General features: G+C 40.8%; 2 protein-coding genes across 4 annotated transcripts; one reads left to right on the top strand and one right to left on the bottom strand.

Annotated features, from left to right (window-relative positions):
• Positions 1-29,872: 29,872 nt before the first annotated feature.
• Positions 29,873-33,675, bottom strand: aqp1a.1 (aquaporin 1a (Colton blood group), tandem duplicate 1). The gene is made up of 4 exons (XM_079612655.1): positions 33,265-33,675; positions 31,662-31,826; positions 31,321-31,401; positions 29,873-30,655 (listed from the first exon to the last, which is right to left on the bottom strand). The coding sequence occupies exons 1-4, from the start codon at positions 33,619-33,621 to the stop codon at positions 30,476-30,478; spliced, it is 783 nt and encodes a 260-aa protein (XP_079468781.1). The 5' UTR covers positions 33,622-33,675; the 3' UTR covers positions 29,873-30,475.
• On the top strand, positions 33,574-48,172 carry LOC306998505 (uncharacterized protein). Of its 3 annotated transcripts, XR_013797574.1 has the most exons (5): positions 33,574-33,676; positions 43,036-43,187; positions 43,576-43,651; positions 44,500-44,748; positions 46,616-48,161. XR_013797574.1 is itself a non-coding variant. In XM_079612656.1 (4 exons), the coding sequence occupies exons 1-3, from the start codon at positions 33,620-33,622 to the stop codon at positions 44,673-44,675; spliced, it is 381 nt and encodes a 126-aa protein (XP_079468782.1). In that variant the 5' UTR covers positions 33,596-33,619; the 3' UTR covers positions 44,676-44,748; positions 46,616-48,161. The 3 variants fall into 3 exon arrangements, 1 of the variants encoding a protein (XP_079468782.1); XR_013797573.1 differs by having other exon boundaries at positions 43,036-43,651; positions 46,616-48,172; XM_079612656.1 differs by lacking the exon at positions 43,576-43,651 and having other exon boundaries at positions 33,596-33,676; positions 43,040-43,187.
• The last annotated feature ends 23,917 nt before the right edge of the window (positions 48,173-72,089 follow it).

Raw genomic sequence — 72,089 nt, 5'->3', positions numbered from 1 at the left:
CACACCATTTTCAGCCTGGCAGAAACAACTTATGTCTCTGTATTTTAGACAGCTGGGTTCAGTGCTCACCACTTGATGAATTTTCATCGTTCCCTTTATGGTGCTCAGTGTTTGCACTTCTTCCATCATTTGTACCCAGGCATCAACATCCTCTTCTCCAACATAAAACAGTCGTACCACTGATCCAGAATGTTTCAAATGGTAAAAGAGGGATTCTGCATCGGGCAAATCTTGTCCATGCCTAACCAAATTGTCTGCAGTTCTTTTAAGTGTTCCGCCTATCCCATCTGGTGCCCCCTTGCCATGACTGGCTTCGAAGAAGTTCCAGGTGGTTGTGGAAAACCCTTTCTTGAAAGGAACAGTGGACAAAAGGTAGAAGTTGGCTTTCTGCTTGTACTGTGAGGCTGGGCCATCACTAAAAAAATGCAGACAGGTCACATTTGGATGGTTCTCTTGAATCATTTTAAGAACAGGATCCAAGTGGGCCCAAATGCTAGGAGGGTCATGTCTTCTGCTTGGTGATATAGTGCAGAAGGGCACTGGTGCTGGCTCAGCCTGGACATAAAGCACACCTGTGTGAAGTGTTGCCTGTTTGTGTGAACCCCCAAAATGAACTGCCTGTATCTCTTTTGCATATTTGCAGGAGTAATTTTCACTGAAATCTATATGGATGAGGCATTCATTTGGGCCAAGATTTTCACGCAGTTTCCTGTACATGGAATACTGCCATCTGATGTTAAAGATGTGTCCACGGAACTTAAACAATCTGTCCTGAAACTGAGTCACAAGTTCATCCTCTGTCATGGCAATTTCCTTTTTGATTGTAACAGTGGAGCTATCACAACCATTCTCATGACTTATCTTTTCAAGGGACCACTGAGTCAGATTTACCTCTTTGTTCTGAGGGGATCTAAACAGTGAACACGTGGTCATCTTGCATTCCTGGCATTGGCCATATGCGCACTCCTTTTTTGTCATATCACACGCAATGGCATCAGCCATTTCCTCCAGATTTTTGGAAGCAAGGATGCCAAGTGAAAACAGCTTGTCTGCCATATATTGCAAGTTCTCATGGGTTTTGCAGAGGCAAGTATCCCGGTCAGCCTCTTTTGGCTGTGTAACCCAAAATGGTCTCTGGGCACAAAAAAAAGAGTAAGACACATGCTTATGCTCTGCACTGAACTTCTTGTGGAGATTAACCATAATGTCACAGAGAATTCTTCTTTGCTTTTTTATTTTTCGTACAGTGACTGTGTTCTTCTTTCCAGCGACAACCCTACTCACATCATCTCTCAAAAAGAATTGTTTGACAGTGCTCCTTAGACCTTGAGAGCTTATATTCTTCTGTCTTATGAAATCAAGTTCTCTCCCACATGTTTTCCACCTTTTATATGAAAAGCCAATCTGTTTTTGGCAGACATTCTGTAATTTATACTTTTTGATCAATTTTCCACAAATCAGCCGTGCATAAATTTGTTTGACCCTCTCTTTTTTTGCTGCAGAATATCTTGCCTTTATTTCACTTAAAAGAGAGAAGTGAAACCTAAGGGTTTTTTTGACCAGTGATGAGGCATTGCTTCCCTTAAGAATGTTTATTGTTTTGGTTGTGGGGCTCTGAGGATTCTTTTTCAGCATTTTCTTCTTTAGACGGGCACATTTTGTTTTGTACTTTGCAGCTTTTTTTTTCTCCATTTCAAGTTTATGTTGCAGCTTTTTCAGTTGTCGGTAGCATTGCCTTCTCTCTCTGTGCATTTTCTTTTTTCCATGGATTTTTTGCCTGAAATACGTCAAAATACGATTAAGCCACAAGCCATCACTTACAAATGGTTAAGTATAATTTGAATTATTTACATACAAAATATGATTTACAGTTACAATCCCTTGTATTCGTCCTAAAACCTAACCTGGATGTGCTGGGTATCCTCCTTGGACTATCTGAACTTAATGGTGTGTCTGGTGGAGTCAAGGTGCCCTGTTGTGACTCTCTCTGCTTTCTTGCCCTGTATTCTGCCTTATATATTCTCCAGTTCTTCCTTACTGCTCTCTTTCCCCTCTCTGGGAGATCTCCTATTCTCAGTCTTGTTTTGCACTGAATGTTTTTTAAATAGGTCTGCTGTTTCTTTTGAAGGAACTCTGCTCTTCGAACTGGGTCTGCATCTCTGCGCTGTCTATAAAGACGCTGCTTTTCAGCAGCAGTTAATCTTGCCATACCTGACAAAAGAGATACAATTATATGATTACGGATGTCCTGTGTGTTGTATTAAAAATACAACATTATTGGTATATTGTCTGTGGAGTTACTATAGAGTCTGTGGTGTTACCATGAAAGACAGTAACACCACAGACAGTAACACCACAGACAAATTAGCCTAAATCCAGACTTTTCTAAAATGGAGGCTGCCATCATGATGATTTCAAGATCAGAGGACATTCTAGAAATATTAATAAGTATGCATTTATCAATCTTTTGATTAAAATATGTAAAATCTGCAAGTTATCAACATAACACCACGGACACTAATAAAGTGTGACACATGAAATTGTCAGGATTTTAGCTAACTTTAAGAAAATCCATAAGAAAGAATGTACTCACCATGCACCCCTCAGATCAACCAGCACCTGCAATGACCTTTACACACAGGAAGTAGTCCAAACAGATTTCCCCCTTTTCTTAAAGGGGCAACATCCATTGATGTAACACCACAGACATGAATTTGGGGAACACTACTTTTTTCGTGAATATTACAAAATATATATATTTTTAAACAATTTAATACAATTGTACATGTTAAATAAAAACTATATTCATAATATAACCACTTTTTTTTGTTAAAAATTGTATATTGTTGTAATTAAATTCCATGATATCTCTCTGAGATATGGTGGGAACATACATATTTTGTTATAAATGCAATCTCTCAAACTCAATTAAATATGTATTTTAAAACTAAAAGTTATCTATTAATAGTGCACAAATTGTGTTTATCTTACAGAATACAAAAATGAAAACATTTTATAATTTATTGGTATTTAAAGTTCATTTCAACTGTTGTAAAGTAGAGGGACACCACTTGCCACCACAAATGAAGAATGACCCATATAGCCTAGTGTTATGTAATAAAGGCTTGATTTATTCATTTATTTCGTTCGTTTCATTTTCTTAACAATTAAGATGCTGCATGTGTTTATCCAGTCTAATTTGAAGTGTGCGTCTCTCCCCCGACTTTCCCAACAAAAATCCCGCCCCCTCTCATAAAAAAATACATAAAAACATTGACATTACTGAGCTATATGCGTTTAAAAGTAGCCTATTAAAATGGCACAATAGCATTGCTCAGTTCAACGTGTTGGGAAATCGGGCATTTTGTCCCGCGTCAGCTCTTATTCAAAAGTAACGCGCTCAACATTCAAAAGGTAAATAAGGATTTCCCACTTTCATCTCTGCCTGCAGACTGAGCTCGTACGTCATCTTCGCGCCAGTTATTCAGACAATAAAGCTTAGGCCTATGTATTTCATAGAAAATTGTGTCTAGTACTATATAAATTACAAAGGTTTAATTGCCATCTTTATTTCAAACGACCCGACCGACCGCGACCCGAATATCATTAAAAATATTTTTGGATGACTCGTAACCGCGGGTAACCGCAGGCACCTGCTCATTTTGGATCAACCCGCGCATCACTGGTGTGAACCACTTACTATTCGATGGTTTTGGATCTTCCAAACAAAAAGTGTTTTACAAAATTTAAATCAATGTATTGTTTTATGTGAAGGATTAGGCAGGATGATTTTCTGATCATTTTGAAGGAAAAACTCTAGGCGACAACATCCATTACTCAAAAGTATTTTCATCGGCTTTAGGTTTTAAGGTTTAGTTTTAAGATTAAGTAAGCCTTGTAAAAAGTTAAATTTTAAGTAATCTGGTTTTAAAACCAGCATCTTATCCTTATATTTAGTATATTTCACTTATTTTGGGGCTGTAAAAAGTTACATTTTAAGTAATCTGATCTTATAACCAGCTTTTTTGGCTTATTTTAAGCTTTCCAAATACCTTTTGTAGACCTGCTTATTTCTAGATTTAGCAACCTTAATTCAAGAAATCTTGTCAAGTGAAATTATTTTGCTGCATGGACAGATAATTTCACTTGTTTTGAGTGCCTTTTCCATCAGATTTAGTGTTTTTATCTTGTTTTTAGACACCCCACTTTTTGCAGTGCAATAAAGATTCTGTGGTTGGGATCTCGCCTTTGCAGAGGCAGCGCATAGATTACGGGTCTACTCTGCAATAAAGATTCTGTGTGGATGCGAGGCATGCACAGTCAGCTCACATCGGTTTTCAGTGAATGCACACTGCAGTGTCCGCCCCAAAGGCTTGTGGCCAGGCAGTGTCCTCATTCGCACATCGGAAACTGTTTTCAATTATTCCCTGCCGGTCCTCCGCTTCAGGATGTCGAGAACGAAACCGAAAGAGCCTCCCTCAGGAAATCGATGTCTGTATCCTGCCGTTAAGTGCGCTTCGGGACACCTTAGTTTCCAGCGAACACATGCTGCTCTGTCTGCCCCACAGGCTTGCGGCCAGGCAGCGCTCGCGTTTGCACATCGAGAATCGTTTCGACCAAATCCTGCCGGAGAGCCGCTTCAGGGGATTGAGAACGAATCTCGAATAATACCCGAAATCAGTCTCGAGAGGCTGGTTTCCTTAAGGCAAGTGCACACTACAGGATTTTAAAACGTTGGGCTGAACTGTGCAGTTCACACTACATGACTTGCTCTCTGTGAAATCAGGAGTGTTCAAGTTGTTGAGCTGTTCACACCACACGACACAACGTGATTGATCCGCAAAAGGAGGTAACTCACTACACGAGGTGACAACAACTCTGTCAGCCAACGATTCTATCTTGTCTACAAACCACGTTTTATCACGAAGAAATCACGCGATAAAATGAACCGGAAATGACGCAATACAGCACGCGCGCCACTACCCAGCGAAGAAGAACACAAGTGCACAACACGCGAGTCTTTGTTTGAATATGGACGTCAGAAAGAAATTACTGCTGCAAACTGTTTGCGCGATGATTTGCTCTGAAAAAAATAAATAAATCCCATAGACAGTATATAAACGGTATTTTCCCAGTGACCTCAACCCATGCCTTGCTCTGATTGGCTGTAGCTCATGGCATCACATGTGGTTGAGTCGTGCGACAGCTCCAGATATCTAGCATGCTAGATATTTTTCTGGGCTCGGCGACGCGTCCGCGAGGCGTCTGCGAGCGTCTCTGATGCGTTGTTGGCTCTTTCATACTAACAGATTGGCGAGCGTTCATCGGCCGCTAATCCCCCGCGATTTGCACGCGATAACAACCCGACCTGTCGGCGAGCTCAACGATTTGCAAATCGGGCTTAAAATCCTGTAGTGTGAACTAGGCAAGAGTAGAATATTTCAAAGCATGGAAAGACATGCCAAATATTTCTCTTTGGGTCCTGTGCACAATAGAGAAGGGTTACAGGCTGCAGTTCGATTCCGCCCATCGAAATTCAACGTGTTGGTGTGGACTGCAGGGTCGGGTATTGGAACAGGAAGTAAACTCTCTGCTGTTAAAGGAGGCCATAAAGCGTGTTCCTCCGCCGGACAGGGAGTCCGGGTTCTACAGCCACTACTTCATAGTTCCCAAGAACGATGGAGGGTTGCTCCAATTTTTAGATCTAAGGCATTTGAATCGGTCTCTGAGGAGATTCAGGTTTAAGATGCTCACTATCAGGGCCGTAGCTAGAGGATACGGGGCCCCCTGAAAAAATATTGATGTGGGCCCCCCACCACCCTCCACCAATATATTTTCTGCATGCATACTCATATATTGTTGGCGTACTGTACAATATGCATGGAGGCCCACATGTAACTAGGGTTTTCTTACAAAATAACAAAGCAGATAACAAATAAATGTAAATCAAGATTTTAATGAACATCAGCAAAAGCAAAATAAACAAATATAACATTAAATATAAAAAGAAAATAGGCCTAAATAGAAAAATGAAATTTCTTTCAAAAATGAACATTGAAATAACTAATAAAATTATACAAGTATTTAGTATATGTATATCGGTTTGTTTGATCTTTAACCTTTGATGACCTTACACGTCACTTCACTAGGATAAACCAAAATCCCATTGTCTGACCTTTTTGTTGGCAAAGTCACTGATTATGTCCTTGAAGTCCAGCTGTTTGCTTAGCTGGCTTTCAATTGAAAGACGGGCAAGGCTATTAAACCTCTCTTGAGTTTGGGTAGACCTGAGATAGTTTTTGACAAGTTTCAACTTGCTGAAAGCCCTTTCTGCAGCAGAAACAGAGACAGGTAGAGTGCAGAAGATGCGCACTGCAACACACACTTCTCCAAAAATGCTCTGGAGCTGCATCCTGTAGATTGAATTTAGCAGGTCGAGAGGAGACTGACAGTCAGTAAATGTGGCATTATACACAGACTTAAGATGCCTCACTTCATTCTCAAAACCTGCTGTAAGATCCTCTGTATATTTGCTCACTAATGAGTGGCAAGCTGAGTGAATCTGATCTTCTTCTAAGTCTTTTAACTTTAAGATTGCTGAAAACTCTTCATATATCTTTGCAGTGGTTTGGAAGCGAGTTTCCAAGGCAGAGATTATATTATCCAATGCGACAAGGAACACATTGTTCCGAAACCAAATTTCTCCTGTCTCTTGTTGGTTTGCATCCTCTGAACTCTGACTCTCATCTGCAAACTTCTTTCTCCTTCTCTTGTGGCGGACTGGAAACCCCCTGGGCACATCCATAGCTTCTGCAATGAGGGAAGCTTCTGCAAAAAGATTATCCCACGAGTTTCGCAAAACTCCCATCTCTTCTTTCAGTGCCTGTATGTTGTCTATTTCAACTTCCATAGAAATTTTCCCTGATTGCAGAATTAGGTTTCGGTCTTCAATAGACTGCAGGATTTTCTTCCATACAGTGAGAAGAACTATGGCTTTGAAGGACATGAAGTACTGTTTTAGACCACTGGCCTCTGACCTAGCTTCATTTGTTAAACTGCACTTAGCACAGATGGTGTCCAGAGCTTCTAAAATTGATGGCAAGTGGTTTGCAACAGGTTTAACTGCAGCTATGCGTGCACTCCACCTGGTCTCTGACAAGCGTTGAAGGGAGCAGCCAGTCTGGCTTTTAAGGATTGCCCACCGCTCTGGACTTGCACTAAAAAGATTGTATAGGCGGTTCAAACAGCCAAAAAATGTGGACACCTCAGGACATGACTCTGCTGCGTGTACACCAACAAGATTCAGAGAGTGTGTGGCACAAGGGGAGTATGTAGCAAGAGGGTTTATTTTCTTTATTTCAGCCTGAACCCCTTTCACTTTGCCGGACATATTTGCCCCATTGTCAAATCCTTGTCCCCTGCAATCTGAAATATCAATGCAATGCTCCTCCAAAGTCTTCAATATCATTTCTGATATTTCGCGCCCAGTCTTTCCATTTAAAGCCTTGAAATGTAAAAAACGCTCAATTATCTACCACTGATCGTTCTCTTTCTTTGCTACATATCTTAACAGAATCACATTCTGCTCTATGTGAGATATGTCAGGAGTTGCATCACAGATCACAGAATAATAAATTGCATGCTCCCTTTCCTTCAATATTTCTTTCAAGACCTTTTCTCCACAGATCTCAATAAATTCATTTTGTGATTCTGGACTAAGATAATGTGTCATTCTTGCACCGGTCTTCCTATCTGACACTTTTTGCAAATGATCATTGAGCAGAGGATCATAACGAGCCAACAGCTCTAATGTGCCAAGGAAGTTACCATTGTGAACATCACCTAAATTGTCTGTGGTCCCTCTGAATGGCAAGTTTCTCGATGCCAAAAAAAGTGTCACATCTAATATTCTTTCAAGAATTGCTTTGTTTTTTTCAACTTCCAGTTGTATTTGTTTTTGCAAGCTGCTATCTATTCCTTTTGCTTCTATCAAAGAATATTTCAGATTTTTCCATTTGAGGTAGCATGCTTTGTGTGCCTTACTTGCTTCATGGTCAGGGAATTTGTTGTACATTCTTCGCCATTTTAGATCTACTGTTTTGTACCCTTCTTTAGTGTTTAGCGCACTAAATGTTTTTCTGAGGTTATCCTGTGAAAAGAGCATACATGGCACACAATACAATGAATCCATGCTTGGACTGTACGTCAGCCAGTCTCTCTTCTGTTTTTCTCGCCCATTTGCTGACTTACTAAACTGGAGATACTCTGGAAATGTCTTGCCTTCTGAATCCTTAATAGGGCATAATAGTTTTCAGGTCTGTCTGACTAGTAGTGGCTAGCTTTCTAACAATCACCTCACGCTCACGATCTGTTAACCTCTCTGGCCATAATCCTGGATCAGTTGTCAAACAATCTCCTTCACTCTCGCCTTCATTTCTTCCTGTGGCTGTGCTTGATGACTTTGGGCTGTCTGTGACTGTGTCCTCCTGACTGGTGCTGCTTTCAGCTTCTTCACTCTGACCTTCACTAACTGATGTTGGCCTACTGTCATCATGCATTAGCTGAGTTGAGGAACCAGACTCTGTAGACAACAAATACCATAACTTTTTCAGTTCAGTTAAAATAGATGTGACTAGTAAATATTACATATCAATTATAAAGTTATTCCTGACAACACTGCAAAAAAATGCTTTTCTTATTCAGTATTTTTAGATATAAATAATAGAATAAGATATTTTTGCCTAAAACAAGACAAATAACCTGCCAATGGGGTAAGAAAAATTATCTTGTTTTAACATTATTTATCTTACCCCATTGGCAGATTATTTTACATGTTTTAAGCAAAAACTCACTTAAATTTGATTTATTTCAACAGAAAACAAGACTTAATATTTTATTGCATTTCACTTATCTAGTAAATGCATCTTGATTTAAGAATTTTGAGATATTTGGACTGGAAACAGGACAAAAATACTGAGTAAGAAAGGCATTTTTTTGCAGTTTGAGTATCTTAAAATTCTATAAAATTACAACTAATAAAAATTAACAAAAAGCTTGAAGTGGAGTGAAGTGAGGTGTAAAGTCATCAAAGGTTAGGCCTATAAATAAATAAATAAATTAAATAATAAGAAAACCAATTTTTAAAAAAGGAACGGTAAAATAATGTTTTTATGGGTTCTAACACAGTCTCATCTCAAAACGTCACATACTGACGTGGTTTGACCATACGGCAACATACGACGAAAAGGGTACCCCTATAACGTCAATATGAGACGGTTCAGGTTATGGTTGGGTTTAGGTATGGGTTAGGGTGCCGTTAGGGGGCGCTGCTGGTGCGCTTATGTCTCCGTCTCATATTGACGTTATGGGGTACCCTTTTCGTCGTATGTTGCCGTATGGTCAAACCACGTAAGTAACAGTATTAAGAATGTAGTCAAAGTTTTAAAAAAGATTAATCTTATTATGTATTTTAATAGAGATAATATGGAACTGGTAAAATAATATTTAAATAAAGCTCATACATTTATTCATTCAAGTGCAGTTGTATTCGTGTTTCTTGGTGTAATAAACACATCACCAGCCAGCAGGTCATATTATGCATAATGCAATGCGTCGTGTCTCGTGTCAAGTTATTTACAATAGTGAAAAGGACAGGGATTTTAATCGCGTAATCATTCAGTCGGTTGTAGTGCCGCTCGCGCCCGTTAATGAAAAGTGAAAGAAGACGGTAGTTTTCTGATTCTCAGCGAAATAACAATACAATACACTAACCTGCGTTAAAGAAGGTTTTAATTGACTGGGATCCAACAACTCTCCTGGCCTCCCTCTCCTTCTTTTCTTGGCGTTTCTGATAACCAGATTTGTGTTTTCTTTTTCCCGACATTTTTCCAGTGAGTCAGTTCCACCAGATTAACGTCTTCAGGCAATGCCGCCTCAACTCTGATTGGTTCTCTTCACGAGCTGGGGCGGGGTATTTATTAATAACTAATAAATAGATCGGACTAAACCATTTTTAGGGAGGTAAGAGAAGCAGCTATTTGGAAAAAATATTTAACCAAGTTGCATGTTTTTTTGTGGTTTTCATTTTAAATCTCAGGCATACAACTAATAAATATTATAATTATTCATGCAATAGTGTCCCTATAGTATAACTGCTGGATTTTGTGGGGCCCCCTGGGCAGCGGGGGCCCCTATAATTGTCACCACCTTTCACCCCACCAGCGACGGCCCTGCTCACTATTCCCATCATCGTGAGTCACATCAAATCTGAGGATTGGTTTGTCATGATAGATCTAAGGGACGCATACTTCCACATATCCATCCTTCCATCTCACAGGAAGTTCCTGAGGTTCGCTTTCGGGGGCGAAGCGTTCCAATATTGGGTTCTTCCGTTCGGCCTAGCTCTCTCCCCTCGCACATTTACCAAATGCATGGATGCAGCTCTAGCTCCGCTGAGGCTTCATTTACATTTAGTCATTTAGCAAGTGCTCAAAATACAAAGTTCGGGCATTGCTCAGAGTAGCATAAGCCAAACAAGGGAGGATTAAAGGAAAAGGCTTCTGGTAGGGATGTAGACTCGTAGGAGCGTCAATGCCTTGAACTTGATGCGAGCAGCGAGTGGTCGCCAGTGCAGAGAGATGAACAGAGGAGTGATGTGGGCCCTTTTGGGCTCGTTGAAGACAAGACGGTCTGCAGCATTCTGGATCATTTGTAGAGGTTTAGTTGCACTTGATGGAAGACCGGCCAGAAGAGCATTGCAGTAATCAAGCCTAGAGATAACCAAGGCCTGGGCGAGAAGTTGTGTTGCATGCTGAGTTAGGAAGGGCCTGATCTTCCTGATGTTGTGCAGTGCAAGTCTTTGTAATGTGGTCTGTTAAGGTCAGATGCTCATCAAATTTTACTCCAAGGTTTCTGACCGACCTTGATGGGGTGATTGATGTTGAATCTAGCTGGATAGTGAAGTCGTGCTGTAGAGACGGATTGACAGGGAGGACGAGAAGCTCAGTCTTTGCCAGGTTGAGCTGCAGGTGATGTTCCTTCATCCATGCCGAGATGTCCGCCAGGCAGCTTGTAGTATCAGGGTGCTTAATTATATTGACGACTGACTTATTATGGCCCAGTCACAAGAGCTGGCAGTTCGGCATCGAGATGTCGTCCTTGCCCACATCCAGAGCCTGGGGTTGAGACTCAACTAAAAAAAAAGCGTGTTGTCACCAGCCCAGAGAACCATGTTCCTGGGAGTGGTGTGGGACTCGGTCACAATGCGGGCACAATTGTCTCCTGCACGGATTTAGTCCATCCTGGACACGGTGACCAGGATGAAGCAAGCCCAAGCCATCACTGTAAAACATTTTCAGAGACTGTTAGGACTCATGGCAGCAGCGCCCAACGTCAAAATTCGGCCTTCTGCAAATGAGGGCCCTGCAGTGGTAGTTGAAAACCAAGGGTTTTTCCCTGAGGGGGTACCCGTTCCGCATGATCAGAGTTACACGCAGATGCCTTCATTCCCTATCTATATGCAGGGGTGCACATAACTGGTACGCAGGTACGTATGCGCGACAAAAATCAGGAATGCGTAATGCCACTTGTGTTACTACGTGCCTTTGCGTACTTTAAGGGTAACTGTCGCCAAAATGCAACCCAGGCAGTGTTAATTTCATTTTTTTTCACAGACGAAAACGAAACGATAATTAAATAAAAACCCATTTTAAATGACGACCACTATGACGAAAATGTATTGACATTTTTGTTAACGAATAAAAACTAGACGGAAATGTTAGGGAGGGACTATTGGGGAAGTGATCCAGTCAGAACTGATTTGCGTTTGTGGTAGATGCGCACATAGATGGATGAGCACATTTGAATTGTAACGTGCTTATCGATCTAACGGCGGCACACAAGTTGGCATGTGCTTGATGTGTCTCAAATCGTAAAACATTTTTTTAAACGTCTGGGAGAAAGAGAAGAGCAGACATATGGAGAGATCTGAATAAGAGTGACGACGCGAAAGAGAGCTTTATTCGGTATGTTTTTCTGTGCGAACACACACACACACACACAACCCGAAGCGCGCAGCCCTGCACATAGACAGAACTGAGCTCTCTTTCGCGTCTGATTGTACAAATACACACAACATTATGTCTAAATGTCCGTTTCGGAGAGTATTCACGTAAACACAGTCGGTTATGTCTTTACAGAACGTACAGTGCATCAGTGCAATTCGATCTGCACACTCGGTCTTAAAGGGGTAATTTTACATTTACATTTATTCATTTAGCAGACGCTTTTATCCAAAGCGACTTACAAATGAGAAACAATAGAAGCAATTAAACTAGCAGTAAGACAACAGTATGTAAGTGCTATGACCCTTCACAGTACAATGCAACGCGCACTTTTTTTTTTTTTTTTTTAATAGAATAGAATAGATAAGAAAGTGTTAGTAGTGCTGAATCAAGTGCTCAAGTGCTGCCGAAAAAGATACGTCTTCAGCAGTTTCTTAAAGATGGCTACAGACTCAGCAGCTCTGGCTGAGTTAGGCAGATCATTCCACCAGCAGGGAACAGTCATGGTAAAGGTCCGAGAGAGAGATTTCGTGCCTCTTTGAAATGGCACCACCAGACGCCGCTCACTTGCAGAGCGCAAGTTTCTGGATGGCACATAAGTCTGAAGTAATGAGTTCAGGTACAAGGGAGCAGTGCCAGTGGTTGTTCAGGCAAACGTCAGTGACTTGAATTTGATGCGAGCGGCAACCGGCAACCAGTGCAATTTCGTGAGGAGAGGAGTGACGTGTGCTCTCTTCGGCTCGTTGAAGACCACTCTAGCTGCAGCATTCTCATGCTGCAGCTAGAGATGAGTCATGACATGAGAAACCAAATTTGCCTTGATCTTTTGGTATATAAGAGGTCTTTGTACCATTAAAACGTCCTGCAAGTTTCATAGCTTAAGACGTCCTCCCCATTATAAACAAATAATTTATTTAATCAAGCTCTAAATACAGCTCGTTCTGGATCCATGGTAAGAAGTGACGTCACGGTACGAAGTGACGTACCAGCGTTTGCATATGACCGCCTCCGGCAAAAGACAACTACGCTCACGTTGTCGCGCCCGCGCGCCTCACAAGTGTTCAGTCGACGGACAGCGAGTGGGTCTGTGTACAGGGAAATTACGAAGCCACGCAGATGTGCTGTTCCTGGCTGTGGACAAACAACATCTTTGAATACGCTGCGAAAGATCCAGACGTCAGGGAAAAATGGATGCACTTTATTTTTTGCGGACGTCCCAGTCACGGCAGTGTTAATTTAAGCGTTTGTTCTATACATTTGAAGGATGACTGTTTTGAGAACAAATCCCAAAATGATGCTGGCTTTGCCAGAAAACTGTTGCTCAAAGATAAGTCCGTGCCAACTATTCTGGGCTCAACAACGATGACGCAAACTGTAAGTAATGTATTAAAAACTTTAAACTACTTTTTAAATACGCTGAATAAGCAAATGTTCTGGCTGGGGGCGTTAATAATTGATGCATAGGCACTGACGTTAGCCAATCATTACAGTGGGCGTTAACACTGAACTCTTAAAGGGGAAACACCCCCTAAACAGACTGTTTGAATCAGAGGATGAGAAACAGGGTGGGAAAAGGTCATAAATCACTACATTAAAAAAAAAAAAAAAAAAAAAAAACTATAGTAATACTATAATTGAACCTAAGGGAACATAATAATAAAATAAACCTAATGCCTTCTGTACACTTAATATTGATCAAACAACAAAATAAAAAGAGAAAAATCACTGCTCTTTAATATCTTTAATAAGGATTCATTATATTTAATTTAATAAATAAAATATTTAAGAAATAAATATATCTGAACAACCAAATAACACTTCAAATTATTTTTTTCCAAAGGTGTTTTCTATCGTTTTAGGACGTTTTTTTTTTTCACGCTGATGTAAATTTAAGTTAATTTTTTCTAAGTTTGGTTTTAGTTAGTTATTTTGTGCTATAAAACGGGATTGACAGCTGTGGCCACGCTACATATTGGGGTGAGTACCAAACACCATCTCCTGGTACTCACCTGAGTAACTCACTGAAAAAGGTATGTGCACCCCTGTCTATTTGAAAAAAAGCTTGGTTTCTGTCCCAAGGCCCTGTGTTGGGAGCGTCATGTTGCCAGAAAGCCGCTTCGACACACTTCTTCCTCACGGGCTTGGAGCACGGTCATGAATGGCAGGGCTCTGAGGAGCTTCCTCCCAGACCTCAGGGGTCACCACACAGACAATGTGTCGGTGGTGTCCTACTTGATTCATCAGGGGGTTCTGAGATCGCGCCCTCTATCCAGATTGGCACATCAGGGCCCGTATGTATAAAGCCACTCAGAGTAAAATTTTAGTCTCAAATGTGTAAAAATTCTAATTCTTATTCCTAAACTTAAGAATAAGTGTGATTCTTCATAAAGGTTCCTAAGTTTTAAGACTTGGTCTCAGCTCCTAAATTATTTAAGAGAGCTGAAGAGGTCTCCTAACCAGTTAGGAGTAACAAGATGGCAGCAGAGAGGAGGAGGCCGCGCAGTTTCCAACAACGAAAGAATGTGTTGGAATTATATGATGACAGAGAGTTGATCAAACGATACAGGCTTGATCGTCAAGGTATTATTTTTGTTACTGACTTAGTAAGAAATTCTATAACTTCTCCCACTCTACGAAACAATGCTTTAACTGCAGAAATGAAAGTTATAATGACTCTGCGTTTCTTGGCGACTGGAAAAATGCAGCAATGCACCAGTGATGACTTGGGGCCATCACAGTCCACAGTTAGCAGGGTCTTAAATACCACTGTTGAAGCACTGACCACATCAGACATAGTAAGGCAGTTCATTGACTTCCCAACTGACCTTCAAACTATACGGCAAAAGCAAGCAGATTTTATGAGGATTGCGGGTTTCTCTGGAGTTGTTGGAGCCATCGATGGCACCCATGTACGCATCATTGCTCCAACTGTAAATGAGGAGACATACATCAATCGAAAATGATTCCACAGCATCAATGTTCAAGTTGTATTTGATGCCAATTACAAGATCCTTGATATTGTCCCAAAATGGCCAGGGTCAACACACGATGCTCGGGTTCTTTCCCAGAGTGGCCTCACCGGGTTATTCGAACAAAATTATGTTCGCCCTGGATGTCATCTGCTGGGAGACTCGGGTTACCCTTTAAAACACTGGCTTCTTACCCCTTACAGAAGACATCAAGGAGAACAGCAGCTCAATTATAACAGGTACTGGACTGAACTGTAGACAAGATACAAATTTTGTTCAATAATTCTTGACTTATCTGAGCCATGTTCTTTGAATGTTTTTGCTGGTCTCATGCTGACCACATGGAGACAATCATTTAATATAAAAGGGTTTAATAAGCTAAAATAAAATGTACCAGTGGCTCGCATGCTTTCTTTATATGCTGCAATTTCCTTGCATGTTGTTGACAACACATTGAACCACCTTTTCTCACAATCCTCTGCTGAACGTCTTGTCCGAGGAAATGCTGCATTTATAATAATAATAATAATAAATTTAATTTATAATGCACTATATATTTAGAAAAATCTCAAAGTGCTACAGGATAAAAAAAGAAAATATAAAACAAGAAGGACAGAGGGAATCAATTAAAAACCCTACTAAAGAGGTGTGTTTTGAGGCCACGTTTAAAAGCATCCATAGACTGTGGTGTCCTCAGGTGGTCAGGGAGAGCATTCCACAGCCTAGGAGCCGCTGAGCAAAAGGCCCGATCTCCCATTGTACAAAGCTTTGTCCTGGGCTGTTTCAGACGAGATGCTGTACCAGATCGGAGGGCACGTGTTGAGGTCTGCAGGGTGAGTAGTTCTTTGATGTAGGGTGGGGGGCTTCACCATAAATGCATTGGTGGGTAAGGAGGGAGATCTTGTATTCAATCCTCTGAGACACAGGAAGCCAGTGGAGAGATTTGAGGATGGGGATGATGTATTCGTGCTTCCGCGCCCTCATCAGGATCCTGGCGGCACTGTTCTGGATGTACTGCAGCTTTTGAACGTTTTTTCCAGAGATCCCGATGAGCAGTGCATTGCAATAGTCCAGCCTGGAGGAGATAAAGGCGTGGACAAGCTTTTCAGCATCAGCGGGGTTGAGAATGGGGCGGAGTTTGGCAATGTTCCTGAGATGGAAGAAGGAAGTCTTGTATAGATGTTTGATGTGAGATTCAAATGACAGATGGGAGTCCATTTTAACACCAAGGTTAGTGACTGACTTTTGGAGTTGAATGTTTTGCCCAGAGATAGTGATGTTTTTTATGGCTGATGATCGCACCTGATGTGGAGTGCCAACTAAGATGGCTTCAGTCTTCGAGCTGTATAGCTGGAGAAAGTTTTGCCTCATCCAAACCTCAATCTCCTCCAGGCAGGTTGTCAGAGTGGATGTTGCGACGGCAGCGGTGGAGGTTTGGTTTGTACTGATGTATAGTTGGGTATCATCGGCATAACAATGGAAGGAAATGTCATGCCGGTTTATGATGTGGCCAAGGGGGAGTATATAAAGAATAAACAGGGTGGGGCTGAGCACTGAGCCTTGAGGGACACCGCAGGTGGCGTTGTGGGGCAGAGATTTCGCCTTTCCCAGGGTGACATACTCTGTTCTCCCTGTAAGGTATGATGAGAACCACTCAAGGGCAGAGTCAGACACACCGATCACGGAGTTTAGGCGGTGGAGGAGAATGTTGTGGTCTACAGTGTCAAATGCTGCAGTCAGGTCCAGCAGTACAAGGATAGATGGAGAGCCGTCGTCCGCAGCCATCAACAGGTCATTTGTGACCCTGACTAGTGCTGTTTCTGTACTGTGGCCGGCACGGAAACCAGACTGAAATTTTTCAAACAGGTGGTTTTGCTTTAGATGATTTAGAAGCTGTGTAGCAACTACTTTTTCCATCACCTTGGAGAGAAATGGAATGTTGGAAATAGGCCTGTAGTTGTTAAACACTTCTGGGTCTAAGTTTGTTTTTTTGAGAAAGGGCCTGACGACAGCAGTTTTCAGTGTTGAAGGAACATGACCAGTCAGGAGGGAATAGTTTATGACTCTTGTGATAATTGGACTTATGGCATGGAGGTTTGATTTTGACAGTGTTGTGGGGAAGGGGTCCAGAGAACAAGTGGATGGTTTCATCTCTTTAATAGTGTCCTCAACCTCTTGCTGAGAGATGTCCAGAAAACAGCTTAGTTTTTGCGAAATCCCAGGCTGTGGTTCGGCAGTCGGGACAGGCAGTATGGAGAAACTTGATAGCTGGGAGCGGATTGAATCTACTTTTTTCCTGAAAAAGTCAATAAATTTGTTGCATCTCTCTTCTGTTTCTTCTGAGAGAGTTTGCGTTTGCGGTTTGAGAAGATCATGCACGGTGGAAAAAAGTTTCTTGGAGTTGCCAGGGTTGTTATTTATAATGTTGGAATAGAACTGGGAACGTGCATGTCTCAAGGAGCTTGCATAGGACCTCTGATGTTCTCTGTACACCTGCAAATGTACAGTGAGTCCTGAGGCTCTGTGGCGACGCTCCAGGACACGCCTGGGCGTAAGAAGCTGACATTTTTAGTTTTGACTGGGGCATGGAGATCTAAAAGATTTCTTAGATATTGGTTGTAGAAATCAACCAGTTCAGTAACTGTAGAGGAGCCAGCATAGGACAGATGTTTGAGGTCAATGGTCAAGGTATCCAGGTTGATCTTTTTTAGGTCCCTAAATTGTTCGCTTGACCTTGGTGAGTGGAGATGGGAGTGACAGCTCCATGGAGATGACCTTATGGTCAGACACACCCAGATCATAAGCCTGGAGGTTACTAATGGGGGCAGAGTTAGACATGACCAGATCCAGTATGTGCCCCCTGGAGTGTGTGGGAACATCGACGTGTTGTTGGAGATTAAGATAATCCAATAGTTGCAAAAACTCAACTGCAAAGTGACAGGAGGGGTTGTCAACATGAATATTAATATCACCAAGTATAATAATGTTGGTCGAGGTGGTGCACAGTGTTGTGAGCAGGTCATATATCTCTGAAATGAAAGCTGAGTTTGGTTTGGGAGGCCGGTAGATCAGGAGGATCGTCATGGGGAAAGGGGGTTTACATTTAAATGCCAGGCATTCGCATGAGGATAGTGTAGGCAGAGGGAGGGGGGGTGACAGCTCCAAGTTTTGTCGGTGTATGACAGTAAGACCGCCACCACGGCCAATGTTGCGGGCTCTTTCCAGGTAGCTGTAACCGGGGGGACAGGCTTCATTGAGCGCGGAGTAAACCCCAGGCTGGTGCCATGTTTCTGTCAGGCACATAAGGTCTAATTCTTTTTCAAGATGTGGTCTTGTATGAAGGAAGCTTTATTTGTGAGAGATTGTGTATTGAAAAGTTCTATTTTAAGTTTAGATGCTGTGGTCAATCTTTGTAAAGGCCGTAATACACTGGTATCCACTCCACGTTTTACAATCTACTTAATGTTGAGAGATCTCGCGATGTTTCCCGTGTCGCTCAGCTGAGCGTGCAGAGATCTCGCGATGCTTCCCGTGTTGTTAGCGCCGAGAGCGACACTGCTCTGATGACGCGGCAGCCGTGCGACAGTGGTCCAGAAAGATGGAATGTGTGAGGCAAGGAGATCAGGCTGGTGGTAAACAAACTTTCGTCGGGAACTTCTGTGGATGTAGCGCGTACGCCGTTTAAGTCCAAGTTCTTTGATGGTAGAAATGGAATAGAGTGATTGTTGAATGTTAACAGCTGTGGGATGGAATACTTGAGCTTCATGCGGGCCGCCAAGAGTGTTTGTCTGGGGCTAGCCGTTAGCCAGACACAGAGATGTAAGACTGTCAGGCACAACGAGAATATGGTCCAAATCATCACACGACTCGAGGCAAAACCGGACCGGGAAAAGGGGCGTTAGATGGCTCCCCCAGGGGAGAAGTTAAGCCTAGTAACTGTTGATAGCAGCACTGGAGCAGCAGAGAAATCCGGGAGCACAGCGGGAGTTTTGACCATCAATCCACTGATGTTAGAGGAGATGTCGGTGGTCAGTAGGTGAGTAGAGGTTTCATTTTCGTATATATCCGTGCAAGAACTCAAGGGAAATACTAATTTGACACGAGAAAACAAAAAACAAAACAAAAGAAGCAGTAGAAACAGTGGAGAAGCGGCGACAGCAACGCCAGCGTCCTCTCCTCTCAGCAGCTCTGTCCTCAAGCTCTAATTAACTTCACCGTATTTACTGTATTTACTGTCAATACAATCTGTTGCCATGTGTTTTTTTTGTCCGTGCTTGTTAAAGTCGGACTGAATTTTCCTCTTATCACGTCCTTCCATTTAAGGACTGACTGCACTAGAAGATGATTTTCTTCCTTGGACCAGTTTGGTTTTCTTTTTGCTTCCATTTTTTAACAGTTTTCAACTTTGGTCTTTCCTTTATATACAGCTGTGAGTGCAATTTAGAATGATGTGATTCATCAGCTTAATTACTTAAGTAGCATCACATTTTTCCATTTAATTAATGTGTTGAAACTCAATTAAAATTGTGTGAAATAAATGCATGTACTTATTTGTAATCTTTTTGCACAATGCAAAAATATATATTTTTAATCAATTTAAATATTGAAAATATTGCAATGTCTTATTTAAATAATGAATGAATTGTGTCATGCTGCTGTGGCCTCACCCTTGCAGGCTCACTATTGGCTGATTTCGAGGTTGAGGGCGGCCATTTTGGGTTCACATCATTGTAGTCCTTAGTTTGCAGTACTTAAGTCCCACTTCAGTCAGCACTTAAGAATCAGTCTTATACTTTACTGAAAGTTGCTTTTAGCTGCTTTATAAAACTATCCTACTCTTAGAAAACTCCTACTCTTTACTAAGTATTTTTTGACACTTAAGTCAAAGCTTAAGACTATTCTTAAGAGCATTTCTTAGAAGTTTTATACATATGGGCCCAGATCCTCTTGTGGTCCCATGGGAAACTGTTATCTCTCAGAGCAATGCACGTCCCAGGGGACCAGAATTAGAGAGCAGACATCCTGTTGAGGCAGGGGCTGAGGCCCAGGGAATGGAGACTTCCCACCGAGGTGGTGAAGCCGATATGCGAGAGGTTTGGCCCAGTGGAAGTGGATTTGTTCGCGTCTCGAGGGACGTCCCACTGTCCACTGCAGTTTTCTCTCACCCATCCAGTCCCATTGGGGTTGGATGCCATGGTACAGACGTGGCCGAGGCTGCGCTTTGCTTCGCTCTGCTCCCGGGAGTTCTGGAGAGGGTCCGTCGAGACGGGATCAGTCTACTTCTAGTAGCCCCGTACTGGCCGGCCTGAGTATGGTTTTCAGACATCATAGCACTCTTGGCAGGCCAGCCTTGGCAGATCCTACTACAGATCAATATTCATCCTCAACCAGGCCTGTGAAAACTTTTGGGTCTGGCCTGTTAGCTGGAGTGATTGAGACTATACTCAGTTCCAGAACTCCTTACATGAGGAGATTGTACGGCCTAAAGTGGAATGTGTTTCCACTTGGTGTAGAGAGTGTGAGGTGGACCCAGTTAACTGCCCGGTTGGCTTCAGTGCTGGAGCTCCTCCAAAATCGCTTCTCGGCTGGTCTTACCCCGCCCACACTCAAGGTGTATGTGGCTGCCATTGCGGCTTTCCACGCTCCTCTGGCCGATGGGCCTCTGGGGAGACATTTGCTGGTCGTACGTTTCCTCAGTGGGGCTCAGAGGATGAGACATGCCGCACCAGAGCTCCCACATGGGACCTGGCAGTGGTTCTCGATGGGCTGGTCAAGGCCCCCTTCGAACCTCTGGAGTCGGCTGACGCCAAGAACCTTCCCTCAAGGTAGCTTTTTTATTATCCATCACTTCTCTGAGGAGAGTAAGATATCTTCAGGTGCTCTCTATATCTCATGGGTGCCTGGAGTTTGCTCCAGGCGACATCAAGGCTATCTTGCATACCTTTACCTTTTCAATAATTTACCCACACTTTGAATATCAGGTATACTATTGCTTAATTCAATTCAAATTTACTTTTATAGCACTTGTCACAATTTTTAATGGTTGCATAGCAGCTTTAAAGAGTAGTTACTAAAGTAAATATATGTAATTATGACAAATAAAGAAAACAAAATATAGTCAGTTTGAAATGGTGAAAGAAATTTACGTACCTGGGGCTGTAAAATTTTACTCTTAAGTGTGTCAAAATTCTAAGAATTACATAATTTTACTCTTATTCCTAGACTTAAGTGTCATTCATAAGGTTCCTAAGTGTCAAGACTAGGTCTCAGCTCCTAAATTATGTAAGAGTGCTGGAGAGGTATCCTAACCCAGTTAGGAGTAACAAGGTGACAGCAGAGAGGAGGAGAAGACACACTTTCTGAAATAGATATAATGTATCGGAGTTATGTATATGTATATTATATTATGTATATTCTAATATAATATGATAACAGGAAGTTAAATAAATGATACAGGCTTGATCGTAAAGATATTCTTTTTGTAACCTTGTAAGAAATGTAATAACTTCTCCCACTCTACTAATCAATGCTGTGACTGCAATTAAAATAATAATGTCATTTTTTGCGACTGTAAGAATGCAGCAGTGCACCGGTGATGACTTTGGCCCTTCAGTCCACAGCAAGCAGGGTCTTAAATAGCACTATTGCGGCACTGACCATACCAAACATACAGTAGTGCCCAAAAGTGATGTGCAAATTTTGTTTAGTTATTTAATTACCTAACAAGTTAACAAAAAAGCTCAGAGGGAAAAGAATGCAATGACAACAACATAATTAGTTATTAAATGTTCACTGGTTCATAATTTCTTAGTATGATTTTGCATGTTTCATTGCATTATCACAAATAACACAATTGACTAATCATAACTACACAATATGCTTACAAAATCTTTAACACATTTTTAATAATATTTTGATAAAGGTTGAAGATAAAAAAATTTCTAAGCTGGTCAACACTTTTGGCCACTACTGTATGGCAGTTTATTGACTTTCCAACTGATCTTCAAATCTTGCAGCAAAATCAAGCTTTTATTTTCCACTTTTATGAGGATTTCGGGCTTCCCTGGAGTTGTGGGAGCCGTTGATGGAACTTATGTTTGCAACTATAAATGAGGAGACATATATCAATAGATAAGGATTCCGTAGCATCAACACTAATTTGTAATATTTTTGCACAATGCAAATCCATTTTTTTAAATAAATGTAAATATCAAAATAAATATTTTAGTGTCTTAAATTATTTTATAATTGCATGAAATGATTGGTGTCATGCTGCGGTGACCTCACCCTTGCAGGCTCACTATTGGCTGATTCAGAGGTTGAGGTCTGTTTCAATCCATTTTGGGTTGAAATCATTGTAGTCTTTAGTTTGCAGCACTTAAGTGTCACCTCAGTAAAAGTCTCCTACTCTTAGAGAAGTCCTGCTTTTTACTAAGAATTTTTTTTGACACTTAAGTCAAAGCTTAAGGCCTCATCCACACTACTGAATTTTAGTTTAGAAACGGAGAATTATAACGAATACGATCTCCGTCCACACCAGCGTTTTAGCTGTGTATTAGAATTGACCTCAGTCCACATTAAAACGACTGAAAACGCGGATCGCGTGACCATTCACCAACACTGGGCATGCGCGTGCCAGTGTAAACAGGCGCATGTAGGCAGTTGTAGTGTTGTAAAATGCAGAATTTACTTGCACAACAGCTGCAAGCAAAGACATCAAAGTCAGTAACGCTTGTAATTCCTTATCCATGTTGCAGTCACTAACGTTACGTAGTCCAGGCAGTTTTTGTATGTTTTCTTCCCGGGGACGGGTCATGTGATGGGTGGCTGACGCTGACGAATCAGGGAAGGATACGCCATGACTGATGACACCCAATTATAGAGCCGAGCGTGAGCCTCTGCGTCATCGTTTCTAAAGTCCTCCGTTTTGACCCGTCTTCACTAAAACGCCTAAAATGAGAAGTTTTATATATAAACCCTGATCAGAAGTTCTATTACTTTAGTGTATTTCTAATACACTCCAATGCACCTACTATAAAACACTTTTCCCATGGTACTAATGGTACTTTAATGGCCTGTTGCACTTTGAAATGTGGACTGCAGCCCTTTGGGCTGTCAAAATATTATGAATTATTAAACGAGTTGTTAAAATTATCCTGACCAGTGAGTCCTCAAAAATTACACAAAAAGTTAAAATGTGAAATACATTCAGAAAATGTAACTGCATGAAAAGTAACAACGTAAAATGGATTCAAATCATTTAAATTCATGCGTCACATTTAAATCCGCAGCGTAATGCAAAACCGTCAAACCGCTAAATAATGCAGTATACGAGATGTGCAGTATACAAGAGTTGAAGAGCGCAGAGATGGTTTTAAAGGGAAGCAAAACATTCTGCAGATGATATTTAATGTTGTGTCTGCTGGCTTTATTTCTTCAACAGCCTTTGCAATGTGTTTTAAAATCACTAAAAGTTTATCAGTATAATGTTCAACACTCTTACAGTGTAATTGAATTGCAATTGTAATGTCACCAAAATACACTTGAAGTTTATGCTGAGTGAATTCTGCATTTCAAAACTTAAATACAAGAGTATATTTAAAGTGTACTTAAGTTTACTTGGAATAGTTCCACTTTAGCACAAACAAGCATATTAAATACAACTTTAGTTGAACTCCAGCACTGCTTTTGGACAACTAAAATGCATTTTGTACAAAATTACTTGTTCCAATTTAACAGACTTTATGTATTCCAATTTATAGCGGGCCACAAATACATTTATTTTATACTAAAGTACATTTGAAAAATATGTTTAATATTTTTTCACTAGGGTAGTCATATGGATAATCAGTTGACATATTTTCTACAGTTTCTTATAGGTTAACAGTACAGGTCATTCAAGTAGGATCCATGGAATTCTGCTCTTTGTGAAAATAAAGTTGATTTATTCACAGATGAATCATAAATTGAAGAAGGAACTTCTTATCTGGGGTGTTGTTGAATTCTCCTGGAGAATGTATTTCTCCATTCCTTTGACATTACATGCATCTCATAATAATAAAAACCGCTATAAGCGCAATTAGATAAAACATTGGCAATATTTTTTCCGTTCAAGGCTGAGTTTTGAGTCTGAGTTTAACTTCGGTAACACTTTAGAATAATGGTCTGTCATTATTAAGTAACTATGCAGGAAGTAATGCAGGACTAATGAGTAGTAGGCTACTACATTAACACTTCAGCTTCTAGTATTAACCATTAACAAGCTTAACTAATCAGTAAGTAATATCAAATTTAGGAGATAGTTCCTTATGAGGTAATCAATAATTACAAACGTCATTATAACGTATTTTAAACTATAAACTATATTTAAGCAGGAATTGTAATTAGGCGCTAAAAAACCCTACCCATTAACAGTCTGTTGAACCAATGGGATCCCTCTGGGTCCTAAATCAGACCCGATTCCTAGTGGGGACTCGATTTCTCACCTCAATACCATCATAGGTATACATAATAAAGGCTAGATGTCTCGTCCGCACTGCTGGCCAATGGTGGTCGACGTCCGCACCTGTCGGCCATCTTGTCACAGTCAGCTTGCTCACTCTGGGCTCATTGTGTTTTAATGGTGCTTGTACTTTTTAAATAACCATAACTTGCCCAATTTTCGACCGATTTTATAACGGTTTGGTGTGTTATAAACATCAGAGATGTAGTTATGACACTGCATACTTATGAATAATTATAACCATGGACTTCCATATGAAAATAACATTGAACATAACAGATAGGTGCAATGGATATATTTATGTTATTAATGTTAAATTAATATATAGGCTACTAAAACTCAATATATATAAAAAATACACTAAAAATATATATAGCCTACACTTTTATAGAATATTGTTTTTTTTTCTGCCGGATAACAAGCATCTCTGCACTGACCATATTTCAGCCCTCTAGGTCACTTTATGACTTTAGAAACACACCTGAGCCCTGTGTGCAAAAGCAGATCAATATAGAATAAAATATGAGAACTTTAGACCATTATTAGCCAGCTAATAACTACAACCACATCCACAAAGATTGTAATTTAGACAAAAGATTAGTTGTCATAAAATCGTTATTGGTGTCTAAAACCTATATAATTGAACAGCTCGATTGTGCTCTTAGCCTTGATAACTTGCGCAAGTAGCCGTGATACACAACTATGCTGCACGATTAAGTCGTTTTTCGAAAAGAAAAGCTGCAATTTCAACATGTTCAAGCATCCAATTATAGCCACGTTAATAATGTTTGTAAGAAACCAAACCGTTTGTAAATCCGCCAAGATTTCAGCGAGATAAGAGTATTTGTGTTCGTGCAGATCACTCACCTTACATCAGCTACCACAGAGCCCGCCAGAAAGCTTCCCTGTGACAAGATGGCCGCCGGTGATGACATTAGAGACTCCGCTGTAAGACATATTATGTATATCTATGAATACCATGGTCTCGACCTGTTCTCACCGTCCCTTTGCCACCTCCTCGTATTATTTTTTTCTGAAACAACACAAATATTTCCACCTCAATTTCAAATGTATTCTGTGGTAGAAATTATGGTGGAAATGCCATTTAAGTATTATTTAATAAAATGTCAGAATCGTATTACAACAAGCGTTTGTTTCCTAAACTTAACTCTTTTTTAAACTGAATTCTTGATGTACTTGATGTTACCAAAACAGGGCAACATACAAGATAAGAGAGCGTGGTGTAAACAACCTTCTTCAATACACAATGAAATTATATGATCACATTCACAATTATATGACAAAATTACAGCCTGATAGGAGATTGTGTACAAAATACTTGAATTGTGCTTGAAATTCTTGAGTTATTTAGCCTTGCATATCACATATCTCTGGTAACCTACACAAACGTTTGATCAAATTTTAGTTTGGCAATATTGTTGGTTGTGCTGGAAGTGACAACACTGATTGACTGATGGCACCAAATCAAAGTCAGAAGTGGGAATATCCCAGGAGAAATGTCCCACTTTCAGTCTCAGTACGTTCCAGTCAACCACACCACAAGGTGGGGCCATTTCATGTTCAAGTTTCACGTTTCAAGTTTACTTTATTTATAAAGCACATTTAAAACAACCTTGGTTGACCAAAGTCCTGTACAAGATATATCTAAAATAGAACCATCACAAAAATGTTCACAACTTTCACAAGACATTGAACGCATAAGAGTACAAATAGGCTTTTAAAAGACTTCTGAACTCAGACACTGTGGACACTGTTTTGATGTATAATGGCAATTTGTTCCATAGCCTGGGTCCAGCTATCACAAAAACTCTGTCACCCCTGCTGTTCAATCTGGATCTGGGTACTCGTATCAGATAATTGGTCTGTGATCTGAGCAATCTGACTGGTTTATGTTCCATAACCAGCTCAGTAAGGTATTGAGGAGCGAGATTATTTAATGTTTTATACATAAACAACAAGACTTTAAATTGGCATATTCTGCCAATTATAGCAAAATCATAAATATAAGCAATGTTCATATTGTCCCAAAGTCAAATTGTATTAGTACATGCCATTTGTTATCCAACACTTTTAAACCATCTAATTTAAAATATAATGGTATTAACTACCAGTATGGTAATAGTTTTCAAACTCCTGTATTTTTATATTCCACACAAACCGATTCGCACAATCCTGCAAAACCCCAGTCCTAGGACCCTTTTTCTTTTAAATTCTGTATTTGTATTATTAACTTTCAGAAATGATTTACTGTTTTAATTATTTCAATTTAATTTATATTCTCCTGACCAACACATAAACCCTAAACATAACGACTGGTAACCGGCTTGAAAATATTAACCTATTGCAGGATTACACTGTTGTATAAACCAGCTCTCTATGGTCGTTGGTCGCCACAATAAATTGACACGTCATGCACAGGTAAGGTTTATTTTTATTTACAATAAGGAGATTGGGATTTTTTTCAAGTTGTCTGGAATGCAGCACAAGTCCTGAAGTATAGTAACTATCCTGAGATGTGACGGCAAAGGCAGAAGACACAGAAAAGCGTTTAAAAATGTCACATCATCATTAGTATAATGAGACACTCATCATTTTTATGTTGCAAAATGTTTATTTAGTCAGGATACACAGCTAGATTTAAACATCAATGGAGAAAGATTCTTCGGCCCGCAGAGTTTGTAGTTGCGGCATCTACCAGCAGGGGCTAAAGACCTCTTTACACTAAGAACAGCAACTATAAATGAACAAAAACTATAAAAAATATTGTTATATAGCATCCACACCAACGGTCAATAACTTTCTCTTTATTATAAGCGTGTGCTGCATTTAAATGCTTTAAAACTATATGGATTCTGCTTGGCTATCAATGTTTGTATTATTATGATTGTATTACCAGCTGGAAAAAAAAATGTTCTGAAGGTGATTCCAATCATATCGTTCCTCTGTCAATATTATTATAGCTGTGGTGTGGATTTCCATACTCTTGTAGAATTAGTCCGATTATTACAGCTTTATTATTGTTATTTGGAGACATATCCTCAAATTTATGTTAATTTTCAATTCGACTTTTATAATTTGCAATGAAAACAATCTCTCTAAATTACATTGGAAAAATGCAAATAGAGGCATTTTTACAAGTGGTCTCAGACTCAACATATGCACATATGCACTCAACTTTGGAACACAACATTGTTTTTTATTATGCAGAAAACGTGTTTATTATTGGGCTACTTATTCGTGACACTCATGTCACAACATTGGTTTACTACATGACATTTCGAACAATATGGAAAAGACATGTGACATTCCTTGGTGTGGAACAGGATACGAGACAGGATAAGATGCACAAAGGAGGGAGGTGGGCTTCCAGGGGTTATCCATGGGGTGGCTATAGTCCATTAAACCCCTTTGCAGGAGCACGTGATGGCTTATGCACCTGTATGAAATATTTCTGTCTCGTTATATTGTTTATTGACAGTGAGATTTAAAAACAGCACTTTCCTCTTCTCAGTAAAGCCAATATGAAAGAACATTATGTGAATCATTACCACTTGCAAACAATATCACAGACCATAAAACTAGGACACGGTCCTAAAAATCAACATCAGCAATGTAATGATGAACAATTACATAATTTGTATAATATTGATATTCGTATATATAAATGATTCATATTGCTAGATACAAATTGGTGTTTGTGTTCAAAAATAGGAAAACTAACAAATTATTACCATTATTGTTATTTTTGTCTCTGCTGTTCAGACACCGTCCTTGAAAAAGCATGTATCACACACGGTTTCATATCCTTCTGTGACTTATGTAACACACAATCAAAAATGCCCAGGTCACATTTCTCCCTGAAATCAAAACAAAAATAAAATAAGAAACTATTTCTGCAAAAATGAATTACGATTTTTTGCATTGCGACATTATGCCGTGAAAATTACCCCTCCCCCTATTAATACTTTATCAATCAATCAATCAATCAATCAATCAATCAAAATGTACTTACTGTGTTCATGTTGTACTGCAAAACAGGGTTACACGTTATTTTAAGGTGTCTGTATCCGCGTTTCCATTACCCTTCAAATTGAAATTGCGCATTGAAAATACGGCCAATGGAAACATGTCAATTTCGCGAAAACCCCCATTTATCGCAAACAAGTTTTTACGCTCGCATGAGGTGGTTTTTCAGGCAATTCGAAAAAGAAATATTTCGCAAACCTGCAATGGAAACGTTTTTTGCGCATTTACCGTCACCTGACTTAGAAGGCGCGGTGTGTTTGGACAGAATACGAGACAGAGTTCTTTATTAAATTCATAAAAGACAAAAGAATAACAGGAATACTGGATTCTAAACCTCAAAGAAATGCCACAATCAAGACATCGGAGCAGAAATGACAAATGAGTGAGAAACACCAAATGTGCCGCTCACAGAATAAGGGTTTTTCCTTGCCATTAATGTCCAAACTTTGCCCACAGAAACCATATTTAATTTTTTCAATTGCTCTGTAATGTGAAAAGACCTTGATGAAAGACCTTTATAAGTAGAGAAGGTTTAATACATTTACCCCATGCTTTCACAGACAAGGCTTAAGCCTAGTCTCGGACTAAAATGCATGTTAGAGCGGTTTTAACTGAAAGCAACTTACACTGATACTGTATATCATTAAAATATGTCAGTGTCATTGTTTTGTCTTAAGATGCCCATCAGTAATGTGTTTTTTTTTCTAAGGCACGTTTATAAAAGCTACTCAAGGCCTAATCCTGGCTTAATCTAAGCCCTGTCTGTGAAACCAGGCCTTATTCATGTAGCAGATGCTTTTCCAGGTGACTTAGAAATCACACAGTATTCAACAGTAAGTGTGCAGCTTTTGCCATACACCACAGATGTGCATTTTTTTTAAATAATTTAGCACTTTTGAATAAGCAGTCAAAGAAACACATTTTTTTTATCGACTTATTATAGTACATATGAAAGCTAAATGTTAAACGTTTAAGATAGCACACCTAAAAAAATATATAAAAACTTGATATTTAAATGTGCTTTTGTTTTGTTATCTAGTCTCTAATGGTGTAGTTGTATTTCCTGTTCCTGTTTCCTCTATGTGATTTCCTGATTGTTCCCACCGGTGTCTTGTTAGCCCTTGTATGTACAGCCCTCTTGTTTCCCCAACACCTTGTTGAGCTTTGTTTGAGTTCACTGTCAGTGAGTTTCTATTATCATGGTTCAGGTTCATAGTTCAAGTGTAGTCTAAGTTTGGTTCTGTTTATTTTGTATCTCTGTCACTATCTGTAAAATAAACTGCACTTGGGGTTAGTTTTGTTTTATGGTCAGGTTTGTATGACGGTTTCTCACATTTTAAAACACAGCAGGCTTGTTCAAAAATATGACACCCCAAGAAATACATTATTGATTAAAAAAAAATCGTATCGAGATTGATATTTTTGATTGATATGTAGTGCAAAAGTTCAGTTCAAATTGAAAATCTCTCAACTAATATTTGAGCTTTTTGTTATTTAACTCTCATTAGTAATTTGAAGAAAAACATCTTATATTTTAGATTAAACATCCTGAAGTTTAATTACAAAAAACAACACCATAGTGTACACATAATACAATACAAAGTACATTTTGAAAGCTTATATGTGAAATAAAATAAAAAAATAGTGAAAAACTGTATATTTTTCCTGAGGTACATACTGTTTCACTAAATAAGAGTAAAAACATTAATACAAAACTCTAATCAGTCAATACAAAATGCTAACTGTCCTTTTGAGCAACTACATAAAGGGTTTTACATTTGCAACTCCACACTGTCATATAATACATTTCAAATGAATGCTATTTCCCTGTAGGCGAGAAAAGGATTTATTTACAGATATTTTGTGGTCATGCACTACATATGGCGAGTGTCGTGTCACTTTGTAGACATCTCTACAGCAGGGGGGCCGTCAGTACCGTTGACCTCGTAGTCTGTGTTTGGGCCGGACACCAGCACTCTCACGCGCTCGGGGAAGTCGTCCAGTTTAGGGAAGAGCAGAAAGTCATAGACCAGCGCGGCTGCCACACCTCCACACATAGGGCCTACCCAGTACACCTGAAAACAGAAATCAAACATCCTTTAGGAACAGTAGAAAAATCATATATTTGAGTTTATGGAAGGACATCTCATGGTAACATCATATAAACAACATCTGAGGCTGCTTGCCAGTGCTATGCCTTTTCTGATTTGTTGTTAATGCAAGAGATTGGTTGCATATCCTTGTTATTCTGATACCCAAATATGACTCCAGTTCTACTCAAATGTAAGTATGCAGTGTATCATTCATGTCCGTCGAAACACACTTCAGGTTAGCGGGTTTGTTCATATCACTAACCCTAGGAAGCACATCTGATAAACAACTTAGACATTTCTATTCAACATTATATCGCAAATGAGCAAACTCTCTACATCTGAGGTGAAATACCGGATGAAAACATGCACTTTAAATAGTCACCTCTGCCATGTGCTATCTGCGACCCTAAGTACACTAAGAAACCTTTAGCAAACAATACACAAACATGTGAGTTAACTAAGTTAACTTTAGATTATTCTTGACTAGGCATTCATCTAAAACAATTTCATTGTTACTCATTAACTATAAAAGTTCAACATTAGCTGATTCTGTCTTGTGATAAGATCCTGAAAGGTTTACAATTAACATCTGCATTCTCTAGATATCATGTATTAATCCGCAAAGGTGAAAACAGAAATGTAATTACCCAGTGGTTGGTAAAATCTCTCAGAATTACTGCCGGGCCGAAGGATCGAGCTGGATTGATTCCACATCCTGTGAAACTGATCTACACAAAGACAAACAAAAGAGGATGGAGACAATGTTGGGGGTCATGGGAGATTGAGCGCAACATTTGTGTATTGGTTGGCCTACTTTATTTTAATTTTCCCCTAAAGCAGAAACTGATTTGCATAGCTAAACGTAGCCTCTATTTGTGTGATGTTGCTTTATATATTCATATGGTAACCCTGGCAATATTTACAACAGTTACAGGAATGCTCATGCAAAGAAAAAGTAGCAGTAGATGTCTGAATGCTGATTACTCACGGCTGTCAAATGTCCCAGGCAAACGCTGAGGCCGATGGCCAGAGGGGCGGAGCCTGACACGTCCCGCCTTCTTTTGTCTGTGGTTGCTAGGACACACAACACTAGCTGGAAGGTAGCGAAGAGTTCAATACCAACACCTTGACCTGCAGAGATATCGTTGCTGATCTGTAGTCAAAAAAAGAATTAAAAAAATTATATTTATATTTATAGTATTTATGTAGTAAAAGTTTATTTGAATGCATGGACATCACAATTGCAGTAGTCAACATTTGAAGTGGATCAAAAAAGTTCATCAATGTTGTCCAAGAACGGGTATTGTTCAAAATTCATGTATAACTTTGATGAAAGGTTTTGAACCACTACTAAACTTAAAGCAAAAGAAACACTCCGACTCATTTTATGATGTATAAGCAATAGGTAATTAAGAAAGAAATGTTTTTTAGGTCAGAGGACAGCGCTCTGATGTCACTCAGCAATAACAACATGGCATTGACAGCCAGCAGCTTTAGCAAAGCAAATAAGTGCATTACGCCTTCTTGAAAGTATATTCACTGGAAAGAGCGCTGCCTCTGAACAGACATGATAAGTTTATCACCAGATCTTGCCAGCCCACACGCCCATTCATAGTGACGGACGCTAGCGTGTGGGTTTCTGTTTACCGACTGGTATTCAGTACATTTCTAACATTTCAATACAGTAATTTAAACCAGAGTAGTAAATGACTTTCAGTATACAGGAAAAAAGTGGGATTTTATTTATATTTTTTTAATGTGAACCTTAAAATGACTTCTGCTGGATTAACCAATAATGATTTGTTCATTATATTGACTTGATTTAAAATAGTAAAAAACTAATTCAGGTAACACTGTATTTTACAGTGTCATTGTTAAAAATGTACTTACCATAGCAATAACAGTAAATTATGCATTTACAAGTCGCAAATAGTTTATTACAAATAGTTACAAGGAAAGAAGGACACATTTTGAATTTTGGGTAACACTTTATTTTACAGTGTCCTTGTTACATAATATTACATGTACTTACCATAGTAATAACTGTCAATTATGCATAATTACATGCAACTAACCCTCAACCTAATCCTAACCCTATAGTAAGTATGTATTTGCTTATTATTACTTAGTACCTACATATATAAATACACTTTAACAATGTCACCTTAAAGTAAAGTGTAACCCAAATTTAGATAGTATATTACCGTATGCTGAACAGTGCAGCAAAATTCGGTTACACTTTATTTTAAGGCTTCATTGTTACAGTGTAATTATATATGTAAGTAATATTATTTTAACAATATTACTATAGGGTTAGGATTAGGTTGAGGGTTAGTTGCATGTAATTATGCATAATTTACTGTATTACTATGTAAGTACATGTAACCTATGTGACAAGGACACTGTAAAATAAAGTGTTACCCAAAATTCAAAATGTGTCCTTCGTTCCTTGTAACTATTTATTAATTCATGAAATTAAAATCACTTTCTAGACTTGGCTTACTCCAGTAAAGACAGTTGGAAGTAGACTGAACTGGAACTCAGAGAAGGACAGGTGACTTCGCAGAGATAAGGAGGATCCGCTCACTCACCGTGTTCAGCCCCAGCTTGTCCCCTTTCGTGACGCCATACACGATGCCACTCGCCAGCGCTGCACCGAACATCTGGGCCACGATGTACATCACAGCCTTCAGCAAGCTGATCTGACAGCTGGCCAGCAAGCCCAGCGTCACAGCTGGATTCAGGTGAGCTCCACTGATGTGACCCAGGCTTTGGGCAAGAGTGGCAATGGCCAACCCGAATGCAAGTGCCACCTTGACCTCCTGATCTGGGTTTGTATTGTTGGTGTTTCCCACTGCAGCTGTGATGCTCAGGAAGATGAAGAGGGTCATGCCGACCAGCTCGGCCAAAACAGCCCTCCAGAACGCCTTGCTCTTCAGCTCCTTCATGACGGGCAGCTCTGGGCACTCGGTGTGTGAGGGAGAGGGTTTCTGTGGGCACTCGGTACGTTTCTGAGCCAAAAGAGAGTATTTATAGGGCAGGTCCTGCTAATGAAACAGGAGGCGGGTTTAAGCTTCAGGAGCAGAACGAGTGAGTGAGTGAGAGAGAAGAAAAAAGGTTTGAGTTGTTTCCCTGCTTCTTAACTCTCGTTTCATTGACACTTTAAGTATCTCAGAGAAGTGCTTTTTTAAACATCAGTCTCCAGTTGATATGAGTGCTATGAGCAGCTAAACTATAAAAAGAATATTAGTAATTTAATTGGCTGTATTTGGGAATGATGTATTACAGATTACAGCTCTGCACACTGAGTTTTCAAGACCAGGAGAAACATGAATTCATTCTGGTGTGAACACACTTTTGGCTGGGCAGTTTTTCCTAGTCAAAGAAAAACTGTATGTCATTTTCAGTAGTGGGATGGGTGTGTTGGGTTTTATGGGAACTTTCCATAGATATGATGGTTTTACACTGTACAAACTTTATATTCGGTTCTCTTACCACTAAACCTACCCATCACAGATTACTTTCTGCATTGTTACATAAAAAAAAGTCTTAGGCACGCTAGAATTTTTGCCCCAAATCATTTTTTTAAGCGAATTATTTATATCTTTTGCTGTAGTGTGTCAGTAGGAGATATCCAATCCGATCTCACGGCAATTCATACGCATTTTACGAGGTTGCTAATTCGTATGAATTCGTACCCCTGACCCCACCCCTAAACCTACCCAACACTGGGGTTTAGACAAAGCATACGAATTCGTATGAGTGAGCCCTAGTGAAAAAAAAGCTAAGTATACTTGCAGCCAGACTAATAATCAGTATACTTCAAGTGTGTTAATGATTAGTTAAGAGTGTTATTTTGAAACAACTAATTTTGTATATATTAGTTGTAATTAAATTGTAGTAAAGCATAATTTTAAGTGTATTTAGTGTACTTTTGTGTACTAAATCTGACCAACTTCAAGTATACTTAGTATACTTTAAGTATATGCCTGTGTAGGGACTAATTACATGCTTGATTAGCAATATTAAAGTGTACTTTATTTGTGTTACAAGTACATTACAAATTCATTACGAGTGTCTTCGAAACATACAAGCAATATACCATGTTTTATTTATATTTTTCCATTTTATTTTTATTTTAAAATATATATATTTTTGGCGTTTTCGCCTTTTATTAGGATAGGACTGGAGCTAGACAGGAATTGAGGTGGAAGAGAGAGAGGAGGGACGGGATCAGGAAAGGTCCACGAGCCGGGACTCGAACTCGGCTCTCCTGAAGCACACGTCAGCGCACTTGCCCACGAGGCACACTTTGTCTTCAATAACAAATGGACATTATTAGATAATTAAAACTTAGCTATACTTTGTACAAAATACTAGTGTATACTATAATGTATTTTGAAATTATACTTTTAATGCATTGCTACAGTGATCATTTCCAGCACACAGTTCAAATATTCCTAAAATATATTTTAGAAAATATACTAAAGTACAATTATTTTAAAGTGTGTTCAAAGTTGTATTGTGAAAATAGGTAAAAACATGATGCTAATATACTTTTAATATATTTAAAGATAGAAAAATTTTTGTTAGTATATTTGCAATGTACTATTGAAAAAGGGATCATAACATATTTCAAATACAATAAAGTATACTTTTTTTTCCACGTTTTCCCAGTTAGCCACCTCGTACGAATTTGTACGAATTGGTCGTGAGATAGCGTTGGAAATATCAGTTTACATTTCCAAATATAAATTTTGCCATTAATTGTAATAATCCAGTGAGATTTTTGTATGCACAAGGAGTCGGACAACAGCCGGTATATGATCCACACAGAGATCTGATCTCACCATCACCGAGTCCATCTGGGATCACATGAAGAAACAGAAAAAACTGAGACAGACTGAATCCAGAAAAACTGCGTCTCCAAGACGCTTGAAGAAACCAACCTGCAAAGCTACCTGAAAAACGTGTACCTGGACAACAGCTGTTTTAAACAAAGGGTGTTCACACCAAATAATTATTTGATTTAGTTAATAGAAGTTAATTGATAAAGAAAATCTATTTCTGAACGCATCCTCACTTTACAGCATTTCAAAAAGCTTTGCAGGAAGGTTTCTTCAAGCGTCTTGGAGACAGTTGTTCTTCTGGATTTAGTCTGTCTCAGTTTTTTCTGTTTCTTCATGTCAGCACAAACAGACTCGATGATGGTGAGATCAGATCTCTGTGTGGATCATACCGGCTGTTGTCAGACTCACAAAATCTCACTGGATTATTACAACTATTGCAAAAGATACAAATAACAGGTTTAAAAAAAAATTTTGAGGTGGAAATACTAGCGTGCCTAAGACTTTTGCAGAGTACTGTATATATATCTCCTTTTTACTCATGGGGACCAAATATAATATAATATCCCCACAAGGTCAAAGATTTTGGATATTGACATCTTTGTCCCCATAACATAGGGTTTACCAGGCCAGGCCACGCCAGGCCAAACACACACACACACACATACACACACGCACACGCACACACACACACACACACACACACACACGCGTGCGCGCTCCCTCTTTAACTAAAACAATACAGCAAAGTACCAGCAACTTTTACCTCTCTGGATATACAGAAGCCCAAACAATTATTTGGACTCATGTCAGGTTCAAGACCCTTTTCCCAGAACTAACTGAGCTGTATTTTGTGATTACGGTGAGATTGTTTTTGGGCAAAACACAAAGTAAACTAATGACACAAAAATGTACAAATTGGAGCTCATTCTCCCACATATTGTATTACAGCGGACTCCACTCAATACATGGTTCTTATTGCCAAAATAAAGTCTTTAGAGGACATCTGCTATCAGTGATTTGAAGATTTATCATGGATCCTACTGCAAATGAACTTGTGGTCACACAGATAAGGCACACACATGTGTGTTTACTTTTCTTTTAGGGTTTCCTACTGGCTAAGTCATTACGCTCACTGTCTGTAAATTAAGATGCACCTATAGTTCTTGCTTAAATTATTTTTTCTTGCCCTTTAAAATTATCATTAACAGCATTTTAAATGTATTGAAAATAAATTAGCTATATTATATCAAAGCCAGGTGGTAATTTGTCTCTTAGCTATGCGCAGATGAAGTGTAATTTTCACAGAAACATTTAACACCCTTAAATACAGTATTTTTTACTAACAATGCCATGCTCTGGTTCTCTTTGGAAACATAGCTGGAAAAGATCAAGATTTGCAGAAGATAAACATGTAATCCAAGCGACGGACAGTGTTCTGGGTTAGGATTAGATATGGCAGACAGAGAACTACTGATCTAGGGCCTGTGCCAACAAAGATATGCACCAATCGTAAATCACACATTATCTTTATCTTTTGTTATAATTATTTTCATATATAACCCTTTTCACTACTGTTTGTCTTGTCGAAATGAACCAATTTCAGGTTTATCTTTTCTTGTGAATGCGAATAAACACCCCTTGTTAATGTCTAATCAGAAATACAATTCTTGACCTATTTTTAGTTTTGAAATGTTTTAAAAAGCTTGTCACGGATATTTTCAAATACCCAGTTAGAGTATTTACACGGCCACTGATAACTTGCATGCATTCAGTGTCACCCTTTGAGATACGTGAAGTGTGTGTGTGTGTGTGTGTGTGTGTGTGTATTCAGCGTATATTAGTTTAGTATATTATTTCCTAAAAAACAAATGGATACAATTTGGTGGAATGTTGGGAGTATAAACACTTAATGATTAATAAGCATTAGCTCAACAATCTTTAGTAAAAACTCATTTCACTCCCTGTAAATGTATAGGGTGGTGAATGACTCTTTTAATGGACTGTACAGGGCAGAAGTCAAACGACTCTTAATAAATCTCATGTCCAGCTATCAGAGACACACTTGAGGCTCTTGGCTGTGTTGCATTAATGCAGACACTGTCAGATCACTATAAACACGCAGGTCTTCTTTTTATGATGTGAGGGGCACCGCAGCGAACACTCAGAGCAATGCATGCTGTTAAAGATTTGGATAAAACAGTTATGCTTCATTCGTTTACATTAAATTTAAAGTTTGCTTTCTTCATTAATAGGCTAAACAACATTATATGCAATTTCAAAATGGCAAATAGTAATCTCATTAATTGTATTATTGCATTACTGTATATTGAAAAGTAGAGCATTTCCTCTTATGAACAATCAAAGACAAATCCTGTACCTGGAGATCTTCCTTCCTGTAGAATTCATTTCCAATCCTGCTTCAATGCACCTTTTTGTATTGACAGATTCTTCCTAAAGATCTTATTTAGCTGGTTTGGGTATAATTTATAAGGTTTGGAGTTTAACTTTGCAGGAAGGTAGATCTCTAGCAACAGAATTGGGCACCCCTGCTTTAGAAAGTATATACAGGATAAAAAACGAAGGCTGCATCCAGAATTGCACAGGCTACTACTATATAGTAGAGTATCTGTCAAAAGAAACATGCTATAGGCCTCAAAGTAGAAATTTAGATTCACATGTTGTTCACAGATGCACATGTACCACTAATTCGAGCCGAAGTGTCCTCCCAACTGATGCCACAGACAGTGTGACAGTGAGTTTCTGTGACAGCTCAGACATAACCTCTATGGACAGTTGCCAAAAAAAAGTTTGCGCCCGACACAAAACTGCAAGATTAAGAACATGGGAAAAAAAAAAGCCTGATGAATATTGGGAACACATTCTTTGGTCGGGTGGACGTGTGGTGAGCGGGAACGCAAAAGATGTTGGGGAGATTACATTCATAGATGGCACCATCAATGCCTGTGGTGGATATACCAAAATATTGGCTGACACGATGACTCCAGAAACTTGGCAGAATACAGTATTCAGGGCTGGGTTTCTGCATAGGCATTCTACTTGTGGCGCACAATAATGCTAAAACTCTGTAAAACCATTACTATATAAATTAATAAAATGTAAAATATTGGGCAGAAACATCATGGGCCCTATCATAAGTGTTTATATAAATGTTTTTTTGCTAGTTTCAGCCCGACGCAGTTATCATTTTCACATACTGTGCCACGTATACGTAATAGCAATCCTGTTTCAGTGGAAATTACGTCAATGTATCATACAAAGCTGCACGTTCCAAGGCACTTCAGTGGCCTTTAAAACTCAAACACACCGGCAGCAGCATTCGTCCTAGACGCGACGTGACACGGTGCTTCTCGTCCGGTGTGCGACCCCCTTTAGTCTAGCATTTTTCGTCAAGTCATAGCCAATACTGTCTTAAATAGCCTATGCAAAGCACTTCATCTTTTGTAACATGAGATTTTGGACAAACTGAGCACCAACATAGCTACAATAAACTTTATAAGTTTATAAGTTGATGAAAATGTAATGCGATGCACTTACTGTCGTCTCATGATGGACAAAACACGTAACCTATATCCAACAATCCTCTGTCAAAAAACTCCTTTTAAGCTTGATTTTGGTAGAATGTTAATAATATAACAAAACATGCGAGTGCCATATAACCATATATAAAACCACAATATCAACTTTTATACAACGGGTTTTTTTTAAATGAAAAGTAGCGGTTTTAAACAGGTTTTTGTCTTTTGCCTACAGTATATCACAGTATGAGGTAAATTTGGCACTAAGAATGTTCTAGTATAGCAATACAAAGCACACTGTCAAAATCATGCAAAAGTTTGTTATGAAAAAAGTGAAAACTGGCCTGACGGAGTGTCACCTGACCTTTGAGGTGTTTTAAAGATAAAGCTAGAGCAGCACAACCCCTCCAGCAAAGAGCAGATGAAAAATATTGTCTCTGAAGAATGACAGAACACCTCTCCAGAAACACTCGGATCCTCCATCAAAAATAAAGGTGGACATACACAAGTACATGAAAAAAATAATGATGTGAATCTTTGTAATTAAAGGTGCACTGACTATGTGTGACTGTGTATTTTATGTTAAAAATGACTACTTTATTCAAATGAATACAGGAGACAAGACAGCAAATCTCCTAAGAGTTTGGCTTCTCAACTTATATGATAAGGGAGATTACATTTTACTATGACGTTTACCATGTAAACACAGGAGTGGGTGCCGAGAGCAGTGGGGTCAGATCACACACAGTCATTGGAATGTATAGCAGGCTGACACAAAACACACATGCACAAATCCAGGCGTAGTAAGAAGATGTAAGTCTGTACCAGCTAGTACCATACATACAAAGTATATGAGATAAGAGCTAAGGATAGGGTAGTGATGGTTGAGCTGTGATTTATTAGCTGTATTAGCTCACATTAAATAAGCAGGTCAAATATGTTTTTATAATGTCTCAAATGGAGTCCAATAAAATGGATGGGATTTGCTTCTAGATCAAAGGTCTTTTTTAATAGAGGGTAATATACTGATCCACTATATATGAAGAAATGTAAACTCATCACACAATAAGGCCTGTCGCATAGACATAGTCCCTTGATAGTACAGATCAAATAGTGAGAGCTCTGAGTCATCCAGCCACAAAACACTGTGTGACAGGAAAAAAAATAACTTGGTTCACTAATTGCTCACATGTACCTAATTGCTTCATATCGCCGCCAGGCTGAGAGGAATGCCCAAACAAAGGCTGAGATCTCTGACAGCTATTGTTTCCATGGGAAATGAAGACTATCCATTGAGAGCTTCAAAGGAGGAGGTTTGAGAGGAAACCAGGGGGTGAGAAAAATAAGCATGTGAATTTCAAAGAAAAGAACTGAGAAATAAGAAGCGGCAGATTCTCGATAAGCTTGATCTTGTAAGACACATTTCAAAGTAGTTTGTAAAATTGTGCACTTTCCAAAGAAAATGTGAGTGCTGCTATCTTTTGGTGGCGACCAAAATTTAATAGGGTTTGGTCAAATCCCTAACCTTAAGTATGAGCATCCGTAATAGCAATGTCTAATAGTGCTGCCTTAACACAACCACAAACTTTTGAATGAGTTTTACCTTTTGAATGAATTCTTGATAAAAAATCAGGCCAGAGATAGCCGAAGAATGTGAGCTGTTTATAATAATGCCGCTCCCTCATTGTTTAATGTCTGGAAGCTTTAGTGTTCCCGCCACAACTTTGTTTTAACTTTGTTTTGCTGTCCCTATCTCTCCAGGAACCCTGCTCTCTCAAAAGGTCCCATTCAGCTCTGGATGACAGTAACATTAAAGTCCAAATCAGTCATGAGGGCTGTCTCTAATGAGCATGAACTTGGCTCACCGCAGGAGCAAATCTTACTGCCAGAATCGTTATGTAATTCATTAGAAAATATGATACATTCATAAAGAATAAATTAAAAAGTAACCTGAACTGACACCATGTCAACACAGCGAGTGGATAATGAAACAATGTCCACTGTTTAAAACGGTTTACACTGAACTCTAGCATTCCAGTATTGCCGTGATTTGTCACAGGCTAAAATGGGTGTGACAAAAATGGTCAAATGGTCTTTGGAGTGGGATTGGTAGAAGCAATGCTGGGGCTAGGGGCTGTCCTTTACCATATGTTCCTGGGAGGAAACATGCCCCATTTTCTAGATGGAAGATGTCACCCAAAAATAGAGCATCTTATAAGAATCAATTGTGATGATTGAAGAGGTATATCAAATCTGGATAAAACTAAAAAATCTCAACGGGCGTTAATTCAAAGGATTAGTTAAAAAAGTCCTGATAATATACTCACCCCCACGTCATCCAAGATGTGCTTGTCTTTCTTTCTTCAGTCAAAAAGAAATTAAGGTTTTTGAGGAAAACATTCCAGGATTTTTCTCCATATAGTGGACAATGGGGTCCAATGGTTTGAAGGTCCAAATGTCAGTTTCAGTGCAGCTTCAAAGGCTCTACACGATCCCAGCTGAGGAATACGAGTCTTATCTAGCCAAACCATTGGTAATTTTCTAAATAAAATAAACATTTATATACTTTTTAACCACAAATACTTGTCTTGCATGAGCTCTACATGCGCCACACATTACGTAATCATGTTGAAAGGTCACGCGTGTGCCTGTTCAAAAAGGTAGGGTAGGGTGAAACACTCCATCTCATTTCTCCTACAGCTTCCAAATCATCCGACATCTTTGTTTTACCTTTTATTTTAAAATGCTTGTTCAGGGTTTAAGTTGATCACCTGAGCCGTAAATGCCACATGAATATACTCTGACGTTGACATAGGGTACCACAAGAAGGCAGATAGACTCAAGACTTTCAGTAGTGATTATCCTGCCATGCTAAACAGCCAAACATTGATGCGGACAAATGCAGGTGGGGCATAAAGTTAATTTTGGAACATGATAACATCCAAGACAGTGTTTGGTCTTACCATCAGGGCCAGGAAACACTTAGCCAGCTTCAATGGTTTGAGCTTTATTGGGCTTTCCCTCTATGGCCAGTTATTAGCCTGCTGTACTGTGGGCAGTTTATCTTATGTAATCAGTTTAGTAGGATATCCTGTTTTTGAATGAAATTTACTCAAATATGGAAAGAATAGATATTTTAGTGTCAGGTTTTTAAGTGTTTTCATGCTTGCTCCTTGCGCATGCTGTGCTGAGCTAATTTTTTTAATACAGCCGCCGTTTATATGTAGACATGCAGCTAACATGTCTAAAAACTGTTTAAATGGGATTCATCATTAAACAATTTTAGCATTCTTGTCACTCAACAGCGTCATTAATGTTTGGTGGTGTGCTAATTTTGTTGCCGTAGCTACTATCTCTACAAAGCCAACAAACTGGAGATAGTTTTAGGGTGTATTTGCCTCTTATTTTCTAAGGAGTAGAAATATGCTCATTCAACTTAGTCAAACAAACCCCATCTATCCCTCCCGTGAATGTGCTGAGTGATCTGACCACTTCTATTATTCATGAATTTAATAAAATATTTGTGAAACAAAATTTCAAAGTTATTAAATACAGATATATTTTTTGACATGGAATGCAAAAGCGAATTATTCAGTATTTATATGTGCATTAAAAACAAATTGTGTGCAAATATTAACTGCAGTGTGCATTTGTGAGAACCTTTAAAACTGTGAACTCCATTAAACAGTGGTTCACCCAAAATTGGAGAAAACAAGAGAAAAAGTTAAATAAATGCACTAAATTAAAAAACTGGTCACTCTTTACACGCTGTTACAATTAATGGGAACTAGAGCTTTCAAGCCTCAAAAGAATGTAATGCTTCAAAAACTAATGCATAAAGTCATTGTAAAATTGGTAAAACTCATAACACTCATGCGCTATATTCCAAATCTTCTCTCTGATTTCTAATGAACACGCCAATGCTGTCAATTATAACTTGATTTCTTTCCTCTATTGATCACCATCTTACTGTGAGGAAGTGGATTGAGTGCTCCAGTAACCCTGGGATCTGTGATGTCTGGAGAATTAGCTTCAACGTTGGTGAAAATGAAAAGATGCAGCTAATTCAGCGTCAGGTGTTGGGATGCTATAAGGACTGCGCCTGTGTAAGCTGCAGAAGCAAAAAAGGTATGTGAGGTATGCACATTCCATGTGTCAGCAAACAAAGGGAGAGGCGGTGCTTTAGTCTCTAAACGTGTGTATTTTATTTTATTCCGTTTATCTCTTTGTTTTGTTTGTTGAAGTAGTTTCACAACCTCTCCACTGGACAGAGAGCTCTCGCCTCAAGACTCTAGCCTAGATCAACTTGTGTTGCGTCATGTTCTTGGGGCATGACACCAAGTGTGTGAAGAAACAAACTGTTGAAAATGTAGTGAAATAATTAGAACGATTTTAATCTTGATCAGAAGTTCTCTTAGCTCTCAAAACCGTGTTTATCTCTGCAGGAGGAACGTTCCTGGCAGATGCTCAAGTTATTTATAAAAAATGAGATTATCTTGTTTTCTTGGAATTTTAGCATTTCAACAACCAACATTTCACAATCATACTTACAAATGAACAAGATAATAGACAAGAGGAAAGCAAATACACAAGTAAGTATGAAAAAGAGTTAACAATTTACAATAAGGTTTCATTTGTGAACATGTAATACATTAATGTATTAACTTACAATTAGCAATACACCTGTTACAGTATTTATTCATCTTTGTTAACATTAGTTAATAAAAATACAACTGTTAATTTTTTATTCATGTGAGTTCACAGTGCATTAACTAAAGTTAACAAAAACAATCGTTATAAATATAAATGTTGATAAAAGATTTATAAGTGTAGAAGTATTGTTAATTCTTAGTCTATTCGAACTAATAACTAATGTTAACAAATGAAAACTTATTGTAAAGTGTTGCCAAAAAAGCTAATGCAAGCATGCTTAACAATGACATCTAACTGGGACCTATATTGGTTCATCGTAACACATAGTATTTGGAGCTGTTTCGATCTCTTTTTTGAAGTTTCATGTTCCTTTTGTCCAATCTAGAGTGAGATGGTTTAATTTTCCCTTTAACATGTCATTCCTGTCTGACAGCGAGTTAGAGGCACTGGTCTGTGAATGCAATTGAGATTTATGAAAAACATATTTCTATAGATCTGCATGCACCTTCTAAAGAGTCCAGTAATTCTTTTATTTTAGAGCCAGAATCTGTTAACTTTACAGCAAAGTCAGTGGCATCTGGTTTTGTAGACAGTGTTTTGAAGATGCTTGTTGAACTCAGTTCTGCTCTTGCTCACTCATGCACATGGTAATAGTGACACCAGCATAGAAATATTCATTAATCTGCATTCCTCAAGCTGGCACTGGAGGAGTGGCCCAACTGTCTTAGGGGTTCTGGTCACCTATTTCAAGTAATCAACTTTGTCTTTACCATCACATATTGTCCAGGGTCCAAAAACTCCAAGGCAGATGCTTTCTCCAGACACCACTCTTCTGATATTTCCAATGTTACTCCTGAGCCCACCATCATCTTCAGCTATCATCAGGCCGATGAAATGAATCATCACGTCACCATCACAGACTTCACAGACCTCCAAAATGCATGTGTGCCAACTGTTCTTTGAACCTTGATTCTCTTCATTCGTTCCCTGGGTCTGTATAACTAGGGAGGACCCAGACTGTATCTCTCAGGAATCGGTACTTGTGCAATGATTTCACCAAGTACAACGTTTAATCATTTTTGATCCTGAAACAACATTTACAACACCTACATTAGTGTTATTCACCTATCAATTCCCTCTGATTTTACGGATAAGTTATGGATAGCCTTAGGACAACAATTTTGGACAGGAATGTTTTTCCGAGCATCAAAAACATACAGGTGCTGCTCATATAATTAGAATATCATGATTTAATTCAGTAATTCCATTCAAAACGTGAAACTTGTATATTATATTCATTCATTACACACAGACTGATATATTTCAAATGTTTATTTATTTTAATTTTGATTATTATAACTGACAACTAATGAAAATCCCAAATTCAGTATCTCAGAAAATTAAAATATTACTTAAGACCAATACAAAAAAAGGATTTTTAGAAATGCTGGCCAACTGAAAAGTATGAACATGAAAAGTCTGAGCATGTACAGCACTCAATACTTAGTTGCGGCTCCTTTTGCCTGAGTTACTGCAGCAATGCGCCGTGATGGAGTCGGTCAGTCTGTGGCACTGCTCAGGTGTTATGAGAGCCCAGGTTGCTCTGATAGTGGCCTTCAGCTCTTCTGCATTGTTGGGTCTGGCGTTTCACATCTTCCTCTTCACAATACCCCATAGATCTTCTATAGGGTTAAGGTCAGGCGAGTTTGCTGGCCAATTAAGAACAGGGATATCATGGTCCTTAAACCAGGTACTGGTAGCTTTGGCACTGTGTGCAGATGACAAGTCCTGTTGGAAAATGAAATCTGCATCTCCATAAAGTTGGTCAGCAGCAGGAAGCATGAAGTGCTCTAAAACTTCCTGGTAGACGGCTGCGTTGACCTTTGACCTCAGAAAACACAGTGGACCAACACCAGCAGATGACACCCCAAACCATCACTGACTGTGGAAACTTCACACTGGACTTCAAGCAACGTGGATTCTGTGCCTCTCCTCTCTTCCTCCAGACTCTGGGACCGCGATTTACAAATGAGATGCAAAATTTGCTCTCATCAGAAAAGAGGACTTTGGTCCACTGTGCTTTACTAAATCCAGAGTCAACGCAGCCGTCTACAGGACATGTCCAGAGCACTTCATGCTTCCTTCATTTTCCAGCAGGATTTGCACCTGCCCACACTGCCAAAATGAACCAAAACCTGGTTCAATGACCATATTACTGTGTAATTACTTCATGAGTTCATGTAATATTCTAGTTTTCTGGGATTTTGATTTCGTGGGTTTCATAAGCTGTAAGCCATAATCATCAAAATTATAACAAATAAAGGCTTGAAATATCTCACTTTGCATGTAATGAGTCTATATAATATATTAGTTTCACCTGTTAAGTTGAATTCTTGAAATAAATCAACTTTTTGATGATATTCTAATTATATGACCAGCACCTGTATGTTGATCCAGGAAATTGTCAAAATCATGGTGACCTGTGTTAAGGCTAAGGAACTGGTGACTGTGCCATGGGTAAAGTTTCCTTGTCACCTTTCGATCGATCGGAAAGATCCAGTTGCCTGTTCAATGTCCATGATCACATCTAAGAGTGAATTTCACAGATCGCCCTCCCTCTGATGGTTACTCTTACATTCCAGTCATCGCTTTAAAAAAAAACTTTCATCTTGAACCATTGGAACCGTGCCCATGTCCAAGTTGTCCATTGACAGATGTCCGGCACACCAATCCACCGCTGTACCAGCCCAGACAGAAGGCCTGGCTCTCCACCCAGGTCATCAGATTTAGCAGATTAACCCAGTCACTTGCTATCTGTTACCAACACATTATATAATTGCACCTTTATTCCATGTCACTGTTCAAACCTCACCATCCTTCTCTTTCTCCTCCTTTTCCCACAGAGCCTGGTGAGGTTTCTGATAACCTTTCATCTTTTCACTGCTGCTCATAGAGTTTGGCCCTGTCTATGCCATTTGGGACATCTTAGACTCTGTGCAACAGGGGTCGTTCACTCTCCTCAGATTTTCACCTGCACACATTCACGCAGAGAATTAAGGAATCAATATACAGTATACTCAACACAAACACTTACCATTGTCTAGTCTCACCACCAAGGACTTTGATGACTGCGCTGCATTCCCAGGGGATACTCTCTTTGACTTTGTTTTTTGGATCTTCCCCATATCCAAGTCTTCCTACACGTTTTATACCTATTGCTGTATACTCCACTGCTGTGATTACCTCCCCCATCCTCTATGCTCTGGCTCATCTGATTTCTGCTTATTCCTCAGGTTTGTTACTCACCTGTTCATCTGCTGTTTACAAAAAATACCCTGCATCTGGGTTTGTACAACATCCCTGTGTCATTCGCTGCCTGACACTGCACATGTTAAATGTTGTACATACTCTACTTTTGGTTAACCTTTTGAATCAACTGCTTTTAAATCAACCATTTGGCATTTTACTGCAGAAGTATAAAAAATTCATTTGTATCTTTCACAAAGTTTGGCAGTTGGAATGCAACTGGACAAGGAGGTTGTGAAAGGGTTCAAGAGATCGGTTGAACTACTCTACCGGTCACCCAAATTGCTGTGCCTGATACTATTGGGCCTTTTTCACCCTCTTAAACCATTTATGTATAAACAATCCAGGCCACAACCCAAATGGCTCACTTGGAAAAGTCCTTGTGCTCACTTCAACAGCCAATTCATGCCTGTTTCTCAGTGAATATCAGAGATTTAAAGTGGCTGGAATGGGGTTTCCTGAGCTCAAAAGTGCAATAAATGTTTAAAAAATAATAAATTTAGGGGTTCAACGGTTTGTCACTGTTGCAGTACCTTTAATGTGGCTATGACATGCACTTATTTTTTATCATTTTAATATGTTAATCTGGCCCTATGTCTGCATTGATCCATTTTAGTGGGCTTATCCCTTAAGGCTTGTCAGTAAAATGCCACTGTTGTGATTTTCGAACACAATTGACCTATCGGTAAGCCCCTCCTCTCGAACGCAGATGAGCCAATGGCAGTTGAGTATCAGTTGTGTCAACAAACTGTCTTTCAATAAACATTTTTAACTCTCCATTCCACTGGCCTGGTTTACTCAACAATGCTGTCAAATGCTCCGAACAAACATACAGATGCAATTCATAATGCCATTAAAAATAAACCATCCCTTGATAATTATGCTCGGGTCCCTCCGAATGCTGTACATATGCTAACATGCTGTTTAGACTGGACACATCAAAGCCAATGTTCCATTACTCTTCTATTTGTCCTGTTGTTGCGTGAAGTACATCAGAAATTGAACTGTCATCTGTATACTGTAACCAGTGTAGAGAGTATCATTGATTATAATGGGTTCTATTTGGTTTTGATGGGACCTAATACTCACATCCAGCGTAGACGTTTGAAACGACTGAATGCCAGTGGTTGTGACTAATGGTGTGATAATGTAAAACTATTTGTCATTGTCTTGCTTGAATATTTACATATTCAGAACCACTTTCTGTTAAGTACTATGTATTAACATTGAAATTTATAATTTGATACAATTTACTTATGTCCTTCCGTGTTTTTACATTGTTCTTAATTTTTTTCAAATGCCTGCATCTATCTATAATTCATTTCTGTAAATACATCTATAATTACACTTTTGAAACAACTCATTAAACTGAACCATATCACTAAAATCTGTCCCTAACCTTACTCGTATCCCACCTCAATAGTAACTAAAGTGTTTTGCAATAAAACAAGACTACAATAAGAACATGATTAAGAAACTGTGTGCAAGTATGGTAGTTAAAGAAACCTAATATAAAACGGGACCACCTATTCCTCTATGCGCTGCTCTTAGCAGTGTGTCACGAACTAAGTAAAGTCAAGTCATCTTCATTTATATAGCGCTTTTAACAATGTAGATTGTTTCAAAGCAGCTTCACAGCAACAAACGGACAATTTAAGACAACAGAGATTGTTCTGGCTTCACAGCGGCTCTTGAATAAATATATTTTCCAGCTAAAGTTAGTTTTGATTGATTCACTTCCGTCGCAACGATCATTAGTTATTAAATTAGAGTCCGCTAAGACGACACCGTTCTCTCTACACAGACTTTAAACGCGAACCTGTGAGAAATGCTGATGGCGCTCATGTGCGCATCAAGAATTAATTATATAGTTATGCGCATTTGAATATATGTGCGCAGGTTTATAATTCCCTACAAACCAAGCCTTAAACTACTTGTCAGGCCTTAATTTTTAGACAGAATTTGATCACTTCGGGGTAGATACGCGAAACCGAAATTATCCCGACAACGCTAACTAACAGTATACTGCTGCTCATATATTTCAAACTTCTTTTTACCCCTATGCAATAATTTGTAAAAAAAAAAAAAAAAAAAACTTTATAATTGTTTCAAATAAAGTATCACAAGCAAGTTATCATTTGGTTTAATTGAACAACACTGTTAAAGTACATAATGTAATATACATAACATAAATTCAAAAAGATTGTTGAATTGTAATTCAAATGTCCACTTAATCTTTAATATTTGGCCACTTCTTTACGATATAAATGCTACAGCCACTGTAATTTCTTGAACAGATATTAAAACACGCAAACTTAGAATGAGGGTTTAAACCTTTATTTAAAAATTTCGATAAACATCAATTAACATATTTTGAAAAATTTTGACCTATTATAAGCAACCCAAATTCACAGCTTATGCAGAGATGGAGATTTTTTAACCAAACTGCTGAGATGCACTCCACGCATGTAAAGGACAACACTTCGCTATGAGAAACAAAAGCCGCGTTTCCACCGCGGGAACTTTCCCCAGGAACTAGGAACTTTGGGGTGGTACTCGGTAAATATTTCCCCCTCTGAAAGTCCCTGCTGGCGAGCTAGTACTTTTTTAAAGTTCAGGAACTTTCGGGGGTGGGACTTGTGTGCTGAACATGATTGGTTGTGTTCACGCCGCATTTAAATTGGATGACTCCACGCAGCATTCTATTTTAACCGTGTATACTGTATGATTTTAACCGGCATTTATAATTTAACGGCATTAAACTATTGTGGTTTGTGGCTTCATGCAGTAAGAGTTGTCTGTCTGCAAATATGGAATTTAATAAAATAAAAAAACACAGCTGGACCGACGACGATGTTCGGGCTTTATTAAGCGTATTTGTGTAACAGGAAATTTTCTGCGCGTTCGTCCCAGCCATCTCACGGTCAATGTCCGCATCGTCTATTTTATAGCATTACGAGCTTTCTGAACACGCTTTAGTATCAGTGCTCGTCTCTTTTCTGCCGTTTCTTAATTACCTCGTTAGTAAACCAATACATCACAAACAACCTCAGCACAGTTTGAATCTCCTCCATATTTATTATAATGTGGCGATCAAAACTGATTACTGTCCGTCCAGACTGGGAGGACCGGCCGCGCGCAGTTTATAATCTTCCCGGTACTTTAGACCGCGGTGTAAACGCAGAAAGCAACCGGTCTGGGGCAAAAAAATTGCTGGGACAAATTGTTCTGGGTAATTTCGGTGGAAACGCGGCTAAAGTGTGTTAGTGTCACGGAACGCTCAGATACGCCTCCCTCTGGTCTCATCCGCTCCCTCTCTCCGGAATATTAGAATTGCACTTCCCATCACTCCCTCTTGCCATTATCACTCTCCATCCCTGGCTGGTTTACCTATCATCCTCATCTCCCCTTTATCTGGACTGTCCCTTCCATTGTTCCCTTGCGAAGTCTTGTTTTGCATTGCGGAGATTACCAAGCGTTTTCCCTGTATCATTCTCTGTACCTTTGATCTCTGCCTGGACTCTGTGATCCTTTTCTGCCTGCCTGACTTCTGCCTGTGTTTCACTACATATTCCCTTTGAGTCTTGCCTGTCTCGTTATATGTCTGCTTACCTGTGTTTCATTGCATGTGCCAATACAATTCTGCAAATGGATCCAACCGCCTCACCTTCAGTATTACAGTTAGACTTTATATGCGTTCCCAAATGCACATTATTCAAAACACAGACTAGCACATACATAGACATGAATATGTGTGGAGCACCATTTACTGTGAACAAAGCTGCTCTGAGACACTGGAAGAAACACAACTTCACTCTCAAACCCACAGCACATATTATTTAATTGAATCACAGCCTTTGTGATTTCATGTATAGCCTACATGATTTCAGAACACCATTTATTGGTATCATTTTTTTATTTTTTTATTACTAAGACAAACAAAAACTCTGTGGAAGCAAGTTGTGATTTATTTTCATTCAACCAGTAAATAAAAAATTAAGTCATAATTTAGTTATTTCATTATATGTTACTATTATACTATGTAAAAGTGAATTAGTTGCATAAGTTATTACTTGGACACACAACAAAAGGTTGAGTAAGAATCAGCATAAGTCATGCATAACTAATTGCAACAATGGCAAACTCAGTACAGGATCAAAACAGAAACAAACTTTAACAATTTGATAACATGTAAGAAACAAAACTGAACTTTTAACAGCTAAGAAAAGACACCAAACAATGAACATGTCTTATTTAAAAAGCAGTTAACTGACTAACTAGATACAGGTGCACACAATGAGAGGAACAGGAAAAAGCACTACAAACTAAAAGTTCACATGACAAAATAAGAGCACAGAACAGGCAATACATGATAGTAACCTAGAAGTGCACTTATTGTACATCTGCGGTTTTAAACCTATGCATGTTAGGGTATGAATCACAGGATCCAATTGCAAGTAAAAACGGATTTATTTAGGGACAAGAGTGAGCAGCGAAACAGGAAGTCTGGTGAAGTCCGGGGTCGGTAACAGAGCCTTGGTAGTGCTGTCCAGGAAACCAGAAGACTGACACAACCCAGATAGTCCACTGAAACTGAGTCCGACCAGGCTGGCAGAGAGATGCAGGAATCCGTGAGAACAGGAAACATGAACGAGACTGCAGACAAAACACAAGACCCGAACAGGACCAGAGAAACAACGATCTGACACTGAACATGACAAACACAGCACTACATATAGGACTCACAAACGAAGTACACCTGCGACTGATCTGATTGCTCGTCAGCACAGCTGACGCTCATGGGCAATCAGATCAGAGCAGTGACACACAGAATGAGCAAGTGAACCTGCGAACCGTGACATTACCCCACCCCCTAGGAGCGTCACCTGACGCTCCCAGAGGGACCTACCTGGCGATTGTAAGCATCGATAAGGGAATGATCCAATATGTCTCGGGCAGGAACCCAACACCTCTCCTCCGGACCGTAACCCTCCCAGTCCACCAAGTACTGGAATCCACGTCGTCCCCTCCGCCTTGCATCCAGAATACGGTTAACCGAATAAACTGGTTCCCCATCTACGATGCGCGGCGGTGGGGGAACCGGGACTGGCGATTTAATAGTAGAACGAAAAAAGGGCTTGATCTTTGAAACATGAAAAACGGGATGAACTCTCCGGTACGCCGGAGGAAATTTGAGGCGGACCGTCACCGGACTAAGGATCTTGTTGATGGTAAATGGGCCAATAAATTTAGGAGCAAGCTTTCTACAAGCGGAGCGGAGAGGAATATCAGTAGATGAAAGCCACACTTTTTGACCAACGACGTAGACGGGAGGCTTCGACCTGTGGCGATCGGCCTGGGCCTTGGTGCGCAAACCCACCTGGAGAAGAGTCTCCCTGGCCGTTCTCCAGATGTGTCTGCACCTCTGGACGAATTCGTGAGCGGAGGGGACCGCGACTTCGGATTCCAGACTAGGAAAAATTGGTGGCTGGTACCCTAAACTACACTCAAACGGAGACAGGCCCGTGGACGACACTGGTAATGAGTTATGAGCGTACTCAACCCATGAGATGTGCTGACTCCAAGAGGACGGATTCTGTGACGCTAAACATCGCAACCCCCGTTCTAAATCTTGGTTGGCCCTCTTCGTCTGTCCGTTGCTCTGGGGATGGAACCCAGAGGAAAGACTGACATTCGCCCCCAGCAACCGGCAAAACTCTCTCCAAAATTTGGAAATAAACTGGGGACCTCTGTCAGAGACCACGTCTGTCGGGAGGCCATGAATCCGAAAAACGTGGTCTATGACAGCCACCGCTGTCTCTCTGGCTGATGGTAATTTGGGCAGAGGGATGAAATGAGTTGCCTTCGAGAACCTGTCCACCACGGTTAAAACCACCGTGTTACCCTGTGAGGCAGGGAGGCCTGTGACGAAATCTAGCGCAATGTGTGACCAGGGTCTCGAAGGCACTGACAGCGGTTGAAGGAGCCCAGCCGGAGGACGAGTGGAGGTCTTACAGCTAGCACAGACGGAACAGGCCAATACAAAACGACGAGTGTCGCGAGCCATGGTTTGCCACCAGAACCGTTGTTTAATGAGAAAGATGGTACGATTAACTCCCGGATGGCAAGCTAGCTTGGAACAATGACCCCACTGGATAACTTTGGACCGCAATCTCTCTGGCACAAACAATCGACCTGGTGGGCATCCGGGCGGAGGCACTACCCCATGTAAGGCAGTGCGTACCTTCGACTCGATCTCCCAGGTCAGCATTGCCACCACACGACTCTGTGGAACGATGGACTCGGGAGAAACCGGGCGTTCAGATTGGTCAAAAATGCGGGACAACGCATCAGGTTTGATGTTCTTGGAACCTGGACGGTAGAAAATGGAAAAATCGAATCGACCGAAAAAAAGTGCCCACCGAGCCTGCCTAGAGTTAAGTCGTTTGGCGGACCTGATGTACTCGAGGTTCTTATGATCGGTCCAAACGATAAAGGGTACCCCCGAACCCTCCAACCAATGACGCCACTCCTCCAAGGCTAGCTTGACTGCCAACAATTCTCTATTACCAATGTCGTAGTTACGTTCGGCAGGAGACAAGCGATGAGAAAAATACGCGCACGGATGAACCTTGTCGTCTGCGGGAGAACGTTGGGAGAGAACCGCGCCTACCCCCACCTCTGACGCGTCGACCTCTACCACAAACTGACGAGAGGAATCAGGGGCAACCAGAATGGGGGCTGAAACAAAGCAGTCCTTAAGTTTGGAAAATGCAGATACGGCTGCACTAGACCACCTGAACGTCGTCCTGGTAGAGGTCAAGGCGGTCAGAGGCGCGGCTAGTTGGCTATAGTTGCGAATAAAACGTCGGTAAAAATTGGCAAAGCCCAGAAACCTCTGCAGGGCCTTGCGGGAATCTGGGGTTGGCCAATTTACCACTGCCTGAATCTTGTCGGGATCCATACGCACCCCCTCAGACGACACGATGTATCCTAGAAAGGGGACAGACTGTGCATTAAAAACGCATTTCTCCGCCTTGACAAAAAGCCCATTCTCCAACAGCCTCTGAAGCACTCGTCTGACGTGTTGAACATGTTCCTGGAGAGACGAAGAAAAAATCAATATGTCATCCAGGTAGACATATATGAACTGATCGACCATGTCTCTCAACACGTCATTGACGAGTGCCTGGAAAACCGCGGGGGAGTTGGAAAGCCCGAACGGCATAACCAAGTATTCAAAGTGCCCCCTGGGGGTGTTGAAAGCGGTCTTCCACTCATCCCCCTTTCTGATGCGGACCAAATGATAGGCGTTACGAAGATCCAACTTTGTGAATAGGGAGGCGCCCTGCAGTCTCTCAAAGGCTGAAGACATCAACGGCAAAGGATACGTATTCTTTACCGTGATGTCGTTCAGCCCTCGATAGTCAATACAAGGACGCAAGGACCCGTCCTTCTTACCCACAAAGAAGAATCCCGCCCCTGCAGGAGAAGAGGAAGGGCGGATGAACTTGGCTGTCAGAGAATCAGAAATATATTTCTCCATGGCCTCCCTCTCGGGAATGGAAAGAGAGTATAATCTGCCCTTAGGCGGAGACGTACCTGGCAATAAGTCTATCGCACAGTCATAGGGACGATGAGGAGGAAGAGAAGCAGCCCGAGACTTACTGAACACCTCCTTCAGGTCGAGATACTCCTCGGGCACGTTAGACAGGTCCACCCGCTCATCCTGCAACACAGAACAAGACACAGAAGAACACGCAGACACCAAACAAGACGCATGACAATTCTCACTCCATGACATGATAGAGTTCTGCCGCCAGTTAATGTGAGGGTTATGGAGGGTGAGCCAGGGGTGTCCTAACACCACAGGCGCGAAAGCAGAGTCAATGAGGAGAAAATGGATCTCCTCAACATGGTTACCAGAAGTAATCAAACTCACCGGTCCAGTAGAGTGAGTAACGGGTGACAGGAGTTGACCACTTAGTGCGTTCACCGAGATGGGATGAGTGATGGGAATGATGGGAATACCCAGGCGCTGAGCCAGACCTTGGTCCATGAAGCTCCCCTCCGCTCCAGAGTCCACAAGCGCGTCACAGATATGATGAGAGGTGGCCCACTGCAGTCTGACCGGAGGGAGCGTCGACTCTCGGGAGGTTTCCTCAAAAGCAATGCCACCCGTCAGTAACCTCCTCCCTACTGACGGGCCTTGGCTTTTACCGGACACTTCGCGGCAAAGTGCTCCCCGGCTCCGCAGTATAAACACAACCCCAGGGCTCTCCTCCGCTCCTTCTCCTCCCGGGAGAGCCGAGCTCTGCCCACCTGCATGGGTTCCGGGTCGAATGTTGGACCGACCGCATCACAGGAAAGTGTAACAGGATGTCTCTGCACGTCTGGAATCGAACTCCTCTGCATCATCAGATCTCGACGTTGCAGTCTTGAGTCCACTCGAATGGCTAAATCGATCAGGTCATCTAGTGATGCAGGTAGGTCCAGAGTGTAGATCTCACCCTGGATGCGATCGGCCAACCCATGCAGAAAAACGTCCCACTGCGCCTCGCTGTTCCACATGCACTCCGCGGCCAGTGTCCGGAACTCGATGGCATAGTCCGCCACCGACCTGTGATCCTGCCGAAGGTCTGCCAGGAACCTGGCCGCCTCCCTCCCTGAGACTGCGCGGTCAAACACCTTCTTGAGTTCCGCGCCGAAGGACTGGAAGGACTTCAAGCACTGGTGCCCTTGCTCCCATACAGCGGTTCCCCACAGCGCCGCTCGTCCAGAGAGTAGTGTGATTACAAAGGCTACCTTGGATTCCTCGGTGGGGAACGACGACGGCTGTAGAGCAAAAAACAGCGAGCATTTAGTCAGAAATGCACGACACAGTTGTGGCTCACCCGAATAGACCGCAGGAGGTGGTAGACGAGGTTCCGGACTGTTGGAAGGCTGGACCGTGGGTGGAACAGCGGGTGGTGGATTGGGCGCAGTGGTCACGTGGGCAGACTCGACTCTCAGCTGTTGCAACTGGGAGGAAAGTTCTGACATCTGCGCCACCAAGGTCTGAACTGCACGACCGGCTGCTGTGATCTGTTCGTCCTGATGATCAAAACGTGCGTTGTTCTTATTCAAAATCTCCCGTAACTCGGCCATACTTGCTGGATCCATAACGGGTCAGATCGTTATGTTAGGGTATGAATCACAGGATCCAATTGCAAGTAAAAACGGATTTATTTAGGGACAAGAGTGAGCAGCGAAACAGGAAGTCTGGTGAAGTCCGGGGTCGGTAACAGAGCCTTGGTAGTGCTGTCCAGGAAACCAGAAGACTGACACAACCCAGATAGTCCACTGAAACTGAGTCCGACCAGGCTGGCAGAGAGATACAGGAATCCGTGAGAACAGGAAACATGAACGAGACTGCAGACAAAACACAAGACCCGAACAGGACCAGAGAAACAACGATCTGACACTGAACATGACAAACACAGCACTACATATAGGACTCACAAACGAAGTACACCTGCGACTGATCTGATTGCTCGTCAGCACAGCTGACGCTCATGGGCAATCAGATCAGAGCAGTGACACACAGAATGAGCAAGTGAACCTGCGAACCGTGACAATGCAGTGTTTATTGCAGAGCTATTTCAGCAGTTTACTCCACTTAGGACCTTAGCATTCCAGACTTTTGGACCTCTAATGTACATTTTCTCCATTCGAAAATTGTTATACATAATATTAAGCGATAACAGGAGGCTATGGCTGTGTCCGAAATCGCCCCATACTCTAAAATAGAGCACTATATGAGGAGACAGTAGTGGTGTCCGAAACCATAGTGGACGTTGTCAAGTGAATCTTATTCAATCCCACAATGCACCGCAATATCGAGTCTACAACCGATGCAAGCTCAACACCTAAAGAATACCCATAATGGACTGTGATGGTCTCGCCAAATGATTTCTCATGACTTGCCAGAAGATGGCGCCCGCAGCTGAATAATCCATACATCCATTTTCCAAACTGTCCAATGTGGATACAGCTGTCACGGATAGTGATGAAGCAGACAGGTGAGTAAAATAATACTGAAGTTTATTTTGAACAGAAGCATGGAAACCTGCAGATGTAAATGGTGAGTTGAACACAATGAAGATAGATGAATGGAACTAGCTGATGAATAACAGTATTGTCCTTTACTGATGGAGATCGGAACGAGGCTGATGGTAAACCCAGATGAGAGTCACTGAAGATGGCAGAAGGTTCTTGGAATGGGATCGGATGACGAGGACAGCAGGTAAGTCAGGGTTTCTCAAACTCTGTCCTGGAGGGCCACTGTCCTGCACAGTTTAGCTCCAACACTGATCAAACAAACCTGAACAAGCTAATCAATGTCTTCAGGATCACTAGAAACTCACAGCTAGGTGTGTTTGATCAGGGTTGGAGCTAAACTGTGCAGGACAGTGGCCCTCCAGGACCAAGTTTGAGAAACCCTGAGGTAAGTGGAACAGGTTAGGATCGAGGTAGAGTCTGAGGAGAGATCAGACAATGAAGAGTGGTGCAAGTGAATGTATATAGTGAACAGGTGACAAGGTACAGGTGTGATTAGTAATCACGGGAGAGTGAACGAGTGGGTGGAGTCTGTAGATCTGGTGGAGCCGTGACAACAGCGTAATATCATACAGTTATACTGTACATTCCTTTTTTACCTGATTATTAAATTGCTTAGTTAAGGTTTATACATGCCAGTTTCCATGACAGATTTTAAGATAAATCTTTTCATTTTACTACTGCAGTTGTCCAGTTTCTATGTTTCAAATGATTATTAAACAGCGAGCACAAACTATGCAAAAGCGGCAGCCATTCCAGTGCACTCAGTGTCCAAATTCACTCACTCAGATTTATTCACTCCTTCAAGTGGACTATATTAGAGGAATAATGTAGGGAACAGTGAATGAGGGTACAGGGTGCGATTTCGAAAACAGCTTATGTTCCCAAAGTTGCTGTAATCAAGGAGATCTTTTGGAATGTTATTTTCAAAATAAGTCAGAAGTCTGTTGCAGCATTTTGCCAAGCATTTTGATTCACTCAGGAAAAGGTGTTTCCAAATAATCTGACAGTTGGATCATTTTATTTGGTTTCACAATGAATGTTTATAAACAAATGAAACAATAAACACAATAATGGCACCACCAAGGCGAGGTCATCACATTCACTGTATGCCAACATTGTGATCTGGAGACAATTCTGAAAAATATTTTTTGGCAAATTCTCTAAATATATCTTCCTCTGAAAAACGAGCTTCACTCTTAATGTAAATCAAAGAATCAACAAAGATTTTAAAAGACAATAAGATTTCAAAAGACATCATCACAAAAAAAGAAAGGGTGTCAAAAGTGGGACATCTGTTTATAGTAAAACAGACACAATAAAATGTTGTAACATACAGCACTGAGCACAGCGATTGAGGATCAAAATGCAGTTTATTGATTATTGATAGCACAATCCAAAGTTGCAGGCCATAAAACAGGCAGAGGGTCAGATCACAGAAAATAAGTTCAAACAGACATACAAATCCAGAGGGCAAGACAGGAACGAAAAATTCAGGACCCAGGCAGAAATCAAACACCAGGAAAAACAAGGAAATGCTCAGTAATGATGGAGAATACAGGTCAAGACTACACATGAGACAAACAGCTGAACTGGGTAAATAGGCCGACGGAGTGGCTTCCAGGTGGGAGGTGGATCGGGGGCGGAAAGGTTGGTCAGGTCCATGCATAGGAAGAGGGACCGCAGACACAGGTAGACCAGGAACCCAAGGTGGAGCAGACTGAGTAGAGGACCTGGGTGGTGCAGGTTTGGCAGATGGCCAGGGTTGTGCAGACCGGGTAGATGGCCAGGGTGATGCGAGGTCAGGCAGGTTGCCCCCTTAGCAAAGCTTGAGGCGGCAAAGTTGAAGACCACAACACTGTAGACGAGTCTGAAGACCGCCACAGCGGAGTCCATCAAGGCATTGCTGAAGGCAATGACCCCCAGGGCAAATCTGGTAACATAAGAGACCAAGACTGCTGATCAGGCAAAACTGAAACACAAAGCACAGAAAGGTTAGCATTGACCACAGGAGCTGTGTCAAAACAGGCGGGTGGCTCGGTGGTTTCCTCCATGGGCATAACTGGACAGGCAACATGTTTCAGGTTGTGTACAACCTCTGCTGTCGTGAAGAGGCAGGCAGGACGTTCAGATATGACCTCTACGGTCACGTTGAGGCAGGCAGGAAGTTCAGATATGACCTCTGCGGTCGCGTTGAGGCAGACCGGAAGTTCCTAGGCTGGAATCGACACAGGACTGAACTCTGGGGCAGAAAAGGGCTCTGGAGCGGACTCATGGGTAGAAGCAGATTCATGGGCTGAAGAGCAGTCTGCGGACCAAACACACAAAATGGCCATTGCCTTAATGGGGAGTACAGAGGACAAGGGAACAACCTCTGGGTTGGTCAGCACAGGCACCGGCAGGCTTGAGAGTGCTGAGGCTGGTGGGCTAGATGGCGCTGGTCTAGGGATACCAGCTGCATGCACCGACATCAGCATAGTGTCCTCCAAGCTGGATGCCAGTCTTACTGGCATAGGGACCACTTCATGTGCATGATGACTGAAGACTCAGGCGTGGCGTCCGTGGCAGCTGGAGACTCTGGTATGGCATCCGTGATGGCTGAAGACTCAGGCGTGGTGGCCATCTTGGCTGAAGAATCTGACGTGGTTGCTATCTTGGCTGAAGACTCCGGCGTGGCACCCATGATGGCTGGAGACTCAAGCATAACACCCGTGACAACTGAAGGTTTTGGCGTGTGTAATGAGATTAGGTGATTGACAGCCGAATTTGCCTATCAGCATTCAGTATCCGTAATATAAGGGCTGATTTGTTGTTGGCCGTGGTGCGTCACGTCCGACTTTCCCCTTTGTGCCTGTGTTTACGGTGGTTATGTTGAAGATTTTATTATTTAGAAGATCAGTAATTTAGCTACATATTAAGACACTATTATTTACTTTGTGAGTGTGTGACTTTGGATGTACTTTTAGGGGCTTGAAGAAAGGTCAAAGCTGCTGGTGCAGCAGATAATTCTATTTGAGTGTGTCACATGGTGTGAAACTTCAGCCCAAAAATATCTATAGGAGGTATTACCATTTTTGGAAGTGATGTGGGTATATATGTGAAGCCGACCACATGTCTGGAGCGTCTTTTTCTGCAGAAGGGCGCTCGGCTTTGTTTGTGAATAAAGTCTAACATTTCTGGCATCAAAGATCTCTGAGAAGTGATTTCATAAAAAGATTGAAACCACAACAAATGGCACCCCAGCGGGACTTGTTAGGAGCTGAAGAAACCACGAAGGGCATCTCTGGTGACCGGCACAAACAACAGTGGCCACTGTACTTTGAGGTGAGCATTTTTGCTTTTGTGTAAAGTATGTGTTGGTCACCAACTGCCCTGAAGTGGTAAGAAAAGCTTCTTCAAATTTAAAAGAACCAAAACAAAATTGAAAAAGGGGTCTTTGATTCCAGAAATGATTGCATGCAGTTTGATTTCTAATAAGAAGGCCTTGTAGATATCAAGTAGTTTGTAGTAGCGCGGGGGAGCTCCCAGTAGTGTTTACCGGTGTTTATATGATCCTGTGTGGATTTTGTGAACACTGGTGTTGCTGATTTGGCGCTAAGGTTTTGTTGTACGAATATGCAAGAATCTGTGTTTTGCTTTATTAAGTGGGCCTCGATGGATAATAGGCAAGAGCATGCATACAGATGATTTGTATTTACTGATAAGGATATCAGTTGATTTATCTGTGTTTTTGCGTTTCAAGAGGGCCTTGATGGATGATTAAGCAAAAAGCATGCACACAGGGTGTTTTTCTTGTAAGTGGGCATTGAATGATACAAGAATAGCATGTACACAGAAGAAGATTTTATGTTGTCAAGTGGGCCTGGATGGATGACAACCGTACTGATAAGGATATCAGTTATTATTGATTTGTGTTTTACTTGTAAGTGGGCCTTGAAGGATACAAGTAAATAGCATGTGCACAGATGAAGTTTTAGTATAGTTAAAGAGGTATTGTTTTTTCACTGTGTTGAGGAAGTGAATCAGTGAATCTTAGAGGTATTGTTTTTTGCTCTGTTGAGGAGATGAAACAGTGAATATTTAATGTAGTGTTTTAAAATACAAAAATTGAGAAGTAGCAAATTATTCAGATCTGACAGGGAATAGAGTACAGAATAGGGTGTGTGTCTCTGTGGGATCCTGTGTCTTGCTTGACTGTGCCTGTGGGTAAAAATAGTGACCCCCCTGACCCTGGTCACTTGAAAAGGGACAAAGAATGTGTGAATGAGATTTAGAGACATGAAATAAATGGTGTATTAACAAAAAGTAAAGGAAGACAATTGTTTCAAGATATTAACTCTGCAGATTATTGCAGTATGAAAAAAAGAAAGAAAAAAAAGAAGTATTTAATCAATAAATGTAGCCTAATAATATATATATATTAATAGATCAATATAAATAAGATTGCACGTGCATAATATATTATATGATATATCTGAAGACGTCTAAAATTTGTATCTCTGTCAGGGTTTGAAACACGGAGAGAGATGACGTAAGTTGTAAACACACTTTTATTGAACAATGCAGTTGCGGACACACAGTGGAATGGTAAGTGAGACAGTCTATGGCAAAGATGGTGAGTCTTAGCTGAATGATTGATTCCGTGATGTGTATTCAGGTGTGGATCCAGGAGAGGGAGTTGAAGAGAAGGAGCCTTGATGACTGGACTGAGACGAGACGATGGGATCCGAGGAGGAATGCAGGTAAGCTCGGGTAAGTTGCGGGTTAGCATAGGAGAGTGTTCACGGTGGGTCTGTGGTCAAGTAATGACGAGATCAGACAACGGAGGTGAGGTGAATGCTGGGTTATAAAGGGAACTGGTGATGAGTCACAGGTGATGGGAATCAGTAATCAGGGGAGTGTGAACGGGTGATTGAAGGAGTGGGAGGAGTCAGTGATGATCTGGGAGGTAATGGAGAGTGATGTGAAGGTGGAATCCTGACAGTACCCCCCCCTCCCGAAGCGGCTCTTGACGCCTGTGAAGGATGCTGTCGGCGGCGAGGTCTACCCCGACCTCTGGGTGCTGGTCGATTGGGATGTTCCTCGTGAAACTGGGAAAGGAGAGTGGGATCCATTACGTCGTCGCGCAGCACCCAAGAACGTTCCTCCGGCCCGTAATCCTCCCAGTCAATGAGGTACTCGAGACGGGGACCTCGCCGCCTGGAGTCCAAGATGGAACGGATCCTATAGATGGGCTCATCCTCCACAGGCACCGGAGGAGGAGGAGGTACGTCAATGGCAGGTGTATCTGAAGGAAGAGGAAGGACAGGGTCAACGTAGGGTTTTAACAATGACACATGGAAGGATGGTGAGATGCGATACTGCCTTGGGAGTGTAAGTCTGTAGGTGACCTCGTTCAACTGCCTCTCGATGGGGAAAGGTCCAATGAATCGAGGACTCAGCTTACGACATGGCAACTTGAGACGAATGTCCCTGGTGGACAACCACACCTTCTGCCCAGGCTGATAAGAGGGAGTTGGTAGTCTTCGACGATCAGCCTGGGTCTTGTGTCTCCTTATTGCCTGTTGGAGATGAACGTGAGCTGAGTCCCATACCCCCTCGCTCTGCTGGAACCAGAAGTCGACAGCTGGAACCTCAGATAACTCCCCAGACCAGGGGAACAGAGGAGGTTGGTAACCGAGAATGCATTGGAAGGGAGTAAGACCAGTGGTGCTTTGTCGGAGAGAGTTTTGAGCATACTCAGCCCAGGGAAGGTAACGGTTCCAGCTGTCCTGGTACTGGTGGCAGTAGGTCCTTAGGAAGCGACCGATTTCCTGGATCTTGCGCTCAGTCTGGCCATTGGTCTGAGGATGGTATCCGGAAGAGAGACTGACAGTGACCCCGAGGAGCTGAAAGAAGGCACGCCAAACTCTGGAGATGAATTGGGGACCTCTGTCAGAGACGATGTCCTCCGGGATTCCGAAGTTACGAAAGACTCCCTGGAAGAGGGCTTCGGCGGTTTCCAGAGCAGTCGGCAGTCCTGGTAGAGGGATTAATTTACAGCCCTTAGAGAAACGATCAACGACTACAAGTACCGTGGTGAAACCATCAGATGGAGGAAGGTCGGTCATGAAGTCGATACCGATATGGGACCAAGGACGCTGAGGAATCGGAAGGGGCACCAATTTACCCTCTGGCAGTCTCCTCGGGGTGTTGACAATGGCGCAGACTGAACAACCCTTGACGAACCTTGTTACATCCTCGGAGATGGTTGGCCACCAGTACCGTTGACGGAGAAGCGAGAGGGTACGCTTGCTACCCGGATGTCCAGAGCCCGGTACGGAGTGAGCTGAGTCCAGAAGAGGAGTTCTTAGATGTTCCGGTACAAAGGTACTCCCTTCTGGACCTCCCGGCGGAGCAGGATGGAGACGGTTTTCTTGGTGGATCTGATTGTCAATGTCCCACACAATCGGACTGAGAAATAAGGCTGGAGGGAGGATAGGCACAGGTTCACTATCTTCGTGAGGGACTTGATGAATTCTGGAAAGAGCATCAGCTCTACAATTCTTGCTGCCTGGACGATATGACACCTTGAAGTCGAATCGAGTGAAGAAGAGGGCCCAACGGGCTTGTCTCGGATTTAGCCTACGAGCTTCTCGTAGATACTCCAGGTTTCGATGATCCGTGATGACCTCAAACGGATGGTTAGCTCCCTCCAGCCAGTGTCTCCATTCCTCCAGGGCTAACTTAATAGCCAGTAGCTCACGATTCCCGATATCGTAGTTTAACTCCGCCGGGGCAAGCTTTTTGGAGAAGAAGGCACATGGATGAAGTACGGAGAGATCCCCCTGCCGCTGAGACAAAACGGCCCCCACTCCTGAGGATGAGGCATCGACTTCCACGATGAATGGTAGATCAGGATTAGGGTGAGTGAGTATTGGAGCAGAAGAGAAGGCTTCCTTGAGCGACTGAAAGGCCTGTAGAGCCGCAGGTGATAAGGACAGAGACTTGGGCCGACCCTTCAGAGCAGTGGTAAGTGGAGAGCTGAGTTGACTGTAATCTTGAATGAAACGTCGATAGAAGTTGGCAAATCCTAGGAAGCGCTGGAGTTCCTTTACAGTAGATGGTAAGGGCCAGTTTAGAATGGTCTCCACCTTCCTCTGGTCCATCTGGATTCCATCTTGGCTGATGATATAACCGAGGAATTGAACAGTAGTGATGTTAAACTCACACTTCTCCAGTTTGAGGAAAAGCTGATGCTCGCGTAGTTTCTGGAGCACTTGAACGACATGATGATGATGTTCAGCCTGGGACGATGAGTATATAAGTATATCGTCGATGTAGACGATCACGAAGCGATTGAGGAAGGGGCGAAGGATCTCATTCATATACCCCTGGAATACTGCTGGAGCATTTGACAGTCCGAAGGGCATCACCTGATATTCATAGTGACCGGAGGGAGTCACGAAGGCGGTCTTCCATTCATCTCCGTGGCGGATACGGATGAGGTTATAGGCGCTTCGAAGGTCTAACTTGGAGAAGATTTGGGCGCCTCGGAGCTGTTCCAGAGCAGCCGGGACCAGAGGAAGAGGATACCGAAACTTCACTGTCTGAGAGTTAAGCTGACGGTAATCGATGCACGGCCGTAAGCCTCCGTCCTTCTTGGCCACGAAGAAGAAGCTCGAAGCGGCAGGGGAGATAGATGGTCGGATGAACTCTTGCTGTAATGCCTCTTCTACGTACTCCTCCATGGCCTTCTGTTCCGGGATGGACAAAGGATAGATACGGCCCTTAGGTAGAGTTGGATCGGGTAGCAAGTCGATTGCGCAGTCCCATGGTCGATGTGGTGGTAATTTGGTGGCCAGCGCCTTACTAAATACGTCCTGGAACGCCCGGTACTCCACTGGAATTTCATACTGACGTTGAGTCTCAGGGCTCTCCACAGAAGTGGAATGCAGTGACACTTCTGAGACATCAGACGAGGATGGAGGGATAATATCCGAAGAAACTTCTGAGGAAGGACTCTCTATTTCAGCGGATGACGGAGAAGGGGTAACCTTGGTGATAGTGGTTAGACAGGAAGAATGACAGTCCGAACCCCATTGGAGGATTTCACCGGTCTTCCAGTGGAGATGGGGTTGATGTTGTATTAACCACGGGCGTCCCAGGATGATTTCGGCTGTAGACTCCTCCAGCACCATAAAAGAGATCTCCTCAGTGTGTAAGCATCCAATCTGCAGAGTTAACATGGGAGAACTGTAACGGATTCGACCCCTTCCTAGCGGTTTACCTTGGATGGTATGAATAGCGAGATCGTACTCAAGTCGTTTCTTGTTCAGATTCATCTTCTGGAGACATTGGGAGGAGATGAAGTTTCCCGCGGAACCGGAGTCAATGAGGGCTTGTACTGGGAAACAGAATTTAGGGGTTATTAGATGGACTTGAGTTTTGATAAGATGTTCGACGCTAGGAGGATGGTAGATTGAGCTTACCGCAAGGCGCGGAGGTCGAATGGGGCAGCTGTTGAGTAGATGTTTGTCAGAAGCACAATATAGACAGAGATGGGCTTGCATTCTTCGTTGTCGTTCAGAACGGGTTAGTCGAGAAGAATCAATTTCCATAGGAATAGGTGCTGGAGGAGTAAGATGAGCAGGTTGGGACGCCGGGGGCGGAGGAAGTGCAGTGGGTATATTGACGTCACAAGCAGTTAGTAGTTGAGAGACTCTGATAGTTTTCTGAATGAGCGCTTCTATGCCCATGACGTCATCGTAAACCACGACCAGCTGACGGATCTTCGGAGTTAATCCTTGACGATATGCAGTAATTAAAGCGGGTTCGTTCCATCCACTAGCAGCCGCGAGGGTTCTGAATCGAAGGGAATATTCAGTCACCGAAGAACGGCCTTGTTTTAGATGGAACAGCTGATCGTGGATAGAGAGGGAAGCCACGGACTGTCCAAACACATCCCTAAAGTGTTGAATAAAATCCTTGCATACACGAATGGTCGGAGAATTGGAATTCCAAAGAGATTGAGCCCACTGGAGGGCGGAACCGGTGAGTAACGAGATGATGAAAGCCACGCGGGCGGCGTCATTATGGAATTGTTGTTCATTCATAGTGAAATATAAAGATACCTGGAGGAGGAACCCACTGCAATCCTCCGCCTCGCCGGAGTAAGGCGCTGGTTTGGCCATGGGACTGGAAGAGGCAGTGAACGAAGCAGCGGGTGAATGCGGAAGTGGATCCGGGGATGGACTGGTTGAAGCAGACGCTGATGCGGTGGGCACTGGGTGAGGAACAGCGTCTCGTGTATCCGATTGCATGTTGTTGGTCTGATCTTCTGTCAGGGTTTGAAACACGGAGAGAGATGACGTAAGTTGTAAACACACTTTTATTGAACAATGCAGTTGCGGACACACAGTGGAATGGTAAGTGAGACAGTCTATGGCAAAGATGGTGAGTCTTAGCTGAATGATTGATTCCGTGATGTGTATTCAGGTGTGGATCCAGGAGAGGGAGTTGAAGAGAAGGAGCCTTGATGACTGGACTGAGACGAGACGATGGGATCCGAGGAGGAATGCAGGTAAGCTCGGGTAAGTTGCGGGTTAGCATAGGAGAGTGTTCACGGTGGGTCTGTGGTCAAGTAATGACGAGATCAGACAACGGAGGTGAGGTGAATGCTGGGTTATAAAGGGAACTGGTGATGAGTCACAGGTGATGGGAATCAGTAATCAGGGGAGTGTGAACGGGTGATTGAAGGAGTGGGAGGAGTCAGTGATGATCTGGGAGGTAATGGAGAGTGATGTGAAGGTGGAATCCTGACAATCTCATTATCCCTGAAGACAGAGTGGAAAAATTATTCCATTGCAGATTATTAAGTTTGTGTTAAGAAAAGTGTGCTGAAGGTGATCAAGATTGGGTGACTAAGTTTCATAAACATTAGGAATCTTAGAATTGTAGTAAATATTGTTGATTCAATAATTAAAAAGAAAAAATAAGAGGAATTCCTTGATGTTGGTTGAGAAAAATGTTATTCACCATGCTAGATTATTTGAACACAGCATGCAAAAATAGAATAAAGATTGAAAGCTGATTTTATGATAGGGAAAAGTTAATTATACTTAGATAATCAAAGTTAGATTATTGCTGATATTGAAAAACAGAAATAGCTTGCTTTTTCCTGCAATGAAGAACTTGCTTTACTAAAAATAGAATGGAAGAACTGCTGTTGTCAACCAGTGAGATTTTTATATAAAATAACTAGTAAAAAAGATGGTTAAAAGTGGAATTTAGATAAAGAGCTAATAGCTCAGGCACAATTGGGCCTAGTATTTTTAAAAGTTAAATTTGATTCATGCAGATCTCTGAGTGTTCAAATTTCAGATGGCTTCACTGACAGTTTCAATGAAAGCAACAAGAGGCCAAAGGTCAAAGAGACTGCAGAAAGAAGAAGACAGAAGTGGGTGAGGGGCTTTCAGCTCCCCTCCTGAAATTGACTTTCTGGAAAGCTCAACAAGGAGAAAGACTGATTTAATGCTGGAAAAGGTGAAACGTTCACTTGAGACTTTTCCTAAGGACAAAGATAAAATCCTGAGATGCAAAACTCAGGCAGGATCAACTTCATTGCCCAAAACTGAGAAGAGGCAGAGAAACATCAGAGCCTAACACCAGGCCTTTGAGTGACAGCATCGGCTGACGACATATGCAGAGTGACAGCCAAGAAGCTTCAACGGACTGATAATCTAAAAACAGAAGAACTGCAATTGTACGGGCACCACAGGTGTGGCAACTAATGATCACTCTAGAGACTGCTTCAAAGTTGGTTAATTATTATATTAACTTTATTCATTTTAATTATTCACTGGTCTAAGAGCAATTCTTTATATTCTCTGCTAAACTAACCCTCTCTGCTTTTTCAGTAGGTACAAGTCCAGCCCTATAAGAAAAAGAAAATATGTTGACAGACAGAAGTGGGTGCTCAAACTCACCAAATAATTAGAACGGAGGCTGGATTTGGTATAGTGAGGGCTATTAGATTAAACAACTATAGGGCTAAAAGCATGATAGAATTATTCTCTGGCAAAGAGAAAGATAGACAAAATGTCAAAGCATGATTATTATTGTAAAAGCATGATTATTATTGATTATTATTGTTGACAAAGCAATGATACTGGTCACTCCATCTTGTTTTGGTAAATTCTAGAGATAGATTGGAGGGAAAAGTTACTCCAAAAGTCCAAAATTATGAAGTCACAAACGTCAAAACTGGGATAATGAGATGTAAATGTTACTGGCCAAGAATCTAAGATTATGCAGAGATCTCCAAATTTCTTCTTAAAAGCAGCTCATGAGCAAAGATAAAATAATATGAAAGAAAAATTAGACCAACTAGGCCTATTATTCTAAAATATAGAGGATATTTGAGTTTATAAAAAGAAAAAAGGTTTTGTACAACCGGTGTTAAACGAAACCTTATGATCATGGAAGCTTCTCAATAGTGATTGGACATAGTTGTGTTGACCTGATCAGACCTTGTGGCATTCCACAGCTAAAATTATAAGTTCTGCATTTAGAGCAGAACCTGCTGCAGCAGCCACTGGAGTGTGTGTTGGCCAATGGGTGTGACTGGGTATGAATGGTTTGAGAGATTGTGTTTGAAGAGAGACAGAGGCAAATCAATTATTTTGCCAATACAGCTGTATTGAAAATTGAATATGTGGGCCCACAGGGCAAATTCTGCCCAATAAAATAATGACCATGGATGAATTTGGTTAAAATTTCCTGGTTGAAACTGTAGTGGCAATAGAAAAATTTTGGGGTAAAAACAGTGCCACATTTTGCGCAGCGTATAACACATCTGACTTTCCTTTCAGAATATCATGATGGAGCATAACAAATCTGACTTTCTTTTCAGCATATTGTGATATCATGATGAAGCATAACACATCTGACTTTCTTTTCAGCATATTGTGATGGAGCTGATTATTTGTCAAAAGTATGAAATAATGTCTTGTAACTTTTGTCTTGTAAAGTGGGTTGAGTGTTGTCCAAGATGAATAGTGTGCTGATTGTGGGACTCAAAACAATGAGATACGTTTTGAATTGACGAATTGTAAAAAGTACATTTGAAATTGAATGTGAGAAAAATGTAAAGAGGGTGCAAATATGAAGATAAAAAGCCAAATTTATTTAAAAAAAAAAAAAGGGAATATATGGGTTCAAGCCCTGCTGCTAATGAAAGGAAACCGCTCAGGCCACATGACCATTCTACAGGTAACACCGAGGAGGACAATGGGCCACATGAGCAGATGATTTAATATATGTTGTTGTCACTAACAGAAATAATTAAGATTTCATTCACAGATGACAGTAAGCTCACTTCCAGGAAGGTTTCTGGGATGATTCTAACAAAGAACCAGTGACTGTGCATTGTAATCTCAGAAGAGGCTCAAAAGAGGCTTGTGCATTAATCAGCAAAGTGACTTGAGTCCATGCCTCTCAACTTAAAATACACCAACAAGCCTCAACCCCCTCGACAACAGAAAGTGAGGGATCAATGATCTTCCCTCGCAAATGAGAGGAAACAACCCATTGCAACAACTCACAAAGATCAACATGAATGGAAAAAGGAGACAAACTTAACCAAATTCACAGGAATGAAAAGTTGCAGAATGTGGGAAATTCACAAGGAGTTGTGCAAAGAAGAGAAGCATCAGAGTGAAAGAGATGAGTACAAGTTCAGACAATACTCAACATCAACAAAACTTTTCAAAAAATGTAATGTTAAAGCCCTTGAATATTAAGTAGCAACTTAATAATAACCCCACCAGAAAAAATTGATTGAAGAGAGAAAATGTATGGTATGATGATAAAATGAATGTTAACAACTAATTCAAGAATTTTACATAGCATAATGGGAATTAAAACAATTCATAAAGGAAAATAAAAAATAGAACTAAAAGAAATTTTAAAATAGATTAAAAAAAAAGGGTACTCCAATGCAACTTAAAATTACAATTTAGGGATACAGTTGAAATTAAAACAAGTATTAAGACTGGCTATTAACAAATATTCGATTTCAATTTTAATTCATAAGATTATGTTATGATTCAATATGCTATTGACTAAATAAATATATTTCAAGTAGTGCTAATAGAACGACAAATTTAATTGGAAGTTAATCGAATTCAATAACAAGCAGGCACTTAAGAACAATTTATGGTACCAGAGGAGGGTCAAAAAGATATTTGACATTCACATGAAGGACAGATTGTTACACCAACATCACTTTTGAATATTCTCAATCCAGATGCGCCTGGTTTTGACCAGTACGCAAGGGGGGAATTATGAGAGATTAAGGAAAAGGAGAGATTAAGAATGTGAAATTTGTAAAGAGAGATTAAGAATGTGAAATTTGTAAAATTTGTGCCAAAAATACAGTTAAGAAAGGAACAGCGACACAAATAGCCAAGAAGGACTATTAAAACGCTTGATAATGGATTATGTGGACATTATATAGACGGGTAAAGGCAATGATATTAGCAGAGGAAGGGCAGATGCAGAAATGAGATTTCTAACAGAGAAGTATTCCTTAGATTTGAAATGCTATCAGAAATAAATTCAGATAATGGGTTAGCAAGTTATTCCAAGAATATTGAAGATTAAAATGAATTGTATACGAACACTTAAATTGCACACAAGGAAGTTTTAATAATAATTAAGTTATAATGCTTTATGTTTTAAATGGTTGATATAAAAATTAGAAATTTAGATTTACAGAAAAAAGAAATGTACATATAATCAATATGTAAGGTAGTAGAGAAGTTATTTTCTAGAGTTATTTGTTCTAATTGTCTAATGAGTTTATTGAATGACTTTTATGAGGTAAATGTAACATTGCTCTGAAGCTTTCTTAGTTTGAGTGATTACATGGGACATAACTAGTTTATTCATGATAGTTTATTTAGAAATTAGTAAAAAGGAAGAAAAGGTATTCAGTGGAGAACCGCTTGAACTGAGGAGCTCCAACGAGGAGCTATAACGCGAGATTAAAAATGTCTAAATGGTATTTATTGTTACATTTTGGTAATAAAACTGAATTTAAAATATGAAACTTTATAACGAAGCACAAAGCGATTTTTAGGATATAAGGTGCACTAAAATGTTCTCAACTAAAAATGATTGACTAAAAGATGGATTCTTCCAATTTAAGAATTTATATTCCTTCATAAAAATAAGAAGCAATTAAAAATGAGAAAAATAGGTATTTAACCCAGCCCTATTTCAAATAAAAATTCATATGGATCACGGAAAAACAAAAAACGCAGAATGAATCAATTATGTATTATAAATCAGCAGAAATTTACTGTAATGCTTTGTCTGCATTAGGAGGAAAACAATTACATGAGAAAAGTAGAATGACTTAGGTTTGAAGACCAGTGTTGCACTTTTACCAAAAATGAATGCGCAGGGAGGAACATATAGCGAATACAGGATTAAGTCAAAAAAGTTTAAGAACAAAAAGTTAAGAAAAACTTGATTTGAAGTTTGAAGGAGTATGAACATGGTTTGCTAAATTAGGAATGTTTTCTGAAGTTGCAATATTGAAAGGTGGTTATTATTCTGTTGTGTACTTCCCATAGTAAGATCATTAGTTGTTAAAATCACTGTTAAACAAATGGAAATGCTGAAATATCAAGATAATGAAAATTAATTTTAAAGGGCAACCAATATTATTAAGATTGGGCTTATAAACCAAATTTAAATGTACAAGCATTGGACAATGACTCAAGTGAGGAAGGAGAAGATGATTGACGAGCCAGACCCTGGGTGTATGTGCTAGCCTAACCTCTCCCCGAAGGGTGACCCTCTACGATGCGTAAAGTGTCTGGGTTGAAGAGGATATCTACACCGCAAGAATACTTTTAAATGTATAAGGGATTTTTATGTTTGACATACTCTACTGTGACAATAACAGGCAATGCTGAACCAACT

The sequence above is a fragment of the Phoxinus phoxinus genome (assembly GCF_949152265.1).
Source record: "Phoxinus phoxinus genome assembly, chromosome: 5".
In the NCBI taxonomy this organism is placed as follows: domain Eukaryota; kingdom Metazoa; phylum Chordata; class Actinopteri; order Cypriniformes; family Leuciscidae; genus Phoxinus; species Phoxinus phoxinus.
Note: the sequence above shows the minus strand (reverse complement) of the source record. Positions and strands in the feature narration are given on the sequence as shown.

Excerpts from the sequence above, each read along its gene's own strand:
- LOC306998505 (XM_079612656.1), top strand. The coding sequence starts at position 33,620 with ATGACGGGCAGCTCTGGGCACTCGGTGTGTGAGGGAGAGGGTTTCTGT. Across the intron at positions 33,677-43,039 it reads AGGGTTTCTGTGGGCACTCG|TGGATTGAGTGCTCCAGTAA; the intron begins GTACGTTTCTGA and ends ACTGTGAGGAAG. Across the intron at positions 43,188-44,499 it reads AAGCTGCAGAAGCAAAAAAG|GGTCCAAAAACTCCAAGGCA; the intron begins GTATGTGAGGTA and ends CATATTGTCCAG.
- aqp1a.1 (XM_079612655.1), bottom strand. The coding sequence starts at position 33,621 with ATGAAGGAGCTGAAGAGCAAGGCGTTCTGGAGGGCTGTTTTGGCCGAG. Across the intron at positions 31,827-33,264 it reads ACAAGCTGGGGCTGAACACG|ATCAGCAACGATATCTCTGC; the intron begins GTGAGTGAGCGG and ends TTTTGACTACAG. Across the intron at positions 31,402-31,661 it reads GCCTGGGACATTTGACAGCC|ATCAGTTTCACAGGATGTGG; the intron begins GTGAGTAATCAG and ends GTCTTTGTGTAG.